Raw genomic sequence first — 70498 nt, 5'->3', positions numbered from 1 at the left:
GCTTGAGTCCTCCCACCCCTATACCTAGATCAGCCACTATTTGCTTATGATGTGACATTACACCATTTTTCATTTTCTTTGCTACAGGTAGCCAAAAAAATTGAATTATTAAGAGTAGAGACCTGATGAATAATTATAATTAATTCCAAAGTTCAAACCTGTGCGGCAATATAATGGTGCTTGATGTATAATTTTCTCTTTTATAAGCCTAAAAGAGGGACTCATAACTACTTGTACATCCACTGAAACGTCTACTTAAAAAATTAAAAACAAATCTAAATAGGCACTACTAGAAAAATGAGCAACACACAGATTATATTCATACTGACTTTTACACTGATAAAAAATAAGGAGATTTTAGTTTGTAGATACAGGCATCCGTGTGAACTGAATGATTGGGTCCTACAAAAGAACATGCTCACACTATTATTCACTGAAATCAGTGTGACTAGATTTTCTCACAGATATCTGTGTGTACCAAATATTTAACCTATATTGATATCTGTATAAATTATTTTACACAAATATTTTTTGGTAATACTAAAATTATAATTTATAAAACTATTTTCATTCACATAGTTATCTATAACAAATGATTTTAAGATTTTTCACACTGTCGTCCGTGTGAATGCGGCAATCACACTGATATCTGTATGAAGTTTTATACAGTTATCTGTAGCAATTGCTACTTTTTCCACAGACATCTGTGTAAATATTTGATTGACAGATGAGTGATAAAAAAATAAATAACTTTTGCATCTCACACGGATATCAGTGTGTATTGAGAATTAAACGATAAAAAACAAATCATACACACAGATATTCTTTTGCATTATTATTGTTAATACCCACAAATATCAGTGTGGACCCTAATAATAATTATTAATTGCCATAAAGCTAGTCACTATTAATTACCTCACTTATTATACATTATACACTTCAACCTAAACTTCAAATATCAAGGCTAAACATAAACACTTCTTACTTTGGAGGAAAGATTAACAGGGGTGGAACGAGGATTTAAACACTGGGGGGGTCGAGAACTCGAGACAAAAAAATAAATAAATAATTATATACAATATAATTCATAAGTAAACTATAAATTCGAAACAAAACCATATATAACTCTCGTTTCAAAATAAATAAATAAAAAAAAAACAACTCTAAGAATGAAAAAAAGGCAACTTAATTTTTAGGATTAAATTCAGTTTACTCCCCTGAACTTTGGGGTTAAAATCAGATTGGTCCCTCTTTCTAAAAATCAATCTCGATGGTCCCTATACTCTCAAATGACATCACCCGAGTCCAAAATTTGAATTTGGCTCCAAAAGTGACATCAGCTGCTGACTTGGAGCCGACATAGGGTCCCACTTTTCAGCTTACAACCTCCAAGAAGGCAAAATTCCCAAACTAACCTTTGGGCTAAATTCACCCAAAAAAAAAATAGAAAATTACACACAAGTGTCATTTTGAAACTTAAATTAGTCATAAGGCCACTAAAGTTTTTTTGTACACATAAGGCCACTTTTATCTTAAAATTATTTCCTTCCGGACGATTTTGCCCTTCGTGGAAGAAAACTGACTCCATCGATCAGTCTCTCGCCAAAACAAAAGAAATTCATTCTCTCTCCTCTCTCTCTCTCTCTCCCCGACGAGAAAACCCTTCCGGCAGCTCCCTTCCTCACTATCTCGCTCGGCTCCGGCGACACCCTTCCTCAACGCCATCGCCGATTCCGTCTCCATTACCTTTCTCAGTCGAAGCGGACCCGAACGGAGACGAGCCGGAGTAGATTCTCACCATCTCCAAGCACGAGGACAACGTCGCTGGAAAATGGCTCATCGAGGTCCTTAAATCCATCGCCTCTAACACCAATCCGGCTATCTCACGATCCCGCAGCGCAAGGCGAAAAGGATGAAGGTGAAGCTGATCTGATCTGATCTGATCGGCGTCTTCGATACCGCCGCGTCGTTCAACTCCGGTGACCTTACGCTCCTCGTCGAGATACGAGGTCGTCGATGTCCTCTAATTCAGCCTCAGCGGATTCCAGATCGCGTTCTTCGTTGTCGGGCCTGGGCGCAATCGGCCCTAATTCGTCATCGTCGTCGAGCTTCAGGTTTACCTTCTGTTTCCAGATCGCATCTCCGAGCTAATTCAGCCTAGGATTATTTGATTTTTGAACATTCGGAGCTTATGGAATTCTTAAGTTTGATTTACTGAGTATTTGGATTCCAAATTTCTTGAGTTTGATTTGCTGTAAGAATTGAGAAACCTCTACATGATTACAAATTGTTTAGAGTGATTGGAATAGTTAAGTTTGATGTTCAAGATTTAAGTGAATTTGTGATGGAGTCATGGAGTAATTACTTGAAGATTATGTTAGTTTGGATTTGTAATTATGGGATTAGTGATGGGTTTACAGGAATATGTGGGATAGCTGGTGGCTGGAAATTGAAAGAGATATTTGCTACTGGGATTGTGCTCGTAGGTTATTTAGCATGGATGATAGTTAATCATGGTTGATGTAAATTACAGTTTGCTATGTTTATGAGTACTTATATTTTACAGAAACTTTTCTTCAGTGTTGTTTAATATTGGCAATATGCTTTTTCTGTAGGAAGATTTTGGTTTCAGATCTATAAGAGATGGTCATGAGGATCTAATGGTTGCCTTGTACCTACAAGTCAAAATTGTGAGCCAGACTCTTATTTTTGTCACTCGGTCACGAAGATGGTCCTTTTTAGAACGCCCTGGACTACTATTACTCAGTGCTGTTGCCATCGCCCAGCTGGTAAGAACAATGACATTTGAATAGATTGGCTGCTTCGTGCTGCAATAGTATGGCACAAGTTTCATTATTCACTTACAGATGTTACTCATTTGAAGAGAAAGTTTGATGAATACATGCTTAATTTGTGCTAATGGAAACTAAAGTGTGTTTTCATTTTGTTTTGGGTCTGTATCTGAAACAAAATTCAATGCTATACAACTTTCAATCGAAGCTTATTATGGTTTGTGGACAACTGATATAGTTTAGAGAAAGCTACTCATGTATTTAGAAAAGTTTACACCACACTTCAATAAAGCTACTACAGCTGTTAAGCAAACATACTTTGCATTATTTGTGAGCTGAACATTTTTTCTCTATAATTCAAGGTGTTTTTTTTTATTACAGTCAGTAACTATGCTTTATATAACTCCATAGTAGCTTATCATAACTATCTCTGTAGCTTTTGAAGCTGTTGTCATTATCTTTTGCATTTTGACATATAAGGTCGTGTTTTCTATTTTCTAGTTGATAGAGTGGCAAGTTCGCGGTGCAGCGGCACGCTGCTGTTTCCATCTAAATACTATAAGTATCTGTTAAGTTCAACTCCTATTGTGAAGCCTCCATTGACCATGAGGCCATTTGGCAGGCCAATAAGTATTTGAATGAAGTTTGCTGGTGGCGATGGAAAAACCATTCCTATCAAGTGTGATCATTGTGGTGAGGTGAGGCGTCACAACAATATATAAAACATATACGACACCGATCTGAAAATTGACAATAGCAGTTCAATAGTTGGAGTATCTTTTTACAGAAGTTGAAGTATCTTTTTACAGAAGTTGAAGTAGCTTTTTACAACATTGAGTGTAGCTTTTCAAATCATTTGGAATTATTGACAGTAGGTTTTTCTTTCATAGCTTCTACAGTAGTTTTCTACATTTTTGGTAGTAGCCATTTGTTGCTGGTGAGAGTATATTTTTGTGTCCGTGACAGTCGCTTTTGTTAATGGTGTTAGTAGCTTTTGATTTTTGGAAGCGTATCTTTTATTGGTAACAGTAGATTTCTTTGCTGGTGATAGTAGCTTTTGTGACCTCGCCAGAAATCTCACCAACGTAGCTTTTGTTGTTAGTGACAGTAGCTTTTGTTGCTAGTGACAGTAGCTTTTGTTACTAGTGATAGTAGCTTTTGTGACCTCGCCGGAAATCTCACTTGCGTAGCTTTTGTTGTTAGTGACAGTAGCTTTTATTACTAGTGATAGTAGTTTTTGTGACCTCGCCGAAAATCTCACCAGCGTAGCTTTTGTTGCTAGTGACAGTAGCTTTTATTACTGGTGATAGTAGTTTTTGTGACCTCGCCGAAGGTTGCCGGAAATCTCATCAGAGTAGCTTTTGTTGCTAGCCATAGTAGCTTTTGGTGTTAGTGACAGTAGATTTTGTGGTCGGCCGGAGTCCCGCCGGAAGTTGGCCGAAGGTCGGTCGGAGACCCGCCGGAGTTGGCCGGAGGTCGGCCGGAGTTGACCGGAGACCTCGCCGGAGAGGAGAGAGAGAATAGTTGTTGACTTTTTACTCTAGTGGCATTTCTGTAAATATATTGATTTTTATATCCAAAATATAACACCATTTTTAATTTAGTGGCCTTATGAGGGAAAAAACTAATTGGTGGCCTTATGGCTAAAAAAACATTCAAAGATGCACTTCTATGTAATTAACCCAAAAAAAATTGAAGAATACTATCCCAAATTGATCGAAACCAGTGGTGGAGGAGAGAGAGAGAGAGAATTTCAGATTTACTTTCTCTCTCCTCGAACTTGATAGGAGCATAAATGAGACAAATATAATGTGCAATACTTTACACTTTTCTTAGTTATTTCCTTGTAAAAGTCAGTTTTAACTCTATTTTCTTTTTAGGTAGTTCGTGAAGCAGTTCAAGAGAAATAAGAGATTAAAGGGAGCAACGAAGCCATGGAACATGAAGTAATGATGCAAAGGACCAATATTGATCAACCTTTTGGCTGGAAATTACAAGGGAAGTCCACGGAAATCATTGTGCAAAACAGTTGCTGCAAAGCAGAAAACTGCAGTTTCAGAATCAGCTTTCTGGGAACGGTTTTGAGGAGCAATTCTTGCATTATTCCAGCTTCACCTTTGCAGAAAGGGTCAGCGATCCTTGAAGACATAATGTTATAATTCAACAAGAGCCAAAGAACTGGTCAGAATCGTCGACGAGGCAGCAGGAAATCAAATTCAAAGTAAGCTTCCCGATAAGGCAGAAACTGTCAGCTTTTCACGAAGCTTTTTGGGAGATCTTTTCCGGCGATTTTATTTTCCAGAAGGTTGTTGATCATTCTAGAAGATATGATGTCATATAACACGTGAGAGTCAATAACCATCCAGAATTGTGTCAAGACGAAGTCGTTCCTTGCCCAAGAAGTAAGCTTCAGAGACAGAAATTGAATCCTAGTCAAAACAGGACAGTTTGGCAGAAATCTTCTTTGGACGGATTTTGGGTGCATTTTTGGAAGGTTATTGCTGCTACAAATATTAAGGAGAGTCCTAGAATAATTCTACAAGATTATGACAAGATTACCAAGGTTTGAAAATCATTTAATTGAGCACCAATTAAAAGGAATCCTCAAGCAACTAGGGAAGGTTTTCAAAGCATTGTTGAAGAAGGAAACTAGGGCTGCACTTCTAGCTCCTATATATATTGAGCTTCTGCACACGCTGCAAAGGACGACCACGCCTTTCACCTTCTCTTCTATCTCTCTTTCTTATTCATCCGCCATCATCTTTTTCTTCTTGTTCTTTATTTGTTTTATTTTGGTTTTCAAAACAATGTGTAACTAACATTCTTTTTGTTAGGGGCAAGGTTTGAAGCCCCAATTATGTAGAACATATGTTTGTTTAAATCTAGTTTCTTGATCTTTGGTGTGAATTGGTTGTTTATTTCTGCTTGATTGAAATCTTTTGCATGTGTTTGTTTTATGGTCGCGAACATAGGATTTATGCTTGTAATTGGAGCTAGGTTTAGAAAATAATTCACCTAATCGTCTTGTTTTCTAATCCACAAGTATGCAAGGCTTTGGACAAAAGCTGATGTTTTAAACAACTAGAAGAGCGTGCTAGGTAGGCGTTCCACACTAGACTGCAACTCTATAATCAATCGTTTCCATGAGATCTTAATGCTTCAAATATGTTGACACTATATGTGTTGTTGATAGGATAGCGTTCTATACCTTGATTGCATATTTGATAGGCTTAGCTATTATGCGTTCACGTAGACTAAGTAATTAGGGAAACATTAATAAGGGACATGATCTGCTCCGACTTGTTTCTTGGTTGGTTTCTGTTTCACACCTTAGTAATTGAAACTAGGTTAACTTAACATTGTTTGGAAGTAATTGGTGGTGGATTTCTGAGTCTCTAACGTCTTCTCCATATTGTTTTTCAAACTCTAAAATTGTTTTTGCTTTCTTATTTTCCTTTTATTTTCGTAGGAACTTAAAAACCCCAAAATATTGTTCTTGCTTAGGATTGCAGAGCCCCTTTCTATCCCTTTCTGTTTCCTGCCATATTTTTCTCTCTTTTCTAGTGTTTGACGTTTTTGTTTTGTTTAGTTTCAGATTTTGTTTGTTTGTTTTGTGTACTAGTTAGTTTAGTTTTGTTTTCTTTTGTGTGAATTATAAAGTTACCCTCAATCCCCGGCTTGAACGATCCCTACTTATTCTATACTGACAATTGACATTCTTGCAGGGTTAAGTTGAGCGTCTATTTTGGGCGTATCAGAACTCTATCTCTCTCACATACACAAACCCAGAAGCAAATTGCGAAGATCTCTCCTCCTCTTCCAATCCCAATCCCTCACACACACATAAACCATGGAAAAGGGCAGTTCTTGACAGCTTGTTGGCCGTACTTGCGCCATCTGTACCCGTCGTCTAGGTTAGCAACTACACCAGATCCATCATGAAAATCAAAAACCCAAACACTCCAAATAATCATTATCATGAATCGGACTCGATAAATTTGGTCGATTAAAAGAAAGGCGTGGAAATGAAGCTTACTGTTTATGGGTCTTGTCCGGATCTTGGTCAGCATCTTCTTCCTCATCTGCTGTTTTTGTCGTGGTTTGCTCCTCATTATTATTCGCAGCATGAGCCCAAGAGAATCCCTCTCGAGTGTAGTCCCCCGCGTTGCCGAGCAAGTCCATGAAACTAAGAGAATCCCTCTCGGGTTCTGAGTCGAAGATGTCGTTGAGTGAAGAGAAGGTGTTGGGTATCATCGGAATCTCGTGATCGGAGAAAAGTGCTGAGTTGGCCATCTGTGCAGAGGAGGAGGAGGAGGAAGAAGAAGGTGTGTATTAGTGTTAGAGGTGAAGATCCACAATTCACAGAGCAAAAGTGATTAAAAATTGAAATTAGGGTTAGAGGAAATTGGGGATTTTGGGGGAATTGGGATTAAGAAGGTGTATATTAGTAGCTGTTGCTTGCTTGCTTCCATGTTGACTTTGCGGGCCGTTGGTATCTGGGTCTTTCATGGCGGAAAAGAAGAAGAAGAAGAAGAACAAGAAGAGAAGCCAGTAGTGCTGAGCGTGAGGGTAGAGAGAGAGAGGCAGCTTTTCAGGTTTTTGGGGTAACAAGGGGTAGTTTGGACATTTTGTCCAAACTGAGGGTCAAAGGTTGAAAAGTGGGCCCTATGTTGGCTCCAAGTCAGCAGCTGACGTCACTTTTGGAGCCAAATTCAAATTTTGGACTCGGGTGATGTCATTTGAGAGTATAGGGACCATCGAGATTGATTTTCAGAAAGAGGAACCAATATGATTTTAACCCCAAAGTTTAGGGGAGTAAACTAAATTTAATCCTAATTTTTAATTAAATATGTCATTGATTTGTATTACAATGATTATTTTATTACACTTTTATATAGGGATTGATCATCACGTGATTTTTTTTTTTTATGGGTTGGCGGGGGCGGGGGGTGGTCTTTACGAGGAATACCTTAGTCAACCTTTGCTCTGCTAGGGTTTCTTGCCCTAGCCGTCCAACTGATCGACTCCGGAAATATGATGGCGGCGGCGGTTTCCTATTTCGCCAGCATAATATTGTTCAAGGATGTCGCTGTCCACGGCAAAGGGATGTTCCAAGTCGCGGAAAAGGATGGCGAAAATGTCACAGTTATTCATGCCCCAACAGTTCACTGACACTTCTTTCCACCAATCAGCATAGTCATCATCGACATCGTTGAGGGGGTATAGCGCTCTGACCCAAGGGGGAATCACTATCAAAGTAAACTGACTCTGAAAGGGGGCAGACCCAGGCGGAGCAAATCTCCGCCAAGAGGTGTAGTAATTGGCAGAATCAACCAGAGGCCAGGGTACCAACTGGGCCAACCCAAATTGACGAGCAAAGTGATTGGGTGCATAAAGTTCGTAACTTAGTTCATCCGTGGCCAATTGAATGTCGGAACAAGAAATAGTGCGGCAAAACATCATCATAGCCTCTTCGCGATGACCCGGGCGAGGAAGAAACCCATTTGCCAATATCGTGGGGAATCTTCTATTTACCACCAACTTCACATCCGGCATCTCATCCAGAAGATACAAAAACGAGAAACACTCGTAAAATGCCGGAGATTCATACCTTCCCTCACGGCAGAGCCACCGGCCCAACAGAACGTCATTTGGAGGCACTGCTGGCACGTTTGGTCGGCGAAAATGGGGGAAATAAGTCTGGAGCCAGAAATCCAGAATCCAGAAGGGGCCTGAGGATTGGACTTCGAATGGATGCATAGCGACTTGATAAAGGGCTTGATAAAGCGAACCCAGAACCGGTTGACCAAGGCCAACGACTGTGCCATTATAAAGAGAAGTGGCCAAAGAGGACCAAGTGCCAGTTGGTTTACCAGCAGAAGTACAAAAAATAAACTTACAGAGCCACCACTCGAGGAAGGCAATTCCCCCGGTTTCGTCATGATGTCCGCGGTAATAATTTCGCCAAGACGGGTAAGATCTGCTATGAATACTGCGACCAGTCTGAGTCATCTGCAGCGGGAATTTCTCGTCATCAAATTGGCCTTGAACATACGGTGCCGCGTGGATGGGTAGGCCCGTGATAGCGAGAATATCCAATAAGGAAATACTCATCTGCCCAAAGCGGAAATCAAAAGTGTTGCTGGCGGTGTTCCAGAAGCAAAAGGTCGCGGCGAGAGGAGCGCGATTAAGGCCGCTGGGAATTTGAAGACATAAGTCAATAGCATCCGCAATGCCTACTGCGCGCCAGCGGGCCAAATCTCGGGCACGAACCTCATTGTACCAGGCTACATTAGGAGGTTGGATTGAGGGCCAGAAACTAATTTTGACTCTATGATGTTTCTGGCCCCAACCTCCAAGATCGGCAGGAGACCGCCGAAGAGCCGCTATGGGACGGCGGATGGGAAACCCATAATAGGCCATAGCATCATCTGGCAAACGATCGCGAGGTGTGGGACCCAGATTCGCTTGACTATCACCGCCACCAAAGCCCATCAGTCGACTTCTCTCCTCTCCGGTTTGACTTCTACATCGAACACTCATGTTAGTCCGCCAGGTGAATGCGGCTTTCTCAGTGATTTCATCTGCCTGATCGATAAAGAATGGTTTCTTGGATGCCATTTCTAGGTTGTGAGGAACACTTCTCCATTACACCTTGATTTATAGCTCAGATAATTCTGGAGATTAATTTATTAGCTGGGCCAGTGAGTGGCCCTAGTTGATAATTAATGAATCATTATTCCATCTTGAGAATCACATTTAAGGCGACAGTGAATATACTTCTCCATTACACCTTGATTTATAGCTCAGATAATTCTGGAGATTAATTTATTAGTTGGGCCAGTGAGTGGCCCTAGTTGATAATTAATGAATCATTATTCCATCTTGAGAATCACATTTAAGGCGACAGTGAAGATATTCCACCTTTTCCTACCACCGCAGGGCCAGCATAGTGGCCTGATGTTTTTTAAATAAAACATGATTAAAACCGATGCGGTTTTAGATGCTAAAGTTGCAGCAAATATGGTGGTTTCACTTGGTCACACGTCATGATGTCGATAACCAGGATCCAATCATCCTCTTCGGCATAAGACTCGCGAAGGATTAAATGACAGCAAACAGTTTGCTATTCTGCATCTTATTTCGCCAAGTACTATAGGCCTTGATCTAGCCAGGAAAGCGGCTCCAACACCTACATTTGAGAAAATCAACAGAGAGCCAGCGAACAAGGCAGATACTTGTTTCTATACACATGGCGAAACTACCACCAAGGAAGAGAAGGATCCTCATTCGAAATCAAAAGCAGTCTCCTTCGCATGGGGGGCACGCTAAAGTTCTGATCCCCTACAACCTGCCCAAGTTTCGCCAGATCCATGGGGGGCAATAAAGTTGGCAAAGGAAGCGTCAGTTCATGACAAAGGCAATTCATTAGTGGCATTCAAGTTTTATGGCCTATTTAGAGGCCTATATGGAAACAGTCAAGCCAATACAAGTGGCTTTGGAACAACAACTTTGAAGCAACGACATTATAAGAGCGGTATTGATTCAAGACCTCTTTAGTCAAGACGAGGACCTTTGACTTCGAGGTCTGGGGGGCAATGTTTGGACCCAAAATGAACATTTTGGCCTGACAAGACATGTGTTGGAGAAATTGAACCAATGTCAGTGGCTCAAGCTATATATTGTCGACAAGTTCGAAATATATATTTAGAGGCTAAATAAAGCCTACTATGGAAGCATGGAAGCATGAAAAGTCAACTTTAGCACATTTTCCTATTTCGGCTAAGAGAAACCAAGCTAAACAGAAGGAGCGGCCGCCTGACCAAATGAACTTGAAATGAGTTGAAACTCTGCAGATCCATTCTAGACAGCCCAAGGATCATTTCTTATGAAGAGTGCCAGAGCTAGTTTTGAGTGGAAGGCCTTCAAACAATCAATCCAATTTTCTGCAGAAGCAAAACTGGAAAACTGGACCTGTAAGAGGTCTAGCAGCATTTCCAGCCCAACCGCATGGAATAAAGCTCTGAAAATTTGTCAGGATGATCTACACTCATAGTGGAACATTTTTTATGAAGAAGTCGAAGGCTCATTCTGAAGTCTTATTGGAGAAATAATTGAAGGAATAAAGGGGCAGAAACTGACCTAAAACCAGCTCAATATTCACATGTTCATGTTTCCTACCCACATGAAGAAAGCTAGATGCTTTTCTTTTTTTCCTTGGATATATTTTTCTACTACAATCTCTTTAATAGATCATCATCACTTCCATGTTTCTGCACCTTCATGCTTTGCTTTCATTTCATCATTTCTCTATCTTTTCCATATTTTACAAATCACTTTCATACTCCACTTTCATTATTTTTCTTCCACTCATCATTTCACTCTTCTTTTTCTTCCCTATATAAACACATTCTCCTCTCATTCTAAAAGACACATTCACAACATCAAAACATCTCTAAGATGATCTAAGTTCTCTCTAGAGCAACCTCTCTAAGAGCAACTCCTCTCCTTCTCTTTCTCTTACCGGTGATCACACTCCTAGTCCTAGTCTTCTCAGAAGCCGACTTTCAGTGCCACTAAACCCTCTGTCAACGTACTTCGGTCCTAGTCTCCTCGAGAGCCGATTGTAGTACCACGACCAAACACCGACACCAAGACACATTCACAACATCAAAACATCTCTAAGATGATCTAAGTTCTCTCTAGAGCAACCTCTCTAAGAGCAACTCCTCTCCTTCTCTTTCTCTTACCGGTGATCACACTCCTAGTCCTAGTCTTCTCAGAAGCCGACTTTCAGTGCCACTAAACCCTCTGTCAACGTACTTCGGTCCTAGTCTCCTCGAGAGCCGATTGTAGTACCACGACCAAACACCGACACCAAGACACATTCACAACATCAAAACATCTCTAAGATGATCTAAGTTCTCTCTAGAGCAACCTCTCTAAGAGCAACTCCTCTCCTTCTCTTTCTCTTACCGGTGATCACACTCCTAGTCCAAGTCTTCTCAGAAGCCGACTTCAGTGCCACCAAACCCTCTGCCAACGTACTTCGGTCCTAGTCTCCTCGGGAGCCGACGGTAGTGCCGCAACCACAACGGTTACAGAACCAGCCAAGCAAGGGTAACGCCCTAGCAACCCAGCCAAGCTAAAGTCACGCTTTAGCAAGTTCTCCTCACTTCCCAGTGGTTCTCGCTCTGCTCGATCTACAACATCGAGTATCGATTGTGATTTTCAAGAATCTCAGCAAAAGTCCTCGCCACGAGGCACAAAGAATCCCGCGACGAGGTTGGTGCTCTCCTCGTCTATAATCGCTCGACAGAAGTCAGGTCAAGGGACACCCCCGACGACCGCACCCGACGGTGCTGGCACGCCCGCGCAAGAAAAGAGACTGTTGACTAGCTGCAACAAAATTGGAGCCAAACATTTTGGCACGCCCAGTGGGACCACATCAGAAGTTTTTTCTCTTGAAGCACATTCAACCACCGGCCTTCAAAACAAACATTTTGGCACGCCCAGTGGGACAAGGTTAGAATTTTTTTTTCTTTTCTTGAAGACATTCAACCACCGGGCTTCAAAACAAACATTTTGGCACGCCCAGTGGGACTACACTAGAGTCTTTTTGCATTTGTTCGCCATCATTGAGATGCTAGGGGAAAATCTTTACCAAAAGAAATTCCTAAAGTAAATAGATGGTCAATGTTGCCACCACTGGCGATACTGCCATTAATGATGAGTTTATGCCTATTCCCATCCCAGAGGGGGCAAGCATTGAGGAACAGCTAGCGATCATCATGGCCAACATCGAGAGGCATAAAGAAAAGCGAGCCAGGGACATGGCCAGTTTGATCGCAAAAACAAAGCAGAGGTTTCGCGATTAGGACCAACAAATTGAGCAGAACGCTTGTTAATGCTTGGATCCGTTGGGGATCTAATTAACGATAAGTAAAGAGAGGGAGAGGGAGAGGGAGAGTGACACAAGCGAAGTATAGTGGTTCGCCTCCCGCCTTAGCGGGAGACTACGTCCACTTGAATGTTTAACTAGTGTGTTCGGGCCTTGCGGCCCAAAGGGATTACAAAAGATGTAATGGGATCGTGTTTAAGTGGGAGGAGGCATTCCTTTTATAGGTGAAGGAATGCTTCTCCTTTACCTGGTTTTCGATGTGGGACAAGCAAATAACTATTCTAGTATAGGAATGCAATATTGTGGATGCAACTTGGCATGGCCGGAAAGGTGGCTTCCCGGCGACGGATTTGCGACTTCCGGATACCGCAGCGTAGCTTGAACATAGGGCTACAAGATGCAAGTAGCGGTTGGGCCTCACCATGGCTTGTGGGTGTCCCAAAGAGGGTGTTACTTATGCTTGGTGAGATAGCAAATACTCCATATTGTTGGAGGTATGTACAACGCTCGAGAAGCTAGAGAACAATTCCATAAGCCTTTCTTGAGCAGTGACAAACAGACCACTCAACATGCCACGAACATCACATCTGAGTTCACAACCTTACGCGAGGAAGGTTCCAGCTTGGCTAATTCGCAGCAAGGCGAATTGGAACGCCAAGAACCTGCTCGCAAAGAGGTCGTTTCTGAGACTAACTTACCTATAGGTGGCAATCAACGTAAGGGTCTCACTGTTGAGTCACAGCCTTACACAGAGGTTGTGCATGGAGAAGACGGTCCACAAGAATGTTTTTCTGACAATGAAATTGTCTCTGAACATATAGCTAATTTCTCCACTGATCAAGCCAAATACGTGGCTACTGATCAGATGCATGGGGGGCAAGATATGACCCATGATCATCCCTTTGATCAAGAGAAGTTGGCGACAAAGCCGATCTTGGGACACCGTCATCTCCCAAATTGCAATTGAAGATCATGCCTCGTCAACCAACAAAGATACTTGGGGGGCAAGATTACCCCTCTCACGAGCCAAATTCCTCCAAATTCTTCAAAGAGAAGTATCTTTGTTCTTTTCCTACAAACTCTCACAGGAGGGATTTTTACCCTACAAATTTTGATACATCGGAGCTTGGAATGAAGCATAGATGGCCTCCCCCGTGGTCTTCTAGAGGTTAGCCAAACGTGGTGCTGCTAGCTTCTTTCTTTCTACACATTCACAACATCAAAACATCTCTAAGATGATCTAAGTTCTCTCTAGAGCAACCTCTCTAAGAGCAACTCCTCTCCTTCTCTTTCTCTTACCGGTGATCACACTCCTAGTCCTAGTCTTCTCAGAAGCCGACTTTCAGTGCCACTAAACCCTCTGCCAACGTACTTCGGTCCTAGTCTCCTCGGGAGCAGACGGTAGTGCCGCAACCACAACTGTTACAGAACCAGCCAAGCAAGGGTAACGCCCTAGCAACCCAGCCAAGCTAAAGTCACGCTTTAGCAAGTTCTCCTCACTTCCCAGTGGTTCTCGCTCTGCTCGATCTACAACATCGAGTATCGATTGTGATTTTCAAGAAGCTCAGCAAAAGTCCTCGCCACGAGGCACAAAGAATCCCGCGACGAGGTTGGTGCTCTCCTCGTCTATAATCGCTCGACAGAATTCAGGTCAAGGGACACCCCCGACGGTGCTGGCACGCCCGCGCAAGAAAAGAGACTGTTGACCAGCTGCAACAAAATTGGAGCCAAACAAAAGGGTTGCCGAACACAATGAGGAATGAGAAAGCATTAACCCTAATCGAACGAGCGTTGGGGGATTTTGTTCAAGTTGATCAGGGGGCGGTGCTGAGAAAGGATCCGATCTAGAGGATCCGTGTGATTCAAGATATTCGCCGGAGGATTTGGGCGCCGTGGAGGTTTGAATTCTCGCCGGTTGTGTCTGTGATAGTGGAGCTCCAATGTGAAAAGTGCCATGGGCTATGTGTGGCATGTGGATTCTTCGGCCATGGCGGTGGTCCCTGTGACAAGAAGCTGGAGGTGGAGGCATTGTTGCTGACGGTGTCGGGCCAAGATGCTCTGGAACCGAGCTGTGAAGGTCTGGAAGCAATGGCAGGACCACAGGCGTTTGTGGAGGTAGTTATGGGGCTGGAGACGCCTTCTGAGGTGCCGGCGGAGTTGGGTTTGGTGCCAAAGGTGGTTGGAGAACCTGGGTCAGCCGTGGGTGGTCCGGCGTTGGGGGCTGCTGAATCTGCAGCTTTGGCTGCTTCGGAAAAACCGGCGGGAAACCCTAATTTTGAATTAGGGTTGACCGCAGGTTTGACTGGGCTGCAGTCCTTTTGGCCGGGGAGAAGTTCTGATGGGGCTATTAGGCCGAGGAGCTTTACTGATGGCGCTCTGGGGCTGTCTGTTGGGCTTGTTGCTGAAAAAAGCCCAAAGGGGGCTTTGGGTGTGAGAAAAAAGATGTTCAAACCTAGCTTGGCAATTATACCACGGGAATTCCAGCTTGGCGAATTGGTGGATGTTCCGATTTTGATAGGGACAGCTCCAAAGAAGAAGGTCGTCCATATGGACGCCGGGCTAAACATATATTGTTTCCGGAGAAAGCGGAAGGTAATAAAGCAAGTGTAGATTTAAGCTCCAACCCGAATGGGAAGGAGCTGTTTCTTGTTTGATTGTTCAGTTCAGGGTTTAAGCCTGTGTGAGGATGGTTAAGTTTCTATGAGTCTTTTATGACGTTTGTAGTCTCTTTCTTGTACCACAATTGCGTGTTTGGCAAGTGAGAGCTAGTTGAATGATTTCTATCCGTAGGAGGCGAAACTTTGTCATTCTTGGATAGGCTTGCTTAATTGTGAGCTTCCCAATGATGTTAATTAGTTTGCTTTAACTTGGATAGGTTTTACCGGTTTTTCTTGCTGGATTTCTTATGTAAGCTGTGTAAGCTATGGCCAATTGGTTGTTGATTAATGAATAACAGTCAACTTCTATTCAAAAAAAAAAAAAACTGATCAAAAAACTGATCTTTATAAGGTGCAAACTCTATCTCTATCAAGAATCACACCTGGCTTCATATAACTAAGCATATAAACATGATGTCATGATATAGTATATACATAAATTAATACACAATTAGCTAGATATACATGTATAATGTATGTATCTATACAAATATCTGTCACATAAAAGTTCACATCCTTGCCTCTTCACCTTATTGTTAAAGCTTCATTTTTTTTTTTTATACAATTTGTTCAAGTTTTGTTTGTTCATTATCTATCTACTTTATTTTGCTCATTACCAAAGTGAATGTATTTAGTTCAAGATCTCCCGCCCCAGTTGGCTCATAATAACAGACTCTACAATCTGGATTTGACGAATAATGTCCTCACAGAATGGCCAGGTCTGAAGATTAAATCCAAAAAATTGAACCTTTTGTTTGTATAATTTAGCTTCCTTATTTGACTTTATTATGGAATTGTCTGTTATATTCCAATGTAGGTGTTTTACCCATTGATCAATCTGAAGAATGTCAATCTACATACTGAAAAGAATAAAATAGCAATTATGTCTTGCCTTTTCTTCTTTGTATAAAGAATTTGGAGTGGAATATACACATGCTATTATGTTTAGCATTATCATTTAATCTTCGAGTTTTGTAGTTACAGTACTTTAATTTTTGGTTCATTGTCAAAATGATCTTAATCATATAAGTCAATGTCATTCGCAAGGTTCAAATAAATTAAGCCTGCATTAAAGTGATCAAGTAAGGTTATATGTTAGTCCATGCACATTTCAGCTTACTTATGAACTAGGAACAGGAAGTTTAATTACGGCTTCCTGGAATGAGAACAGGAAGTTTAACTATATATAAACCCTAAAGCTTGCTTTGCTTTGATTTCGTTTGTAATAGCTGAGATACTTTTTATCTTTTGCACAATTTTGAATACAAAATTTCCACTATTTCTACATTCTTTACAACTGATCATCTGTATTAAATCTTTACTGGTGATTAAATAATCTTTCAAAGTATTGTATTCATGAATCGTACTATCTCCTAGAGTCAAGAACCTATCCATCCAAGCCAGCCAGCAAAATTTAGCTAGGATTATGAATGAGTCCTACCAAAATTTGGCTCGCTGTCTTAGATGGATCACTTCTTAGCTCGAGGAGATACTACCATTTATGAAAACAATCAAAAAAAAGTGACAAGACCTCCTTTTACAAGCAAAGTTACACCACAACAACACCTGAAGCTGAGCAACAGCAGCATGAAATCAATATTGTATTCTATTTATAACTTCATTAAATCATATACATCAAGTTTGATTTGAAATTATCAATCCTGTGGGGAAATTTGTGTAACATATGCTAATCATACAGCTAAATAATTAAAAAGTTGTACCGACCTCAATGGCTACGTATACCTTTTCAATTCTTTAACTGCATGATTAGCACATGTTACACAAATTGTCCCACAGAGTCATAAGTTCAAGTCAAACAAAATAATGTACAACAATAAACAACTGGCATCTCTTCTTTCAAACAGTTCGCATTTTTTGATGAAAATTTATTTTGCACTTATTGAATTATATGGATGCATCACTTTGAAAATTTATATGTTCCAACTATTCTTTGCTAATTGCTATATGTATGTTGATTTGGTTCATAATTTAAGTCTCGTAGCAAAGCGCGGGCACGCTTTCTAGTATATTTATATAGCCAATAAATTAAACAACTACCCCTGTTAAGAGATAATGCCTCTCTCTCTCTCTCTCTCTCTCTCTCTCTCATGGTTTCAGTCAATTCAAAAGGGATCTGGATCACAAGATCTGCTAATTCAATTCTAAAGGGTATTGGATCTCTTGGAGTTCGATCTTAAGAAGCTCGTCGGTGCTCATATTGGAAGCGATTGGAGTGAGGACTAAGAAGAGGTGGCAGGTGGTTTTTCGGCCGAGGGATTTGAATGATTTGAGAGTGGATTTGCAAAATTGAGATTTTTCTTTACATGAATATTCTACGAAAAGGATGAAAAATTTGTGCAATACATCCAACAATACGATCATGGAAGCTGCTGAGATCTCTCCAAGCTTGTAGGTTTGCCTTTTGATTTGTTCCATCGATAAGGATTGTTGGTTTACCACTATGCTCAAAAAGATCTTTTAACATCTTGTAGTTACTAAGTTATAAGCTTGAATGATCTACTACTCGGATACCATCATAAGATTTGATTTTAGGTTACCCCGTACTATTTCCAAGAACTTGATGAATATTTTCTCTTAATATTGCAGGTCTCAACAGATGTGGCAAGAGCTATAGGTTGAGATGGACAAATTACTTGAGATCTGATATGAAAAGAGGCAATTTTTCTCAAGAGGAGGAGCATATTTCTATGAACAATTCTCAGGTTCACCCCTTGGGTGAATTGGCATATTCACCCTCTTTTGTGGTTAACGCATAATAACATTATAATTTTCTAATCCAACCATTCATGTTGTATAATGTAATACAAATATTAGCTCTGTAAAATCGATATATCTGGTTGAAACACAAAAAAAACGATTTGGTAGATGAAGAACGCGCTTGCACGCGCCTGAGAGATTCCACGAAGGTTTCCCCCCCAGTCCGGCGGCGTGCCCTTACGCCGTCGTCGAACGGGCCATTGTCGACTCCATGTGGGTCAGGCGTGAGGCCGGGTCCCTTGATCAAGTTCCGATCCGGGTGATTACGGTGGATGTCAGGGAGGTGAGGGTGGGGAAGTCTGCGACTTTTGGTTGGTACTGGTACTCTCTTCGATGGCCTAATCAGCGGCTTAGAGCACAGATTCGGCGGCGGCCTAGCGTACTGCGTACGGCGAGGCGTGGCAAGGGGCGCGGAGCGACCCGATCTGGGTTGGGTCATCTGATCCTGATCCGGGTTGGAGTGCTCCCACACGGATTCTCCATGGTGCGACGCAGATGGTGCTTCTTCGGGGCTGGGTTCCAATCTGGGATGGCAATTCTCCTGGACGCGTCGATGGTGACAGGTCTTTGTCTGCGTTCTGGAGATGGCGGCGGGGCGGCGCTGTGCTGGATCCGACGATGGCTGCGGTGGGTTTGGGTCAGGCCCGATTGACTAGTTGTGGGTTTCCTTCCCCCTGGATGATTATTGCTTGGGCTTGGGCCCCTTTTTTGGGCCCGGTCTAGGCTACCTATTTTATTTCTTTTGTTAGTTTTATTTACAGTAGCTGTTTAATTATGTCGCGTCTTTGGCGTGAAATAAATCTCTACACTTGTTGTGGAGGACTAGTCGGGTCTTGTGCCTGAGTTTGCACTCAATGTGTCTTGTCTGCTGTAGGTAGGCAGCGGTTATTTTGCTTTGTCAAATGGTTGCTACCGCCTAGTGGCAGGGTGAGACTAAGTGTCGTCGGATTTATTTTTCGGCGGCAACATAGTAGGAAAGCTGTGCTAAAGCCGGTATTTATGCTATGTTGTAATCGGGTTACATATCGAGTTATCTTTCCACAATGTCACTGCTATGTTAAAGCAAATGGAGTAGCTATTTGTGCACTCTTTGCTAGTTGGTGCTTGTTAGAATACAAGTCTCCTGTAGAGATTTCTGATATTATTTCAGAACATACTCTAGATGCTTATTGTAATCAGGGGTTTAGGCTCAATGTCCCCCCCTTGTATTCGACAGTTTCATTAATCAAGACTTGAGGGCAGCCGCACCAGCCCTTTTTTCAAAAAAAAAAAGATTAGCTCTGTAAAAAATCAATCAAATTGAAGACCTTTTAGTTATTCATTTCTATGAAACACATGGACGGTTCATCATAATAACAGTAAGTGTTGTTAGAACCGTCCATTTGTTTGATTCAATTAGATAATTAAATTATTTCTGATTCAATTGATTTTTTACAGAGATGATATTTAAAGGCTAATTTAAGATATGGACCGTTGGATTATAAATTTATTAAGTAAAATTGAGTTAATCGACAATGGAGGTGAATATGTTTGTTCACCCTAGGGGTGAACCTAAGAATTGTTCTATTTCTATCCTCGGAAACAAGTATTTAACAAAAAAAAATATTAAAAAAATAAAAATAAAAACTCTTAACCCACCCCACCCTTACATATGTCAGTGAGAATCGAACCTATGACCTTTACAATGTTGGAATTATAACTTACCAATGTGTCACAGCTCACCGAGGAAACAAGTATACTTCTTCAACCAATTTCCTCTATCCAATCATGTTCATTTCTATCTCTATGCTTTGAATATCACAAACTGACTCGTTTTATTTGTAACTACAAGATGATCAGCAATTGCAACACATCTAGACGGGTTAACTGACAATGAGATCAAGAATTTGTGGAACACTCATTTGAAGAAATAATTTATCCAGATGGGGATTGATCCGATGACTGTGATTATATTAATTAATCTTTAATACTGTATCATGTAAATTAAGAAAAACAAAAATGCTAAAATCATACCCGTAAATACAAATGGTGAAATGAATTTTTTTAAAATCTCATCAGTTCACACTAATATTAGATACAAAATATTTTTAATGATATATTGGTATAGTAATGGGTTCCACTAAAAAATCCATACTGATTTTTCTATCGATGGGGAAAGACCAAAGACCACCCCACTAAAATAAACAGACATTACATCTATGAGTGTAGGGTAGCTATTGAGTTTCCCACACAGATTTTAGTAGCTATTAGGATTTATACCCACTAATTTCAATCAGTGTGTATAGCTCCTTTTGCTAGTAGTGAGGATAGCTTTTTCTGTTCTTGTTTTACAATTAAGCAGGCCTTTGTTGCTATACAACTCATGTGTATGGGTAAGATAAAAAAAAACTAATATAATAACAACCTCATATGTATGGATGCAGGTGATCTATGGTCTGTGTTATAAACTACGTACTCTATGTTTGTTCAAATTGAGAGTCATAAAGCCAGTCGGTATCTAAATTAAGAGTGACATATAGAGGTGCTTAAAAGAGGTCTTTCTTTAGAAATTGTTAAACTCGTTGGTGGAAAGCAGCCCACTCCCTTTCTTTAATGGAAAACTAGAGCTGCTCAAGGACAGCATGGGTAATTAATTAATCACAAACCCAGTTGGTAATGGTACCTCACGTTTTTTTGGTGTAAAAATGGTACCTCACTTGGGAACAACGACAAACTTCAACAGTGTCAGATTACAGAGGAGACAGAAGGCAACGACTCTCCCAAGTTCCTTGAATTATTATAAATGCCCCTTACCACAACTTCAAAGCTTCACTACTCACTACTCACTACTCACTACACCACAAACCACCACAACACCAAAAATGGAAGGCACTGCTTGGGTTTCCTATGCCGCCGCGTGGCTGGGAGCTCTAGCCCTTGTCCTGTTTTCCCTCCATCTCCGCCGCCGAAAACTCAATTTACCGCCCGGCCCAAAACCTTGGCCCATCATTGGAAACCTCAACCTCATAGGCCACCTCCCTCACCGTTTCTGTCCATGCACTTTCCCAAATATATGGGCCCATCATGCAGCTGAAATTCGGGTCCTTCCCCATTGTCGTGGCCTCCTCGGTCGAAATGGCCGAGGCCTTCCTCAAAACTCACGACGTTACTTTTGCCGACCGGCCCAAAATGGCGGCGGGAAAGTACACCACCTACAACTACTCCGACATCACTTGGTCCCCTTATGGCCCATATTGGCGCCAGGCCCGTAAAATGTGCATCATGGAACTTTTCAGCAACAAACGCCTACACTCCTACAGTCATATGAATACATAAGAAGAGAAGAAATGAGTGCTTTGCTTAGAGGCTTGTATGAGTCCTCCAACACTGAGCAAAATGTTAAAGACCACCTCTCCACTGTGAGTCTCAATGTCATAAGCCGAATGGTGCTTGGAAAGAAGTACACAGACGAGTCCAAGGATGCGATAGTGAGCCCCGATGAGTTCAAGAAATTGCTTGATGAGCTGTTCTTGCTGAGTGGGGTGTTGAATATTGGGGATTTCATTCCTTGGCTTGACTTCTTGGACTTGCAGGGGTATATAAAGCGAATGAAGGCTTTAAGCAAGAAGTTGGACAGGTTCTTGGAGCATGTGTTGGATGAGCATATTGAAAATAAGAAGGCAAACGGCTTTGTTGCAACAGATATGGTGGATGTGCTTTTGCAGCTTGCTGATGATCCCGACCTTGAAGTTAAGCTTGGGAGGCATGGGGTCAAGGCCTTTACGCAGGTATGATCATTTCTCTATGCAATAATACTAGCCTTATGGAAAGTAAAAATTAATATATAAAACAACAACAACTCTCAAATTTTAGTCAATCCCCACTAGTGACAATGTTGGTACGTGTATCATAATATTCTTACCTCATAGTCCAATAGACAATATATGCATCTGTTGTTGACTTGTTGGTTAGAGCTTCCCCCATTTTTGGAATATATGTAGTTGATGATATGAAGCAAGTGTAGCCATTCGGAACACGTGGATTACTAGCTTTGATATTAGAGAAATTCTTAAATAGGGGTGTGGTAGGACTGCCCAATTAAAAACTTTGTATATCTCGAAATTATCCCTCTTTCAATAAATCAATATGACCCAAACACCCCTCTGTAGGGCTCTGATTGGGCAGTCCAAACACCACATGGTACGGCTGCCCAACCTAAAAATCTATCTTGATGATATTATGTTAAAGTTTGTGCATTTAATCTAAAATCGATTAACAATAAATCAAAATATGAAGTGTTAGATATTTATATAAAAAACTAGATTGGATTTGAAATTTTATGCTTTCTCCATATTGGTATATTACTCTTGATTTGTGTTTTTGTTGTTGTATTTCATTAGGACCTAATTGCTGGTGGGACAGAGAGCTCAACCGTGACAGTGGAGTGGGCAATCTTGGAGCTTCTAAGAAAGCCAGAGATTTTCAGGAAGGCAACCGAGGAGCTAGACAGGGTGATTGGAAGGGAAAGATGGGTGGAAGAGAGAGACATTGTTCACTTGCCATTCATTGATGCCATTGCCAAGGAAACCATGAGGCTTCACCCTGTGGCACCCATGTTGGTGCCAAGACTAGCACGTGAAGATTGCCAAGTTGCTGGGTATAACATTCCTAAGGGCACCAGAGTCCTAGTGAGTGTGTGGACAATAGGAAGAGACCCTAACTTGTGGGACAATCCCAATGAGTTCTGCCCGGAAAGGTTCATTGGCAAGGACATTGATGTCAAAGGCCAAGACTTTGAGCTGTTGCCATTTGGGTCAAGAAGGAGGATGTGCCCTGGTTACAGTCTTGGCATTAAGGTTATTCAATCAAGTCTGGCTAATATCTTACATGGGTTCACATGGAGATTGCCTGGGAACATGAAGAAAGAGGATTTGAGTATGAAGGAAATTTTTGGGCTTTCGACACCCAGGAAGTTTCCCCTTGTTGCAGTCGCTGAGCCTCGTCTTCCACCTTATCTTTACTCCCAGTGATTAGTTCTTGGTTTGAGGCTTTGAGCTAGTGTTATCACCTTCTTCAATAAATCAGTCCTGGGGTTTCAACTTCTACTACAATTAAGTATAAGTTTTCTGTAGCTGTATTTGTGTCTAAATTCGTATTCACTTCCTCAGTGAACATGGTAAAAGTTACATCTTCTAAATTGTTTAAGGAAAAAGAGATTTGAGAGAAATTGTAGAGAGAAATGTAATCATATTATTGAGAATAGGAGCCCTATATATAGGGATTACAAAGTACTAGTTCTAATGTTACAAGGAATACCAATCCGTGTAGGATTGGGAAATCTAGAACCTTCTCTCCTATTGCTACTCCTAGTTTGATAAGGCACACTAAATCGATATTCCTTCAACACTCCCCCTTGTGCCGCTTCAAACTTGGTGGTGACGCTTCATCCGTTGCCTCGTTAAAAACCTTGCCAGGTAACAAAAACCCTGTGGGATAAAAATAACCCTGGTCGAAGGACAAAAAGAGCACAACACGTCCTTCACTCTTCGAGATCGAACATGTAGACATCATAACTCCCCCTGATGTCGATATCTCCCCCTGATTGCTACAATCGTGGGAGTTCGGATAACTTTCTCAATCCGATGCTCTTCACATGTTTCTCGAAGGTGGATTTAGGTAACGACTTAGTGAATAAGTCTGCTACATTATCCTCTGATCGGATTTGATTCACTTCAATCTTTAGAAGTGATTGTTGTTGCTGATTATAAAAGAACTTAGGCGATATATGCTTGGTGTTGTCGCCCTTGATGAAACCTAACTTCATTTGCTCAATACAAGTTGCATTATCCTCATAAATGCATGTAGGTTCATCTGTGGTAGACTTCAAACCACAACTTCCTTGAATATGTCGAATCACTGATCTTAGCCATATACATTCACGAACGGCTTCATGTAGAGTAATAATCTCTGCATGATTCGAGGAAGTAGCGACAAGGGTCTGCTTTGTAGACCTCCAAGATATCGCAGTGCTTCCCATGGTAAAGACATAACCTGTTTGGGAGCGACCTTTGTGAGGGTCAGAGAGGTACCCTGCATCAGCAAAACCCATCAAGACATCATTGTCGTTTTGATGGAGGGGGATAGAGTGAGGCCGGCCACCCTTGGTGATGGTAGCGGCGTTGGCGGCTATATGGCCGGTCACTTTGTCATGGTGGACGGCGGCTCCATGCCGAATGGGGTCCGATCCCATTCTTCCGTCATTCCTCTTCTCTCTGTAGGGATAAAATAGGCCCATATCAATCGTACCTCTTAGGTATCGAAAGATTGTCTTTACACCAATCCAATGGCGGCGTGTTGGCGCGGAGCTATGTCGAGCTAACAAGTTCACTGCGAATGAGATATCCGGTCTTGTGCATTGAGCTAAGTACAATAATGCGCCTATTGCACTTAAATAGGGCACTTCGGCCTCTAATGGTTCTTCGTCCTCATCCTTTGGACGAAACGGATCTTTTCCAGGCTCAAGACTACGACCAATCATGGGAGTACTCACAGGCTTTGCTTTGTCTTCATTAAAGCGCCTTAGGATTTTCTGAGTATATGCAGACTGATGGATCAAAATCTCATCACTACGGTGCTCGAGTTCTAAACCGAGACAAAACCGTGTTTTCCCAAGATCTTTCATCTCAAATTCGGATTTCAAGTATTTAGCAGTTTCCTTCAACTCATCTTCGAGTTCCAATTAGGTTCATGTCATCGACATAAACTGCTACGATTGCAAATCCGGAACTTGTTCTTTTAATGAACACGCATGGGCATATTTCATTGTTAATATATCACTTCTCAATCAAGTAGTCACTTAGACGGTTATACCACATCCGTCCGGATTGTTTTAATCCATATAGTGAGCGTTTTAATCTTATTGAAAACGCGCTCCGTGGTTTAGAGCCACTTGATTTGGGTAATTGAAGTCCATCTGGGACCTTCATATATATCTCTGAATCTAGATCCCCATAGAGATATGCTGTAACCACATCCATAAGCTGCATGTCAAGTTTTTTTCGGAAACTACCAAACTGACAAGGTAGCGGAACGTTATAGCGTCCATTACGAGAGAATATGTCTCCTCGTAGTCGATTCCAGGGCGTTGTGAGAAACCTTGCGCCACAAGGCGGGCTTTATATCTTACCACCTCATTTTTCTCATTACGCTTTCTAACAAAGACCCATTTATGGCCAACAGGCTTTACACTTGGGGGTGTCTGCGTTACAAGCCCAAATACCTGTCTCTTTGTTAGTGAATCCAATTCAACCTGGATCGCATCTTTCCATTTAGGCCAATCTGCTCTTCGTTGACATTCTTCAACAGAGCGAGGTTCGATATCATCATATTCTATAATTCCTTTTGCAATATGATATGCAAATGCATCATCAATCGCCATAGAATTTCTATCCATCATCTCATGTACACTAGTGTAATTTATGGAGATCTCTCTATTCTCTGGAGTTGGTTCTGACATTGGAGCGTCCCCCAATGATGTCTCTTGGACATAACCATAATCCGGAATATTCTCATGAGATGGATTATTCACATCGATGATTAATGGATTATTTTGTGCCAAACTCGCTTTCTTTCTTGGGCGAGAATCCATCGAACCTATAGGCCTCCCGCGCTTCCTGGCAGGAGCCATGGGCCTAGCCATAACGTCACCATCATTGAGAGATGAGACGTTGGCGCCATGCTCATGCATTCTTGAGTTGGCGTCATGTCCTCTACTTTTAGGGACATCAATCCTTGCAGGCACGTTTGCAGCAGGTATGTGTGATCTCGTCACTTTCGCGATATCAGAAAACGCATCAGGCATCGATTCTGCTACGTTCTGAAGATCGAGAATTCTCCGCACTTCAAGTTCGGACTGTGCGGTTCGGGGATCAAGATGAGACAGAGTGGGGACAGACCACGACAATTCCTGTCGTTCCTGTTGAACATTGATGTTCTTATCTCCCCCCCTAACGACGGGAAGACTGTCTCATCGAAGTGACAATCCGCAAATCTAGCGGTAAAGAGATCGCCTGTCAAGGGTTCTATGTAGCGGATAATCGTTGGAGAATCATATCCAACATAAATGCCTAATCGTCTTTGAGGACCCATTTTGGTGCGCTGTGGAGGCGCAATTGGCACATAAACTGCACACCCAAATATGCGTAAGTGTGAGACATCAGGCTCATACCCAGTAACCATCTGGGACGCAGAGAAGGGTTGAGTGGCAGTGGGCCTCAAATGAATAAGCACAGCTGCATGCAATATTGCATAGCCCCAAGCAGAAATAGGGAGATTGGTGCGCATTACCAATGCCCTAGCGACCATTTGTAGTCGTTTTAATGGCGGCTTCTGCGAGACCATTTTGGGTGTGAACATGAGGAACAGGATGTTCAACATCAATCTCAATGGACATGCAATAATCATCAAAAGTCTTTGATGTAAACTCTCCAGCATTGTCTAATCTTATAGACTTAATAGGATGATCAGGGTGGTGAGCCCTTAACTAAATGATTTGTGCTAGGAGTTTAGCGAATGCAGCGTTCCTTGTGGACAATAGCATGACATGTGACCAGCGTGTCGATGCAGCAACCAATACCATAAAATATTGAAATGGTCCGCATGATGGTTGAATAGGTCCACAAATATCACCTTGGATTCTTCGCAAGAATGGTATATTTTCTTTGGTGTCCTTTGCATAGGATGGTCTCGATCCTAACTTTGCTAAAGAGCAGGCTTTGCAGAACGAATGATGGGCTTTTAGAAACAACCAATGAGGATTTCGGTTGAGCCACAAAGTCACAAGTGACGTTAGAAGTAGAAATTGGAGTCAGGGGAGCAGGGGTGGCGTCAAAGCCACCCTTGAGCCGCAGGGGGATGGCGGCGCCGGCTAGTGGTGGCCGGACTTGAAGGGGGAAGGCGCCGTGAGGCGCAGGTGCTCCTCCTTGATCCAAATTTCAAGTTTTACTTCCTTTCGTTCGGAAAAAGGGATGTCCGTGTGAAGTCTTTAATATACGGATCATCATGTCACGACCTGGGTGTCCCAAACGGTCGTGCCAAAGCCTATATGTGTCGGAATCCCATAAATCATCTCTCATGACATGGTTGGATTCAATGACTCGAATAGTGGTTGCATACAACCCACTAGAGCGACACATAAGTTTCTCTAAGACTCTTTTATGTTCGTAGTCATTAGAGGTGATGCAAAGGAACTCTTGTCCATTCTCACAATGCGTTTCCACATGAAAACCATTGGCTCTTATATCTTTTAAGTAATAAAGTTCGAAAAAATATGTCCATGACATGAGATAAAATAAATCGATACTTTATTAATAATAGCCAATGATTACATCAAAGTTTCGTGACCATAATCTAATCCAAAGTAAAATCAAACATTAGGCAAATTGTAGTCACTCAATTCGTTCGGTAATTCCAATTAAATATGACCAGGGAAGTAGAGAGATGTCGGTGGAGCGAAGCTCTCTTAAGTACCACTAATCTCAATTACTTTCCTAGACATCATACTTAATTGAGTACGCCTAGAGGAAAAGAGATAATCCAATAAGTCATTTTATTGATTAAGGCATAATTGCCATTACAAAATTCTTGGAAAGTATAAAAGACTATTCTAATAAAAATCTGCGGCATTTTGTCTTCATCGCCAGATTTAAAGTCTTTGTGAACTCGATGTCTTGATCACCATGATGCGGCTACCTTCGTAGGTGCATTGCAAATTCAGGTCCATTGATCAGACGTTCCATATCAGAAATAGACACCATAAAGAGGATTCTCCCTTGATTGAGGCGCATTGGCGCAATATGCATAGTCCCTTGGACTGGTGGCGTTGGAAAGTGGTGCCCATGGCCAACGTTGGCTCCATGGTTTCCAACCCTATTTCCCTCAAAATCACGCCTCCTACGGTCGTGCGATTGTCGCCTTGAGCGATTACCTTCTTGAGCATTTCGATCGTATGGATCATGACGTCGATGGCGACTTTCTCTAGCCATAGGACGATGCTCTTGATAGCTATCTTGAAGCCTATCAAATCTTCTTTGCACAAGTTCATTGCCATGTCTTTCAGTAGTGGCCATAGCTTCAATAAGCTGTTGAAAACTTGTGATCCGTCTTGCATTTACATGAGTCCGGAATAAGTCAGAGGACCTCATAGCACAGGCGGGGAAGGTATTGAGGGTTTTCTCAATCAACTGGTCTTCTGTGATCATCTTTCCACAGAGACGCATCATTACTTTGATGCGGAGGGCTTCCGAATAAAACAGCATGACCGTGTCAAATTCAGAGAAGCGAAGATTTTTCCATTCTGCTTCTGTATTCGGAAGTATGGAGTCACGAACATTGCCATATCGTTCGCGAAGCGCATGCCAAAGCTTTATGGCGCTATCCTCATTTATGAACTCAAACTGTAGGTCACTATCCATGTGACGTTTCATGAAGGCAAGTGCCTTGGAATTATCTTTCTCAGTTTGAGGGTCTGGAGCTGTTTCTATAGGACAAAGCTCTTGGATAGTATGCAATAAATCACGGGCAATAAGGTGGATCTCGACATCAGTGACCCAAAATAAGTACCTTTTGCCTGCATAATCCAATGGAACAAAATCGAGTTTGTTCATGTTTGACATCCTGAAAGATGAAAACAAGAACAAGTTAGTTTCGGAGTCAATGCTTCCACGAAAACTAATATAAATAAGATTTCCGAGCTATGCTACCAAGAAATCGATTTCCAAGAATAATTGGATTAGACCGAAACAATGATGTTTAAATGGTCAAAATCTATGCTCACGAACGCTCTTAGTCCGTAGCTTACGAACGCTCTTAGTTCGTTAAATCGATGCTTACGGACGCTCTTAGTCCGAAGTCTTACGAACGCTCTTAGTTCGTTAATTGCGTGAATCCCCACGATTCCGCTTTTCAAGAATCGAACCCACGTTATAAGAAAGGTGGGACGTAGAAGAAGGGAGGTTGCAAGTCCCCGAAGAAAAAGAAGGAGAATTTAAACTTCGGAAAACAGGAACTTTAATTTAAAAACTTACTTGTTGAAATTTCGGAGCAGATTCAGTTCTGAACAGCTTGTACTTCGATTGGTGTACAGATCTCAATATAACTCCGATAAGGCTGAAATTCGGAGGGTAGATGGAAGAGACAGAGACGAACAACTTTGATGAAGAAAGTTTTTCGATCTGAGCTTCCGAACTAGATGTTTAGAGGCTTTCAGGAGGACGGATGTGCACAGGAACGGGAAAAAGATGCAGTGGGTGTGCGTTGGCTTGTTTGCGCAGCAGGGATGCTTCGGTGACAGCAAGCTGGAACGCAGGGCTGCAGGGAGGGGACAGCAGGAGCTGCTGTGCAAGGTTGCAAACGCACGGGCGCGCGGGCTGCAGCGAAGGCTCGGCTAGCTCGGGCTAGGGGCTGCTTTGTGAATGAGTTTTGGTTTTCTGTTTTGTGGTTAGAGTCGTGCTGATAACGTGTTTAAGGAAAAAGAGATTTGAGAGAAATTGTAGAGAGAATTGTAATCATATTATTGAGAATAGGAGCCCTATATATAGGGATTACAAAGTACTAGTTCTAATGTTACAAGGAATACCAATCCGTGTAGGATTGGGAAATCTAGAACCTTCTCTCCTATTGCTACTCCTAGTTTGATAAGGCACACTAAATCGATATTCCTTCAACATAAATAAAATTATATTGGTAGAAGAAAGTATGATTTTTTCTAATGAATCCTCAATTACATCAATAACATATATAAGAGGAGTGAAATCCACGCTCTATTTTAAAATCCACATTATCTAATGAATCCTGATTATCCTAATCTACTATAGAAGATTATATATTTGACTGCAGTTTCACAATGTCACATTAAATTTGCTCCTAGCATATCCTCCTCCTCCCCCCTCTTCTGACAAGCCCAATGATATGGCCCCTAGAGTCTAGCAAAAAGCTGACCAATTAATTCGAAAAGGTTACTGATATCCTAGCCTTGGAGGACCTGCAAAGATACATAATTTTATAACCTGCAAAACCCCTCAGAATCTCGTAGGATATGAAAACGCATTCAATGTGTTTAGAACAGTGCATCTGTTGCTCCTTTTATATTTCAATTGACTGAAATAGATTCTTCTTGTTCAAAATCAAAAACAACTGAAGAATCATGGTTTTCGACTGAAGCAGAACTATTACCGATTACATGGAATGCATTGCTTCAATTTACTATATACTAAAGCGCCTGCACTATTCATTTTACTGTTCATCTTGGGGGTGGGAAATGACGCTTTTGCCCTCTGTTTTCCCTCAGCTTACGGCGCTGCCATCGTTGTACAAATATCTGTTTTCAGTTGTTCGGGAAGCCTCCGCTTACACCGACTTCAACCTTCGACTGCTCATTATCTCCTCTAATCTCAGGTACCCAAAACAATTTCTTTAGGAATTCACTCTTTGTGGTCCTATATTATCAGTATTGAACAAGCGAATTCATGTCTGGGTTTGTTTTGGATTGTTCATCGGCTTATTCAGTGGATTGTTTTTTCAATCGGTAGGTTTGATTTGTTCATGCTTCAATTCAACAAGAAGGGCACAGTCGCAGCTGGACATTTCCCCAAACTCTAATTGAACACACTAACAGCAGTACAGCACAACTTAAACCAAGCTCAATTCTGAAGGTGAAAAGGAAAAACAATTACAAGTAATTGAGCAAACATTACAAGTATCCGAAAGATCAGTTCATACATGAATATGCTAGCCTAAAGTACTCCATGCATAACTCAAGAGTTAAGAAATTCATAGCAATAGTCATTTTATCTGTGCAAACATCATATAGGAGAAAGTTGAGCAATGAGAGCAGAAGTCCTGTCAACTATCACACCCCTGCAATCATCCCAGCCCAAACAAATTATTCCTTTCATGATAATCCATTTAAATCTAATGGGAAGTTTTCATTCAATCTTCATTTGGGTTTGCTTATGATGTGACCTTACACCATTTTCTATTTTCTTTGCTGCAGGTAGTAAAAAATTGAATTATTAAGAGTAGATAGCTTATGAATAATGATAATTAATTCCAAGGTCCAAAGTCCAAACCTGTGAGGCAATATAATGGTGCTTGATGTATAATTTTCTCTTTTATAAGTCTTCAAAAGAGGGACTCATAACTACCTGTACATCGACTGAAATGTCTACTTAAAAAATTAAAAATAAATCTAATAAGATAGCTTTTTCTGTTCTTGTTTTAATAATTAAGCAAGACAACGTTGCAATGCAGCTCACGTGCATGGGTAAAATAAAAAAATTAATATAATAACAAATCTCATATGTATGGATGCAAGTGATCCATGGTCTATATTATAAACTACAGTTACTACACTATGATTATTCAAATTGAGAGTCATAAACCCAGTCGGTATCAAACTTAATCAAGAGTGACATATAGAGATGCTTAAAAGAGGTCTTTCTTTAATGGAAAACTAGAGATGCTTAAGGACAACTTGGGTTACTTCAAGAAAAAAAAAAAAAAAAAGGACAACTTGGGTAATTAATTAATCATAAACCCAGTTGGTAATGGTACCTGACTTGGGAACAACGACAAACTTCAACAGTGTCATATTACAGAGGAGACAAAAGGCAACGACTTTGTACCAAGTTCCTTAGATTATAAATGCCCCTTATCACAACTTCAAAACTTCACTACTTCACTACTCCACCCCACAAAGGCACAAACCACCACAACACACTTCGCCAAAAAAACAAACCCACCACAACACCAAACATGGAAGGCGCTGCTTGGGTTTCGTATGCCGCAGCGTGGCTGGGAGCTCTTGCCCTCCTCCTCCTCAGCCTCCGCCTCCGCCGCCGCAAGCTCAATTTACCACCTGGGCCAAAGCCCTGGCCTATCATTGGGAACCTCAACCTCATGGGCAATCTTCCCCATCGTTCACTCCACGAACTTTCCCAAAAGTACGGCCCCATCATGCAGCTCCAGTTCGGGTCCTTCCCCGTCGTCGTGGGTTCCTCAGCCGAAATGGCCGAAGCCTTCCTCAAAACCCATGATGTCGCAGTTGCTGACCGGCCCAAACTCGCTGCGGGCAAATATACCACTTACAACTACTCCAACATCACTTGGTCTCCTTACGGACCGTATTGGCGGCAAGCACGTAAAATGTGCATAATGGAGCTTTTCAGTGCTAAGCGCCTGGAGTCCTATGAATACATTAGAAAAGAAGAAATGAATGCATTGCTTAGAGGCCTATACAAGTCCTCCAACACCAACATCCTGTTGAAAGACCATCTTTCGGACTTGAGTCTAAATGTTATAAGCCGAATGGTGCTTGGAAAGAAGTACACAGACGAGTCCGAAAAAGCGATTGTGACTCCTGATGAGTTCAAGAAAATGCTTGATGAGCTGTTCTTGCTGACCGGCGTTTTGAACATTGGTGACTCAATACCTTGGCTTAATTTCTTGGATTTGCAAGGGTACATAAAGAGAATGAAGGCTTTGAGCAAGAAGTTCGATAGGTTTCTGGAGCATGTGTTAGATGAACATATTTCAAATAGCAAGGCACCTGACTTTGTTGCAAAAGATATGGTCGATGTGCTATTGCAACTTGCTGCTGATCCTAACCTTGAAGTCAAGCTTGAAAGGCATGGGGTCAAGGCATTTAGCCAGGTATGATTAGTCCCTTTGTGCAATAATACTATTCAACAAATTAACTTTTACCAAGATATAATCGCTGAAATAATATGAGACATGTTGTTAGAAATGTTGGTTTGATTCAATCCCTGATAACTGAACTCCAAGCTTTTGAGTTTTGAGGTTTAGTGGTTGTCTAACATGGTATCCAAGTCTTATTGGTAGAAGCAGGTCTAAACTTGAAACCTCCAATCCTCACTTCCACTTCTGTCTGGGTAGAGTTGATCCAGATCAGCACTGTCATGAGTTAAATTTTGGGATTTGTTTTTCCATTTCTGACGTCATTGATGCTTTTAGGACCTACTTGCTGGTGGAACAGAGAGCTCAGCCATGACCGTAGAATGGGGAATGTCGGAGGTCCTAAGGAAGCCAGAGATTTTCAAGAAGGCGACAGAGGAGCTAGACAGGGTGATTGGAAGAGAGAGATGGGTTGAAGAGAAGGACATTGTCAACTTACCGTACATTGATGCCATTGCTAAAGAAACAATGAGGCTGCACCCTGTGGCACCCTTGTTGGTACCGAGACTAGCCCGTGAAGATTGCCAAGTTGCTGGGTATGACATTACTAAGGGCACCAGAGTCATAGTAAGCATATGGGCCATAGGAAGAGACCCCAAATATTGGGACAATCCCCTTGAGTTTTTCCCTGAGAGGTTTCTTGGAAAAGGTATCGATGTCAAAGGCCAAGACTTCGAGCTATTGCCTTTTGGGTCAGGCAGGAGGATGTGCCCTGGCTACAGTCTTGGCCACAAGCTGATTCAGTCAAGTATTGCAAATCTCTTGCATGGATTTAACTGGAGATTTCCTGATAATATGAATAAAGAGGATTTGAGTATGGAGGAAATTTTCGGGCTTTCAACACCAAGGAAGTTTCCCCTCATTGCAGTCACCGAGCCTCGTCTTCCAGCTCATCTTTACTCAATGTGATCAAGCCTTGGCTTGAGGCATTGAGCTACTCCCCTTCAAAAAAATCAGTACTGGGATGCCAGCTTCTACTACAAGTTTGCTTGTCTTGTGCATTAAGTGTCAGCATTAGTTCGCTATATGGCTTCATAACTATGCCACCAAGAGTGTTGTGTGTGATCAAATCCAAAAGCTAACATTGGAATGTCTTTCTGTGAATTGTGTAATTGGACTATCTAGTCAAAAGATTTTGAGTGAAACCTAAATAAAACTATTATTGATAGAAGTATATCTACGATTCCAAAGCTATGAATACTGATTGATTCACTATCTATATTGAACAACAGAAATTTATGATAATCCTCAATCACAAAAGACATTAACTACAACTTCAAAGTGTTACCTTAATTTTGCTTCATGCCTTGATTTAAATGATCATTAGCCATCATAAACCACCCTGCAAAAGCATTCAAATTTTCTTTCCAAGGTTATGATGGGAACAAATTGCTTTCGTCCTTAAAATGGTTCATGTAGAAATTCGCAGATAATCATGACCAAACTGCAGAATGATCATGATCTTCAACTCACACAGACCTAATATCAACTAAATCAACAAAAAAGTCACAGCTCAGTAATTTTACCAGAGGGCATTATAGGAAGATCGGACGGAAAACGAAATCCACCAGAGAATAAATTTCATCCCAATTAGAAGAAAACAGATGCAGCTTAGTAATACAAATTGTTATTTGACTTATTTCTACTCTTCTGGTTCTTCAAAGCCACCCCATCATACATTCATAAGCGTACGTGCTCATCATGTCAAATGTTGGAGTTGCAGACACGTACAGTAAGTGGGCCTAGCCAGAAGCTGTTTTTGGATTCGACGGACCACATACTACAGCCCAGGCCCAACTATTATACCTTCATCGCCAGCCCTAAACCACGGTCATGAAATTAATAACCGGTGAGTTATATTTACCTATAATATTTTTTTTCCGATGGAAATATCATTGAATAGAGAAATTTTATTCACACATTGCTAAATGATAGATACACATCTCTTGCTGGAGTTGTGGCCTGGCCTGAGATGTGGACTTTCTTGGGCTTTCAGGTCGACTTATGGTCCAGGACCAATCGTTTCGGATCATAACTTCTGCTGGAGTTGGTAATTATCTGGAACAAGATTGGCGTTCAAGCGGCTTATGGATAAGGAGTTGCTCCTATTTGTTGGCTAGGAAGTGGCTTTCTATTGGTACCACAATTGCGTGATTGGCTAATGGGAGGTTAGAATATGATTTTGCCCTAGAAGACTTTGGAGTTTCTTTGTCTATAAGTTCGCTAATTATAGCGAGCTTATCGGTGACTTGTAATGAGTTTGCTTTGCTTAGATTAAGGTTCCGGATTTTCTTGCCGGCTATCTCTTTGTAAGTGCAGCTAGACTCTAGCCATTGGCTGAATGTCGGGCTATTGATTCTAATGATATCAATTTCTATTCCAAAAAAAAAAAAAGATAGATACACATCTCTTACTTCATACACAACCTATTAACTTTTTTATTTTATCAATAAAGTTTGTCGTCCTTTGTTTCAAAAAAAAAAAAAAACTTTTTTATTTTAATATTTTACTAGAAACACAACCCCAAACTTATTCAACTATCCTCATTCGCAATACACAATATCTTTTCATTAAATACATATCCTTTTTTTTTTTGCTGAAATAAATTGAGATAAATATCTGGTAAGAGACTACCTATTTTTTTTCTTATACAAGAGAGAGACTACCTATTGCATTGCTGCAATTGAAAAAAAAAACGAGACCCAAAGAATGGCATATTACACTAGAAGACTCAGCATCAATTCCTCAATGGCTCAATTTGAGAGTTTCGGTAAATCACATGGTCATCACTAAAGTTAATATAATGGCACCCAAAGAATGTTTAAATTGCTTTTCACTTGTTGGGTTGAACATACTCAAATGCCAATGGGGAATTGCTTGTCATTGAGGACTTGACCAAGACAATATTCATATGCCAATTGTTGAGATTTGTGAACTACTGATGATGAAATTGGAGCGAAACAAAACAATACATCACAAGAGTTCTTGAGGAATTTTTCAACGGTTTTCACTTGCTCTTGTTTGTCCATATCATTTGGATAGTTAATACATTTTTGAAACTAGATTGATAAGAAGGCTCGATTCCATGCATGCTAAATTATTGAGAATCAAACTCATGATATCCATCTGGGGTAGACTTGGAAAAAAAAAAACTGCATATATTTCTTAATTCCAACTATGTTTCTTTATTGTTAATATAAATTTCTCTTTTGGTAATTTAACTTACCCATAAAATGTGATGTTGGGTGTGTGAAAAAAGGGATGTGTATTTAGTATTTAGAGGTGTGTGAATAAAATTTCTCCATTGAATAATAAGGAACTTACAACAAATGGGGTGTTGAGAGTGATTAAATTAAAGGTGCGGCTATTGTCACCCTATTAACTAATTTGTTCACTCCACATTCTCTTCTCACCTTACACATTTTTTTAATTTCATGTTTACTTTGTTCATCCATTTGCAGAACCCAAAATACGATTTTTCAGTATAGGGTTTAACTCAAATTTTTTTTCTATTTGGCTTCCTCCACGTCTCTCTTAGTTGTTTTTGGCTTCCTCATCTCTCTCAATCAATCTCATGAAGTCTTAGTCAATCAGTCTCACCGGCTTTAACAATGAGACTGATTGACTAAGAAAGATTAAGAAAGATGTTTAAGTACATACTCTATAGGGGTAATAAGAAAAATTTCTTGTAGTTTTTAATAAGATATTGTCCTTTATTGTTTCATATTAGGATATTTTTGTATTTTAATAAATTATAAACTTGTCGAATGAACAAAATAATTCTTAGGGTGGCATTAGCCGCACCCTTACTTAAAACCTTGTTCATTATTACCGAGAGGGACAATTTGAGACTAAAGAAAGAATACCACTACCCCAACTACAAAAGCAATATGAATTGATCGAAAATATCATAAGAACTATATTAGTTGACTTCCTAATTTCAAGAGTTAAATTTGCAACTTATAACTTTCAATATGACAATTTTTTTCCCATGAAATGTAGTTAATATTTGCATTTTTTTTTCTTTATGAAATGTATTTCTTTTTTTTTTTCTTCTAACAAAAAATAAAGAAATGTACATTTTTTTTTGTCAAATTGTCAATTCGGCAATGTAACCCACGGATCGAAGAACTAATTTGGACAAATATGAACATTTATTTTTCTTATTATGGGTTCTTTGAATTCATTAGATAGCACACAAAACATAAATTTAGACCTGGACGAGCATTTTACAATAGGAGAGACTTTAATCACTTTGCCTCCGGCCGAAACTCGGCAATTCTCAACCCTAATTTCAAACTACACTCGAGTCTTTTGTTTAATCATTTCAGTGAGAAGCAAGCAAAGCAGTCAGTTTACTCTGTTTCTAGTTTCTACCAAGTACTAATTACTAGCATTTATTGGCAGTAAAGTCCTAGAGGATTTGACTCTCAAGATCAAATGTAACCTTCTTCTAAAAGACACTCATTTCAATTTCTGCATTGGTTGCAGGACTCTTATCTTCAATTCTTCATATTGAGTTTATTTAGACATTGTTAGCCCTTTTGGGATTGTGACATGAATCACATGATTGATGTGAATCAACTGCTCTCGATGAATACGAGAGAAAAATCAAAGAAATTTAACTTCAAATGGAAGACTATCAACCATCTTAGGATTCTTAGCTCCACGAAACGGGTAAAAAGAAATCATACTTGATGAGAAGCAATGTCATGAACTTGACTGTTAAACAGTGATCACCATTTGAGTCAATCATCCGTGATTGGCTCCATATTGAGGTGCATGACATATGAGTTGATATATTACTTGGGTAGGAAGGAACATCATAGTGACTGAGAAGAAGAACATCTTTTCTAATATATTGAGACGAGTAACAGGAAGAACAATACAAAATTTCATAGACTTTCTTTATAAACTGAAGAGTAAGGAGTCCTACATTAGAAAAGCAATTGAAGAAGAAAAATTTTAATGTGGGTGATTTACTACTAACGGTCTCAAGCCTCCTGGATAAAAACCGTACACCTAGAAATGATTTAGGAACAACATTAGTGCGCCCGAACCAATTAGCAGTGGACCACGTACGTTAGCCTGTCAATTGCTTGACAAAAACTAGTGGCAGCAAATGGAGTTTTGTTTTACATTACGGCATTTTATCTTCAAGCTAAATGAAGTTTCCATCTTTCCTACTCTCATTTTGGTAATCTTTGCATTGCATTTTCGTAATTCAATCCCTTATCTAACCATAGTTGGTCAAATTGTCCAACTGTCTTCTGTGTTTATACTTGAAATGGAGAGATTATTCTGGATCGCACTAGACATGGGGCTCATGTGGTGTTTATTGAAGTCATAGGCAACAGCAACTTCAAGTCTTATCTAAATTCTAATTAAGGATCGGGTGCAAAGGATTTGGGTGGGGTTTGGTGCAAAGGGTGGAATGGGGGCTGGCCCTGAAGAATATTAGCTAGGATTATTCCAAGTCTAGCTACCAAAGATTTTGTCACACTTTTCACAATTAAGAAGTAACATATGTCCTCTGACTCTGTTGGGTGCGTTGTTCAAACCTTTGATTTCATGAGCAATGCCGTTTGTGCCGATTTTGAAACACAAGATAGAGTTAGTGGAGAATGACTTGGAATACTTCCATTCCAGAAAGTAAATAGTATACCAAGTTACCAACATGATCTTCCATAAAATTGTAGAGCATGTCAACATTCATTGTTTCAATGACCTCATAGTTTGAAACAGATCATCTGCAATATTTATTCAGAAGACCATGCTTTGGCTAATGTCAAATTTAATCATGGCTTGTACGTAAAGCAAAATCTCATACACATTTGAAAATGGAATTGTCTCTCTGGTTGTCACAAATGACTTGTATTTGCTTGTAAAAGTTACAAAATCTCTAAACCCAAAAGCTCCACTATGAACAGCATACACAACAAAAGTTACAGGAAAAAAAAAATCTAAATGCAATCCAAAAGTATAATGTATATATTGTTTTCTATTTCTCTGTTTTTTTCTTTTTCTGAGAGGACTATCTGATCAAAGTCGTGTTATTGCATGCATTCTTTGCCTAATTGCCTCCATTGCTCATCTGGGAGAGTATAAACCAGTTCCGAGAACTTTGTATAGAGCAGTATCCGAAAAGACAGTACTAGACCGATGCCTATGCCTCTGACCTTTTCGTCTCCGGTGGCTGCCCTTCAATTTCTCCAACCTTCCCTCTTTTACTTCACCTTTGTTGTCATTTTTTACCTTATCATGACACCCAATTTGACCTTCTTTTCCTGATTCAGTTGGAACGACATACACAAAGGGTCCAATTGGTATGTCATTCAAGTTCATTAGAGGCTCTAAGGTCTTGACCACAGTGCTCATTGTTGGCCTAGACTTGGGGTTATGGCTCAGGCACTGATGAGCCAATGCAGCCGCCTTTTTAGCCCCTTCGGTAGAGTACTGACCCTCGAGTCTTTGGTCCATCACACGGTCAAGTTTGTGCGAGTCCTTCAAAAATGGCTTGGCCCACTCCACTAGGTTCTGTTCTCTAAAAGTACGGCTCTCATCCATGGATCTTCTACCTGTTAGAAGCTCTAAAAGAACTACACCGAAGCTATAGACGTCGCTCATTGTTGTTAAATGACCTGAAAACAAGCACATGAATAGTGAGTGAATATTCATTTTGGATATTTTCAACAGTACTAAATGCTGACATGATGTAACAGTTGATGTGTACCTGTCGTGATGTATTCTGGAGCTGCATAGCCATGAGTACCCATGACATGCGTTGTGACATGTGTTTCATCGCCTTCCGGGCCATCTATAGCTAGACCGAAATCAGAGAGCGTAGCTGTGTAATCACAGTCTAGTAGGATATTTGAAGCCTTGAAATCTCTATATATGACTGGCTTTTCTTCCTCATGGAGGAAACTGAGGCCTTTAGCAGCTCCAATTGCTATTTTGACTCTTGTCAACCAAGGCAAGGTTCCAGAATAACCTGCATTAATGAACAAACGAACAAATTGTTAGATTTTCTGATCCTGCAAACAAGATATGAAATCCCATATCAATAACTTTTGTGATTGCTTCAGAAGCAATAAGAATGATACTTACATTTGAATAGTTTGTTGTCTAAGTTGCCTCTCTCCATGTATTCATAGACGAGAAGCCTATGTTCATCTTCACAGCAGTACCCAATCAAGTTCACAAGATTAGGGTGCTTCAATTGCCCAAGAAAAATCACTTCAGCCTACAATACAAAATTGTTTGAAAATTTAGTTAGCATTTTTTAATAGCTTAAGAAGCAATCATATAAGTGTTCGAAATGGTTTTTCATGAAAAAGCTTACCAGCCACTCTCTATGACCTTGCGTGCCATCCAAATCCAAAACCTTAACAGCAACAGGTTGAGCTTCCAAGCCAGGCCTAAGCTTGTCATCAACAAACCCTTTGTACACTTTCCCGAACCCGCCTTCTCCAAGATAGTTGCTCTTAGAAAAGCTTTGAGTGATCTTTTCGAGCTCATTGTGGGCAAAGATATGAAGATTTGATCCGATAAGCGAATTTGATAAGTCACTCAGGACAGTGCAGATTGATGAATTGCTCACATCCGAAAGTGACAATCTACGTGAAATAGTGATCTCTTTGGATGATAACTGGGATTTATGTTCTGATGTCTGGCTTTTGGCCTTGAAACAAGTAGGTGTGAAGAAGTTGGTGGCTAGTTTTTTGAACCTCATATTGTTTGCTGAGGCTGTGCTGTCCCAAACGAATGGTTTTGGTTTAGAGAAGGACTTGGGGGTTAATATAGGTTGGTTCAGATGACTACAAAAAAGAAGTCAAGAATACAATGATAACTAGTTTCTTAATATTCCATTTTGGCTGATATTCATGTCTTTATACAGTTATCGAAATCTTCTGGCTTCAGAGGAGAGGACCATGTTTAAGAATCTCTTAAAGTAATGTGCAGACATCGGTCCCTCCAAGACTTTGAAGACTTAATACTGCAGAGAACTCTTTTGGTTTGTTCATATTATGACGACCAAGTCTTCTAGAGCTTTATGCATATGTTTTGATTATGTGGAATGGAATGAATTTCTCAGTAGGTTCAAGTGTCGGTCTTTGGAGGACCTTGGGTTAGCCTCGTTCAATTTGGAAATATGTGTGCCCTCATGTCCCTTCCATGTTTTGCACTGAAAGACAAAAGGGTTTTGGAGTAGCGATGTTAATAGTTAGTCTCTTAATTTAGGGTAATTATTCTCAAATTGGAGAATCTAAAATTCCACATCAATGGGTCTTTAACTCTTTATATGTATGATCTTAAGTCTCACCACCAATTAGCAATTGATTTTGAGTTAGATGCTCTGATTCGAATATGAGTGACATCAACTAAAAGAAAATTCAATTTTAATAATATGACAATATTTCGTTCTAAAATCTGGCACCTAAGAGCATTTTTAGCAGACTCTATTTTAGAGAGCATGTTTAACTTTTTATCTATTTTAGCAGCTGCACCAGACTCCTATCCATTATAACTTTTAGCTATCTTGCTCCTAAATATAGAGAGCGAGATGAGGCTCTCTATAATTTAAAACATTCATTTTGAGTTATTTTATATAAATTATAAATACATTTAAACTATTTAATCTTCATTTAAAAAGTAATATAAATTCAAAATTAGCTAAAATATAGAGCACTGATACAGACATATTTCTAAAGTGACTAGCCAAAATGACTTTTTAGCTATTTTGACTAAAATTTGTCTAAAAAATGACTAGCATTGCTAAAGATGCTCTAATAAATCAATGTTTGTTCTGTCTCTTGGATCACTTTAGAGACTAAAAATTGAGAAAGGTTTTGGTAGCTCTAGTATGATTGCGATTGCAATCATCTAGTAGATGATAAGGACCATATTTTGGTTACAACAAACACGATGTGCAAATGTAAATTCAATGGGTAAACGGAGGGAAAGAAAGAACGATTCATATCCATCAACTTTGCTTAAAGTTGAGTCGGACTGCCTATGAAATTGACAGTCACAAAGTTACTTCAAGGGTTATAACCAAGAAGGTCAAGTCATTGGTCACCTTCACTTTCCAAGTAGTTGCTGTTGAAAGCCTTTTTTTGGTCCATGTGAGACGAGTTGATGCAGACGAATGTGGACTACTTTACTCCGATGGCCAAGAAAAACACACACGCTGCCGAAAATAATAGCTATCGTTCTAAGAATTCCGTTCTTCTTAAGGGGCTTTCTTCGGAAAGCACTAATATGTACTTCTATAACCTGAAGACTAACTGCAATGCTAAACGCACTTAAAGCGCGAAAAAGTGCTTCTAAATCCAATGTTTCTAACCTTAAACAAGCTCTACTGCATTCTTCCTTGTCAATGATTTAAGCCCGGAATTACATTCCTTTTTTTTTTTTTTTTTTTTTTTGAGAATAAGATGTCAAGTCTTTTATAGAACCAAATATAGGTAACAACATACACGACCTGCCCGCAAGGGCCACGTCAATATTAAGCCATGCTAAGCTACCCTCAAGCAACTTGAATGTTATCACCATAGTATGATAGTAATAAGCACCGAGAACCAAGACAATGAAAGGGCAGAGGAAGAAGACCGCCCTAATTTATTCAACGAAACTGGGACCACCCTACGTAGAGGAGGCATCCCCGGATTCAACGAAACGCAGGAATTCCATTCTTAACAAGTGAAATTGGGAAAATAGCCACACAAAAACCTCTACAATATCTTAAAAATGATTATACACTGTAGACGGCAATAAGATTGATTTGCTTGTCTAATGGGGCACATCACATCCATATTGAAAAAAAAAATCCTCCTCCACATGACATGAAAAGGATATATCACATACAAGGAAACCAATCAGATATAATCCTTCCATTGATATTGATACTTGGACTAAACCTTGTTACAATCGCCATGGCAACCTCAGAGAATGCCAAGAAATTATAATGCCTCCAATAAGGGTTTCATAGAAACCTTGTTACCATCTACCACAGAGACCAAATAAAGAATGCAACAAACGAAACATTAGGATGCCGGCTGCTGATGGCATGATAGTTTACAGAAACAATAAAAGTGCAAGGAAATTCTGTATTGAATGAATTGATCGTAAATTATAAGCCACAAACAATCTAGATCCTCTACTTTTACATGTTTGCAGCTTTTAATCCCAGATATGTATTAGAAATCCCAAGTTTGAGCAGAATGAACAGTGGACTTCCTAATACTTTGTCTCTGGGATTCTTAATATTTTGGATTTGTAATACATGGCCAAACGAGCAAAAACAGGCATAGGAGAGCTAAAGCAAAACCCAGCACAGTAAGTGCCTCGGGTTTCCAACAAAACACATGTTTAATGGGTTAGAGGGACTCCCCATTTCGACCCCCAAAAGAACAGCACACAATAGATAATATAATGGACTGTGCAGTATCATAAGAGTACACCATGGGGCCATATACTCAAAAACAATGCAAATAAGATATAAAGGACATAAAATTTAAGATAAAAGCGTTAGAGGGAGGTCCTCCTTTTTCCTTTTTTTTCCCTTTCTTAATTATTGCCTTTGAGGAAAGATACAAACAATGAAACAATGTTACAAAAATTAAAGAATTATGCAAAACAAATTCAATTACTAGAGCTTCAAATAGTGAAGCAGGAGTAAAGAAACAGAAATCTTGGATGAATCAGAGATTGGAAAATTGTAAATATCTATGAAAAAAATACAAAAAGCTGATGTTTACATCAGGTAGGAATAATAATCACTCAAAAAGCAAGAACCTTGATCTCAGACTAGCCGCTCCAAATGATGGATGTAAGTGATGTGACGGAATTTATAACTAGCAGAATTTCCTCCTTAAATTTACAACTGTGCAGAAAAGATAGGGAAAATAACTAAATGAGCAACTTCACATATTATTCAGACTACTAAGTTTACAAAAATTATATCTATACCTTGTCCACAAACATAGCCGCACAAAAGTTATATACAGAAAGAACCTGTAACATCAACATCACTAGATTAAGTACAGATATTATTAGCATTCCAATAGATACAACAAATCAGCTCAGATACACAGCAGCCACAATTACCTTCATTGAACAAAAATGCATTGCCAGAACTCCACAAAAGAAAAACAGGGAACATTCTGACATGAGATAACATCGTTTGTCTACTGTCGTAATGCTATCTTACAGGAAGGTTTCCGTTCTGCTGAAGCCTTAAGTTTTCAATGAGTGACTGGTAAAATGATTTCAATGCCTTGATATCACTTCCCTGCATAAAATATGGGCAAGAAAAGGAGCATTAATAATTAGTCATTAAAATTCAGGTTTGAATTATTTTTCCAAGCACTACTCTTTCAGAACATCCTGTAAACCAATTCTAAGTCAACTGAATTAAGCAAGCCATTGACAAACATTCCAGTTAGGGTCATTACAAGAACATAACATACATGCATCCAAATAAAATAAAATAAAAATAGATGAATGATTATGTTAACCACCAATGACGACATCTTACCATAGTATACGAATTTAAAATTCCTAAGCAAAACAACATAATAGGTAACCAAGAAAATAACCGAATTCATAATTTAGCACCAATCCCAGCTGAATATATTGGCTGAAACGGCTCTACAGAGACAAACGAATACACAAGTGGCATAATGCATAAACAATAAGAAAAGTAAAAGTTTTGATTATTTGTCCACCAAAACTCATGGTTCAATATTATATAGAGCCACTGTTGTAATATACCTGCAACTGCTGGCAATATTTCTCAGCCAGATCTTGGGGGCAATGTGCTGCTGGAAAGCCTTTCGAGACAAAATGAACTAGAAAATCATTGCCAAACTTTTCATACATGACCTTCTGAGCCAGTACAATTTCTCCAAACAAAACAAGCTGCCACAGATAAAATTGACAGTTTTGAAGGTTAGTATGAAGCAATAAAATAGATCCAACATCTAAACAAACATCATAAGATTTAACAGCCGACACAACTTTTCCAAACAAAACAAATTGCCAGCTGCAACATTGGCAAAAATTTCACATTTTCAGGTAAGTATCAAAAACAAAATAGATTTAAAACGATAACAAAAATCAACAGAAAATCCAAAATACATAAATTCTCCACAAGTATCAACATCCACACTCGAATCCATTGTAGTTATCAAACAATGTTTCATAAACATTGTAGATCAGAAATAACCAGTCAACTAGAATCAGCAGTTATTTATGTGTAAAATGTCACATCAACAACCAAATGCATTGCTTATGTGCACATGTTTTATCAGTTATCACTATCAACCTATTAATAGTCCAAGGACTATATGAGGTAATTAGTTTTATTGGAAGAATTCTATAGGAAGTAACTACATATGAAAGCGCATAATCCTGATCCACCAAATACAGATTTGAAGAAGCAGGGCTGTTTGCATTCAACTGAAACTGAATGTACAAGTTCACCACAAAGGCACAAACATAATGCCAACTTGTTTTGCAGACCTTCGTCCTTATAGGAAAGGCACTAAACACCCATTCAACTGCAGATTACCTCTAGGGTCTAGCTAAATCCTGTCATCTATTACTACACCTTTAATCTCATCCTCAACTTCTCAAGATTAACTATTTGCAAAAACATGTCCACAGAGGATACGCCATGGATTCCACTTCTCATCGTTAGGAGTGACACTGCATTTCCTCAGCAGACAGCTCCTTAGATCACTTATGAGTAAACTTTTAAGTGCTGACCCTCAACATTTATGGTCCCAATTTCTCATTCAAAAAATGGTTCACATAGCATGGAAAAAAAAAATAACAACAATAAGCAATTCGTTCACTCTTTTCACAAGTTATAATTCATTAGCCGAATTTTGGAACTTCTTATTTTTCAGATGAAACATTTCTGTCCTCAAATCTGCTTTGAAGTCAGAAACTTAGTCTGCTGTTCCTTGTGTGTTTAATATTTCCAAACCAAGGAATTGAAGTTGGTCCATCCTCGGTCACCCTTCAATTCTTTAACTGGAATATCTTACTGGTGTTAGACCAAAAGTATATATAATAACAAGTATAAAACTACAAGGGAAGTTATTAAATATAACATTACATACAGTAGTAATTGATCTTACAGTATTTGCGTCACGAAACTCAAAGGAGTTGTCAAGCAGGCTGTACAAACAACAGTTTGTAGCAAAGGTCTCTATTATAAAACTCTGGAAACCCGGTACCTGAAAATAAGAGATTTTTAGATGAAAGCATGAGAATATTTTAACAAAATCCAACAACCAAGCAGTACCAAACGCAAGAGCTTACCTTTTCTTCACCATTAGGCATGGCACACCAATCTTTAATTAATCTAATGAATATCTGTACACATGCCTAAGTAACAGATACACCATGTTAGAAAGTATCATGGTAGAAATAAACCCCAAATTTACAAAGGTAAGCCAAATACACCTACCTTTCTTACAAGAATGTCCTTGTGTTTACAAGACGTGAACAAAAGCAACTGCATAATTGGCTGCAAGTAGCTCCTACTTTTGGGGGATAGGAAAACAGATGATAGATCATGTGTAGTTATCACATGAAGAAATGTATATAATGTTCGCTGAACTTCTTGCAGTTCCCGATTTTCCTACAAGGAGAACAGAGTCTTGAAATATATTACTAAAAATCTCAACCCTGGGATTCAAATTCAATAAATACGCTGTCAAAAGCAATTAATGTTCCAAATGATGAGTTGAATATCCGCAGAAGCTTTCACAGCCAATAATGAAAACACAACACACACAAGGATCTCATTACAACCTAAGATTGGAAAAAGTTAATGGAAAATATTACTACTATATGATTGATTGAAGTAACATTTTTACTTCTTTTGATGTCCAGCATTTCAAATGCCTAAGTTGTCCACCCCCCTCCCCCCCCCCCCCCAAAAAAAAAAAACCTTCAATACTAGATGAAAAATACTGTTCTGAGTACCATTAGATGGAATGATAAATCTCTTCTTTAATAGCAGGATTCGCAACTGATTGATTCATAACAGAAGTATACAAAAACTTGCATGGCAAGAAAAGAGGAAAATATAAGGACCAATCACTCAAGTATTAAACCTTTGATCAAATGATTTGATTACTAACTAATAATATATATGACTAATAAGAACATGCAAATGCACTGACATCATAATCCCTCTTATAATATAGATAATATGCTTGATATATAAGGAACAGATTATTCATCAAGCAGTCATTATGAAGTACAAACACCTAAACCTATCATTGTAGTGTGTCAGCATCTCATACCTCGGTATTGGATCCAGGTCCTGAAGGGAATGCATCTATTGGAATAATGTTCAATATCCTACCAGCAATAGCAGGAAATACTTCATCCAATATGTCACTAAATAATGTGTTGAACTTGCATATCAGTTGATTAAGCAATACAAGCAGACCAACCAATTCCTTCGGCTGCATCACAATATAATCTAGAATTAGATGTTGATGTCAACAAAACCAGAAGACTAAAAATATAAGTTATGTGAGACTGTTAGTTTTTTTTTTTCTTGCATTCCTGCAGTTAAGTTGTCCTCTTCTATTTTTTCACCAATAATTTGTTCTCAAGTGCATATGGAAACAGAAGTGCAAAATCAAATTACAAAATTATAGAATTTAATGAGAACTGTTTTTACCTGGCTATCCACAAGCAACTGCTCCAGTGCCTTTGGGAGGTATGGGAAAACGGATGCTCCTAAAGTCTCCACCATGCGGTGTATAAATGACGTTACCTGGGTACAACATACAGTAGTATCAGTTAACAGGAACAGATGATACGATATCAAAAACAAAGTGCTTTGATTATCCACACAGGGCTTCTTACTTCTTACCTTACTTCGTAAAGGCTCTATATTAGGAAACACAACAAGTACTTGCAGAAGAACATCCAATGTCTGGAAAAACAGGAGAAAGAATGCACATTGGTAACTGTTAAAACATAAAAATATTTACAGGGTTTCTCCTCAAGCAGTTCTATGGTAACACCAGTTCCCACTTATAAGTCAAACTCACTGATCAGCAGTATAGTACCACATATGCACACAGCATTTATTTATTTTATTTTATTTTATTTTTTTTGAAAGGGGCACACAACATTATTTCCAAGATGTTAAGAAAACTTAAAGGTGATCGACTCCAATAGACAAAGACAAAACTGTGAGATCAAATCCGTATTCATATTAGAGACCTCATGAGTTTTGATCATAGATTGCATCAAATTAGCAGACACTAAGATTTAAGATACGATCACTAACAATCTTATAAAGCTTAAAGCTCAATTCCACCATCATAATTAAAATATATAAATAAATAAATAAACTAAGTAGAGAATGTATTCAAGTGAACAAGAATATGGAATACCAACCTGCTTGAACATGAGACCTATTGCAGGGCGACTAGTAGTTACAAGACGCTCACTGAAGCCCTGAATGACATACAGATACCAGTAGAATATTTCATCAATATGAAGTTCTAGCCATCCAAATGTGCTTATTACATATATGGCACATTGGCAAAGGGGAAAGGCAGATACAATATAAAATTGTTGTGATTTAGCAAGTTTTACAAGCATTTGTAAACCTTTTCAGACAACATATATTAGTATCTAATGAATAAGTAGAATCAATCAGGCAACACATTAACTAGGAGGTCAGGGGGCGTTGACCAACCTTGCTGAGAGAATTAATCGCCACAATTATCTGCTGAATATTAGCAATTTTTTGTGGCGCCTCTTCAGGAGTCAATACTTTGGCATTTATAAGCAACGCTTCGACCTAGATGGTAGGAAGTCCATGTCAGATACATATCTCACATTCTAGTTGATCATTAACTAGTCATCAAAGATTTTGGGGTGGAAGCATAACGTGCCCAAGAAATTATTAGTTTTATAACTGCAAGTTCATATAACCTGTTGACAGAGAGGTGTCAGAAGTGAGGAGAGATAATCAGACTGCTTTGCTGGTGCCACATCTTCCATACCTATTAATACACCAATTGCCTACATATAGAAAAACATCATCATATTAGAACCGAATGAAGCACCTGCAGCCTCTCTGAGAAAACTTCCATGACATAAACACACTCGTGCAAGCAATTAAGAGGCCTGTTATAGATGTCAGAAAATATTACGCAAATACCTCAAAAATGTGACTACCATCTTCAGATGCAGAAAGATCTTTTGTATAATCCATACTTGTAAATCCAGCGACTCTGTCTTGCAGACTCTGAAGAATCCATTTTTAATAAATTTAGCAAAGATGTAGTGAAGGTGAAATAATGAATTGTAAAGCTTAAGAAAGCTGTCCAGAGAAGATATAAACAATTGAGAGCAATCTAAATTCCTGTGGAGAAGATATGAGTTCACATATAAATATGTAGTCACATAGGAAACCAGTGGTGACTGGTCAAGATAGCTTGTTATCATACCTGCAGAATATTCTCTATAAAAGGCACAAGCTTCAATTTTAGCAATCTCACAGCCTTCATAAACAGATAACTTGCTCTTCGACTCACATTGACGTTTGGATGGTGTATACCTCTTTCATCAAGAAAGGCAGCCAAAACCATGTGAATGTATTGGGTATTCTCCTGTACAAACTTCATATATCTTGTAACTGTTTCCAGATACACAAGTGCAACTAGCCTATTTGAATGGCAAGGGAACCTTGTAGATAAAAGCATTGGTACCAATTCACCTAAGAGGCCACTGCCACTTTTCATTGCATCACCATTCATTGACTCACCAAATGCATAGAAAAGAGAAAGTGCAGCTTCCACCTCTTCAACATTCCAGTCTGACGAGGACGCAACAGAAGCAGCCAATGAGTTTCTAATGAATATCTGACAAACATCTGGAGCTACCCGACCTATATTGCGCAACAGCACAAACAAATCCTTTCTGAACTCCACCATTCTATCTTCTTCTTCCTTTCCAATCTTATCCAATGTATCAAGATTGTCACGGTACATAGGATCATAGCGGATCTCTGTACAAATTACCTCCAAAATCTGACCCACATGAAGCAGCTGTGTTTCCCTCAATGGAGAAAGATTCTTCATGGTGGCAACATAACCTAAAAGAAATTGCACAATACTAAATGTAGATTCCAACTCACAATTCTGCATCACATAGAATACGGAGGGCAGAACTTCATTCAAGAGCTCCATTGAAACACCCTTCGCATCCTCGGAATTCAAGCTTTTAAAGCATTCAAGAGCCTCAACCGCATATCCAGTAAGCAATGCAGCTACTTTGGAAACCAACTCTGAGTCGCTATCCTTGGCTACTAGCGCAAACACTCGACGGATTTGAAGACTCTGCAATAGTGGTAGTTTTGATTGCGGCTCCATCCTTTTGGATACCACTGCTGTCAAACACCCAGCTGCAGCACCTCGGAGTTGTTCAGACAGCCCATCAACCATCACCAAATCAAACAATAACGGGATGAACGCATCATTTACAATTAAACCAATATCAATCCAAGCAATAAACCTCCTCATTGCATCTAATACACTAGTACACAGCTCTTCATCAGAGTTCCTATACATAGACACAATATCATACCAAGCTCTAACTATTTGAGCTACACACTGCTGCCTCATTGCATCCTTAACCCGGGTTGCCACTGATAGTTCTTCAGGTGTCCGAGGGTAATCCACATTGATCAGTTCATCATCCAAAGCATTCAAAACCCGACAAAACATATCGATCACCAATGCCCCTTTACTCAATTGTGACAAGAAATCCACAAACACAGATGACCAAATTAACGGGTACTCGAAATAAATCAAAGTTACCAGGACCTGAGCAAGTTTGTTCTTTATAAATGCAGGACCTTCTAAAACCCTAACAACATTGTTATCATCAATAGCACCAAAACATGCAATTGAAAACACCGATTTTCGGATCAAATACCTCTCGTCTGGACTCATTGATGAGTACCGGACCTTAACAACCTCGTGCAGGGTCTGTAAACACCAAAACTGGACTTGATATAAATTCGAAAAACATATCTTTTCAATGCAGATGCTACAAATCGCTTGTTCATCCTTAATTTTATCACAGTATTCCGTCGCCTTCTGTTTCAGCTCGGAATGAACGGTGCCCGATTGATCAAAAACTATAAGTATAGCTTTCTCAAGATCAGCCATGGACCTAAAACCCTTAGGTCCAAAACCCCAATCAATCTCCCTTCAAAGTTCCAATCTTTTTTGCTTGGATACGCTTTACCAAGCAAATTGGGTTTATATTCCTTGGTTTTAGCAAAGGGTGTTGGGGGTTATCAGAATTCGATGAATAGTGAAAAGGGTATAGAGGAGGGAACTGAAACAAGAGATAACGAGGTTTTGAGAGCTTACCTTTGTTTTTGTTTATTGGACGATCAATTGCAAGATGTTTATAAGAATGAGTTTTAGATGTAGCTAGGGTTTTTGTCTGTGGCTTTATTTTGTGCAAACCCTAGGGGTTGGTCTGGATTGGGTCTAATTTAGTTTTTTATAGTCTTCTAGTTTCCCAGAGATGTAAACAGAAGAAATAGAGAAATACGGGCGACTGTGAAGGAGAAGAGGGCTATGAATTTAGAATTGAGAGCATCCATGTGGTGGGGTATTGAAGGGAATTATTAGGTGGTCCCGGAATACCACATCGACAAATACCACGTGGCACTACCCTGCGGTGATTCAAGCTAATAATATCACTCAAATTTGGTGGAGACCATACAAGGGGCGAAAAAATAAAAGAAAAATTAAATTAAAAGACCAATAAGAAATAAACACTAATCCTATGGGCCAATAACATCAATCTGCATCATATACGTGGTGGTCCCGGACCATATACGTGGTGGTCCGGGACCACCTAATAATTTTCGGGTATTGAAAGGATGGGAATCAAAAATCAAACAAGGAGACCAAAAAAAATTATTTAATAAGAATTATTGCATGATTTTATTTATTTATATATTTTTTTTCAAGTAAGGATCGATGCAACTGTCCTCAAGTCTTAATTAACGAAATTATATAATACAATGAAGGGACATGATGCAAAAAATTCATATTTATCTAGTTAAATTCCATGAGTTCAAAAAAAATGTAACTTTTGAAGAATAAAAAGAATATAATTCAAAATGAATAATACATTAACTTCACGATATCACCCGCGAAATGGCGGGTATATATATTTAAACAAGCGACATTTTTTTGGTATATTTTCTTATAAGGAAAGTAATGTAGAGGACTGCTCAGGTATTGTTTTTTTCACCTCGCGAATCATCGCCTTATATATGTAATTTTTTGCATTTGTTTTTAACCGTCAGATTCACTTGTCCCTCACAATTCCTTAAAAATTATCTCTTAGGTGAGCAAACCTCATAATTTAAACAATTGAATATAATACATATGGTTGAGATTCACTTGTCCTTCATTATCTCTTAAAATTATCCCTTAGATGAGCAAGACTGGTTAAATAAATGAACTTTTAATTTAGCTACAACAATAGTCCAGCAAAAAGAAGCTCTACCAAGAAATTAAAGCCTCTAAAAGCAAAATAATAGAATACTACATACTCAGTTTAATGAACCAAATTCACATTCGCATTTGAATTTAGGGCTACCTGGTGGCGGTGGTAAAGGCTACATGTGACGTAGCTACCTAGATTATCATTACTGTTCATAACGATCGATAACATCAATACCAGCAGCATGGGTTGATCCAGACTATAATACCAACAACTGGGGTTTGTAGACCCCCACAGCAATACCAGTTGCAAGAGTCGCAAATCGATCCTAGCAACAAGTTTTCTTCGTGGCGGTGTCTATCGAGTGGCCCTCATTGATTATCACAACGATGTTATTGCTCTAGCGATAACCTATCTTTCAAATAATGTTCCGGCGTGCCATCTGTGAGCGGACTCGGTGATGACGACATGGGTTGCTAGAGTACCAGGCCGCCAGTTGTTAGGGTTGAAGATGATGCTTCATGGGCTTAGGCCTTCTAGGTTAGCCTTCTCTATTTCTAAGGTATGGGGTGAGGCCTTTGGGCCTTACTCTGGATATGAAGGGGAGTTGGTCATCCAAATGGGTTAAAGTTTTTTAGATTTTGTTTCTTACTAGCTATGCTATGTTTTTGCATTGAATTGAAGGGATTTTTGAAGTATCAAAATTGAGTGTATTGACCGATAATATCTCATTTATAATCATAATGTCCAGTATCATTTGGTCTAGTGTCATAGTCTCCAATTCGTAAATGGGAGGTTGTGAGTTCGACTCACGAAAGACTAGTTGTAGCATTTGAGTTGTTTATATGATCAAAAAAAGAAAACTAATCATAATAGTATAGGTTTACTGAATAAGTGAGTTTCATTATAACAGTGGATGCTATTGGTCTTTCCTAATTGCTTGGGTAATTATGAGCAGAGGAAATCACTGTAAGTGCCATTCTAGTTTTTGAATAAATATTATCTATCTTTACTGAAGAAAAAAAAATCCATGTACTTTTTTTATTAGAGAACTATCATTGCCATAGAGAAACAAATAAAAATTTGATAAGATTTATTTTTTTGGTAACTTGATGAGACTATTTTGAACATGTCTATTGTCATCTATCTTTATTAATTAAGTCAATTCTATACATAAATTGTTAAATTTTTGAACCACTGAGAATGTCCAAGGTTTATATAAATCTACAAAAGGGAAAGAGAGTAAACTTGGAGGATCAGACAATGCCACGTTCTCCTAGTATCAGAAACACTAATTTGCAATTTTTCTTCTCTCACATTTTCTATACTGTGTAAAAGACATTCTCCTCTTTGCTAATGAATCACCGCTCACGATCATACACTTCAATGATACAATCTGGTATTCAATAACTCATCTATCTATCTAAAAGTTTCACCAAAATAAAAAATAACAACTCATAGTAAATCATTCATAAGAATTATTATGGTGAAACGAAAAAAGGAAAAAATAGAAGAAGTTGGTGCAAGAAAAAGTTTTTATGCCCAACACCATTTGGTCCAGTTGCATAAGTCTTTCTTCGTAGATAGGAGATCATGAGTTCGATTCACGAAGACTAGTTGTTATATTTATGACTTGTTGATATGATTTTAAAAAAATAATAATAAAAAAAAAGGCTTTCCTCTCCTCGACAATAGCACGAACATCACAGAAGTAGCAAGATCACACATGTAGTTTTAAATTTTTTTTTTTTTTTTTTTGAGAAGGAGTGTCTCCTGAGACATGCTGCAATTACTATTGCTCACAATAATAAAGAATCTCAGAGAATCATGGTTATACAAAACTTAATGTGAATTATTATCCAATTGTATGCTATGTGATATTGAATATGCCCATGAAGTGAATCTGATATAAATAACCAGAATTTCCTGTAATTATGGGTGACATAAGCGAATCTGATTTACTGTAATTATGGCACAGTATCCAATCTACAGATTCATTGGGTGACATGCTCTTTTCAGAATCAGTCAATTATGATAATTTGACCAAAAGAAATTCCTTGACAAGAAAATGACTAAAAACAACCAATGGATTCATTCAGAGCAGCCCAAGGAGCAGACCAAAAGGCCAGCAGGCCCATCACTAAACAAAAAAAATATCAAATAGGCCCATAAGAAACATCACCACATTAAAGTGTGGTAATGCCAAAAGTTGGTTTTTTTAATGCCAAAACCCAAAAGTGAGTTTGGTTTGCCACTAGCAATGCCAATATTTTTTTAAGATGAAATCTCACATATATGTTATCGCTCAAAGTGATTTAGTGAGAACAATATCAATGTCATATAATATCACTTATAAGTTGTAATGGGTTAAAGAGGTTTTATTGCACAACACCAATAATATCAACAATAAAGTTGCAAGCGAAACATAAAATAGTAACCAGCCAACACCATAAGAAAAGACCCTATTGCCACTAATTTTAGGTATAGACAACACATGAACAATCAATTAAACTCTATGAAATTTCTTCAAATGTTGCAGTTTAATGTCTCCGATACGTCTAACATTCTAGATCAAGAGCTTGATACTTGATAATTTTGGAGATAGGAAAATGTTGTAGGTCTAGACTTACCCTAACCTCTGGTGAATCAAGCCTAACTACAACGATAACGATCATCATTGACGTTACAATATTAAACCATAGACGAATCTTAAAGTTCAACTGGTTTTCAATCCTACTATACATCATCCAAACCAAAAGAAGTAGCATTACTTGGTGAAGGTCGATGCCATGATCTCTTGGAGTTGTTAATTATTTTCTCAAGAAGAAATAATTAAGAAAATAAAAGTCAGATATTTGAATCATAGAGTTGGGGGCACTTGTCTCTATCAAATATCAATTATCAAAGTATCGTAGAGTGCATGGAAATGAAAATTGAGCTACATTCCAACACATGCATGAGTTGTCTTCCACGTTTTGGGCTACACTTTGATACGCAACACCAACGAGCTTTACTCACGCATGCATTCACCTTGGGACTCACTGAGTCACCCAAGTCCCAAACGGCTCAAAACTATTACTCAAACATTAAAAGACTTTTTACGAAATTTTAGGATGTTTTATTCAAACACGTATATTTTAAGGTGAATTTCACATTAGATGTTTTGACTAATTTAGGCCAAAACTTGGGAGAGGGTCGAACTTGACACAATGGTTTTTCACTTGATGGATTTTTAGCTTTTGATTTTGATCATCTTAGCATAAGGCTAGGTGCTTAAGAAATTGTCGATGTAGCTAGCTTGTTTTTCTTTCTCACATCTAAAACAAAAACAAAAACAAAAACAACATGGAGCATCATGACTTATGTCTTATGGGTATTAATTTTTTTTTCTTTGCTCAAATAATGAATACTATATCACTAATCTCGAGATCAAACTGTATTATATTGTGTAAATAATGAATAAAATATTCAAATAAAAGAGACTGTATAATAAAGGACATTACATTTGTTTTCGTTTACAAAAGTAGGTAGTTCACTCATATAATTTGCGTCTTCATTTATACATTCATTTGGCCGAAAAAAGAAAGTCCAAGTTATTGAATAATCTTCCTTTTAAAAAAAAAAGAAAAAAGAATGATCCATCCTACTAGGAGTGTGTGTTCGACCAATTTTGTCTCCCCAAACCTTGTCTTTTAGTAAATCATGAATCTGGACGTATGAAAATCGCCACCAACAACACCAAATTCCTTGGCAAAATATCATCATTTCAACGTCCTACATTGTAGCACTACATTATTGAAGTTGTTGCAAAACATAAACTTCCAATAAATGCCCAATAATTCAAAATGGTTTTAGACCGTCGACACGAAAATTAAAACAAATCAAATACCTCAGAAAAAGAAAAAAAGAAGAAAAAAAGGAAAAATTGACCACGAGTAGGGTAGTGTACACAAGTTGACTTCTGACCTTTGTTAACAAGGCCGAATACACAAGCCCAGTAAATCAGAGTCCACAAGTCCTTTCCTCCATACTAACCGTCCGATTTTCCTGACGGTCACCCCCTCGAGTTACGGAGCTGACTAGGCCGGAGAGCACGTGCCGGGAGAGTGACTCGTCGTACAGTGACAAACAGACGGTCACCTAACAGCCGTCGATGGCGAACACGTGTTGGACTCGCTTGCCGACCATGTGGCTTAGTGATGCGTGTGAGTGCCACTTGCTGTTCCCTTACAGACCCACGAAACTGAATGTGGCAGTTAAATACAGTATTTATATGAATCGGGAAATTGCGAGAAGAAAAAATGGAGAATTAAATATTATTATGTATGGTGGCTGCGGGGTGGTCCTTATCGTGGACTGCTATAATGTTCTGGACTTCTTGAGCTTCTCCAGAAATGTAGAGAATTATCTCTCATTTCTATTTTAGTTTTTTTTATTTTCGCTGGGAATTTTCTGTTTGATTGTCGATTATGCCCCTCTGATTTTTGTTAACTATTCTTTTCTCCAACTTCCTCCTTCCAAGGTGATTTGTAATTCAATGACTGATATTATAGTTAAATTATGAATTTAATTCGTTGTGTTTCCTCGACCATTACGTTGATAAGTTTTTCAGATATTTTAAATATGAGTATGCTTTAATTTCTGTTCAAGCAAGCTTTCGTATCGGACACATTTATTAGAAACACACGCAATGTGACATAGAATTATACATTTAATTAATATACGTCGAACATAAATAACATGTGACGGACTGACAAACAATATCATTGATTAACGAATGAAAATACGCATAATACATGTTACGTCTCGTTAAACTGCATAAAGCGTGTGCTTGCATGACAACATTCATGTCCATCTCGATAATTTTGAGTTTTAATCCGATCTTTGTCATGGTCAAGCACACACACCTACGGTTTTGCAAAGGTGTACTACTACAGTTTGCTTAGGTTGCACTCTTCTATACCTTAGACGCAACGCAACTAGTTTAATATGGGTTAATCCAATTATCTGCTCCAACACCCAGTAGGATCCACGCATGCTTTACTCTAGTCATTTTGCCAATCAACTTTCAGATACTTATGGATAGTTAATCCAATTTAATTAAGCTTTGGACCAAAAGCTTGATTGCATCATAAAAGGCACATAGTGCGAACCTTTTGTCCATAGTGGGAAGCAATGACTATAATTGAGTTTTATATTCTGTTACCATTTTCAACAACGAATCAAATCAGTAATATAAAACTAATCAAGTAGATAAGGCACATACCATAAAAATGATACACCAGATGAAAGAATACTTCAAGCACGATGAAAACAATTCAAGAATAATCTCTAGCATCCTATATTGGCCCACGAGTTTAATACCTTATTTGATTCTTTGTCCATTCGGGTTTGATAAACATATAGTCTAATCCAAATCTACAATATTTTGTACGCATATGATTTCGTTCAAGATTTTATTCCTAAACACTTTCTGGCAATGGCTACAAGGAATAAATAGAAAAAAAAAATTGTATTCGACTAGGATATACGTAAATTTATTAATCACTCAAAAACATTTATTTAATTTCAATCATAACCTTTTCTTTATAATTATTCTTTCTAATTAAGCATAGAAACACAGTTAGATTCATGCCTTTCTAGTGAATTCTATAATTAGATTTGAATTGGATTGGATTAACCCAATATTCCAGACCACCATCCTTGTTGTATGGTCTAAATTCAAAAAGTACTGCCTCTGTTAATTCGGACACAACGCCAGGGTAAACAGGGAATTCCACATTCGATTTCCCTGGCCAAAAAGCAATTACAAATCGAAAAAGTAAGAAAGAAAAAACAGGGGGAGACAGAGGGAGAGAGAGAGAGAGAGAGAGATTCGTCTTCAATAAAAATCAAGGACGAAGCAGAAGCAGAAGCTTCTTCTTCTTCAATTCTCCTTCTCGTTTTCTCTCCCTCTCTCTTTCGCTCTCGCTAATCGTTTTCCAGGCGTCTTTGACTCACTCTCCTCGAAAAATTAGGTGAAGTGTATTGTATAAATTTCCAACAAACTGTAGCTCAATTTTTTCTCTCATCTGTTGCTTATAGATTCATTTTGATTTGGGGACCCAATAAGCTTGATTGTAATTGGGTAACAGGGCGCCTCAGAAATTGACCAACTGGGTTTCGGGGAATTCCAAATTGGGTCGGTCTGAAATTCAGAAATTGCTTAAATTGTTTTGGGAAAGTAAGTGACTTCCTGTGAGGAAAATTACTGGGTCTGAGACGAAATTCAATTTCAGTGAAAGCTTTTTTTCTCGATCTGGGTTTTGTGATTGAAGAGCCATGACGGTCCCGATTGCTCTGTACGCAACGCCGCCGAGCAGTGTGTGCTCGCACGCCACGTTTGATTTCGAATTGAGCTCCCGATCTTCGTCGTCCGCGGCTTCGACGCCGTCGACATCACAGAAGCCGGCGATGGGGGGCTTGTCGTGCTTGTTCTCGTCTCCGACGGTGAAGCATGCTTCGTCTTCTTCCAGCTTTTCGGGCGGAGGAGGTGAGGAATTGGGGTCGATGTGGCCTGATAGGGGTGAAGAGTTGAAGGAGTTGAGCAGCTCGTTCCGGTATTCGCAGAGCAAGTTCAATGGGGCTTCAATGAATAGAGATCAGAGCCCGATTTCGGTGTTTCAGGGCCCGGTTTCGAGTAGCAGCAGTGGGGTTTCGAGCTCTGCGAGGAGCCCTCCGATGAGAATTGCGCGGGAAAGGAGTAGCAATGGAGATGTGAACTTGCGGTGCGGTAGTAATGGGTTGTTTAATGGCTTTGTGAGGGGTGCTTTGGGGTCTTCCTGCGTGGATTATGACTCGCCGAGCTTCGAGGTGCGAAATGATGCTCTGGAGATGAGATCATCAGCTGTGCTGGATGAATTGACCTTCAATATGGAGGATGGGTTTGTGGAGGGCAATTTCGAGCCTTATGCAAGTGAGTTGCTTGTAGGTGCGCAGTTGCAGCACAAGATTTTCTATGAAGAGTTTGTTATCAAGGCTTTCTATGAGGCCGAGAAAGCACACAGAGGGCAGGTAATTTTGGATTTGATTGCTCTTGAGTGGTTTTGTTTTCGGTTTGGGGTTTTGGTCAATTGGGCTGAGAAACGTTTTGTGTTGTGTTGCATCTTATTGTTTTATTGTAGATGCGAGCAAGTGGTGATCCGTATTTGCAGCATTGTGTAGAAACGGCGGTGCTGCTCGCATTGATCGGGGCTAATTCCGCAGTTGTTGCTGCAGGGCTTTTGCATGACACGCTTGATGATTCTGTTATGAGTTATGACTATATATTTGGAAAATTTGGAGCAGGAGTTGCTGACTTAGTTGAAGGGGTAAGAGAATGAGAATTTTTTCATTACTCTATTGTGTGACTCGGTAGGAGTAATTAGATGAGTTTCTGTTTGTGTATGAGTAGTATTTCGCAATCATTGGCATAGGATTTTTACATATGGTGTTGTACATGTAGTACCGAGTCTAACTGGAATCCACTTATATAACTATCACTAATATGTTTCTAACAGCAAGCATGTGTAGAGGTAGTATTGTTGTAGCTATAATGATTTACCTAATGACATTCTTCCATAAGATACACAAGGGCTTTACTTCTGCCAACTTTTGTTTATTTAGTTTTCTTCTGTCTTTCTTTGTGTTGGATGTGGGGAAGATACTGCTTCATATTCTATTGTATGAAGCACAAAAAAGTGAAACCAGAGTGAAGACTGAAGAGGGATACAACAATAATCTGGGTTAATTTGTTTTTTGTTTTTTGTTTTGTTTGAGTAATGAACTGATCCTTTGGAATGTTGTTGTTTACTTAGGTGTCAAAGCTGAGTCATTTGAGCAAGCTTGCCCGTGATAATAATACTGCGTGCAAGACAGTTGAGGCAGACCGTTTGCATACCATGTTTCTTGCCATGGCAGATGCTCGAGCTGTTCTCATTAAATTGGCTGATCGATTGCATAATATGATGACACTGGATGCATTGCCCTTAACTAAACAGCAAAGGTTTGCAAAAGAGACTTTGGAGATCTTTGTGCCATTGGCCCACCGACTTGGAATATCAAGCTGGAAGGTGCAGCTAGAAAATTTATGTTTTAAGCATCTCAATCCAGACCAACACAATGACCTATCGTCTAAGCTTGAAGATTCATTTGATGATGCACTGATTGCTTCTGCCACAGCGAGATTAGACCAAGCTCTTAGAGAAAAAGCCATTTCCTACCATGTCCTCTGTGGACGGCATAAGAGCTTGTATAGTATCTACTGCAAAATGTTAAAGTATGTTCTCCCTCTCTGCTGTTGGCTCCTTTACTAGTGAAATTATGCTTGCAGCATGAAATTAATACAAGGTTGCATGTTTTGGTAGCCATAAGTTCTGGCATATTGGAAGTTCTACAAGGTTGCATGTTTTGGTTCTGGCATATTATTCCCCTTGCGTAATTGAAAATTTTAGTTGACTTATTGGGTGGGTTATTTTGTGCAGAAAAAAACTGAACATGAGTGAAATTCATGATATCCATGGGCTACGTTTGATTGTTGAGAAAGAGGAAGATTGCTATCAAGCACTGGAAGTTGTTCGTCAGCTATGGACTGAGGTTCCGGGGAAGTTCAAGGACTACATAACACAACCCAAGTGTAATGGGTATCAGTCACTTCACACTGTGGTCATGGGTGAAGGCATGGTACCCTTAGAAGTGCAAATTCGAACAAAGGAGATGCATTTGCAAGCTGAATTTGGATTTGCTGCTCATTGGAGATATAAGGAAGGTGATTGTAAGCACCCATCGTTTGTGCTTCAGATGGTTGAGTGGGCAAGATGGGTGGTCACTTGGCAGTGCGAGGCAATGAGCAGAGACCGGTCGTCGATTACCTATGCTGACTCAATCAAGCCACCTTGCACATTTCCTTCTCATTCCGATGACTGCCCTTATTCTTACAAATCCCACTGTGGTGAAGATGAGCCAGTGTTCGTCATTTTGATAGAGAATGACAAGGTTTATTTCTTAAACTTAACATATTCTTGACCAGTATTATTAACTAAAATTATCATACACTGGCGTGTTTAACAATTGTATGTCTTACCATATTTGTTCTTATATTCCAGATGTCTGTGCAAGAATTTCCTGCAAACTCGACAATTATGGATCTGGTTGGAAAAGTTGGGCGCGGGAGCATGAGATGGACAACATATGGACTCCCATTGAAGGAAGAACTAAGGCCTAGGCTGAACAAAATGCCAGTGAGTGATCCTACATGCAAACTGCAGATGGGGGATGTAGTGGAGCTGACTCCAGCTATTCCTGACAAGTCATTAACAGAGTACAGGGAAGAGATTCAACGCATGTACGACCGGGGCAGGACTGTATCAAGTGTAGGGTCTCCTGCTAAAAGCATGGTAGGCTGGAGAAGATGACCTTGTGCTCGATTGTCCCATATATAGTGTATTTCGGGGCGCACACGGTTATTCTTGTACAAAAAATCAAAAGCATTTGTATAGAACAGCTGCATGGTTCTGCTATTTGATGACCATCCGAATTCAACATGGTGCAGAACGGTTTATCTTGGGAGTTCCCAAATTGAATGCACTATATATTTCATCATACTCCGACAGGACTTGTTTCATTATGCTGAATGGATGCTTTCTAATATCAACTAAAATAGATGGAGTAAACGCAGAGAAACTGTTGGTTGGACATATCTTTGTGTTCAGTTGGTTATAATGAACAATTTATCCTCAACTATACAACAATGAATTCCACGACTTGATCTGTATGGTGTTGCAGTCTATTTCTTCTTTGAATGTGGGGATTGTAGTACATGACAAGAAGTAATCCTTAAAACCACAGCGTCTAAGCATTATCATTGTAAAAGGAACAGATACCAGAACTAAACGGCATGATGTTTACATTCTACTACATGTATAAGTATCATTACAAATCAGCATTTGTGACAAGTTAACAATAGTTTGATCTCGCTTCTCTAGACCAAAACGAACTGCAGCTTCTTCCCTTACATACCATATATAGCCTCACTTGGTGCGTTTAGCAAGGGGAAAAGATACCTTTTGGGATGTATTCTGCAGTATATCAGTAGGCTTCTGCTCTTGGGGTGGATTGGGTTCAACAGTTTCTTCATCCTCTTCCATTTCTTCAACTGCTTGAGCTGGTCGTTTCCTAGGGACTGCCAGTTGATAATTTGGGCTGATCAAGGTATCCTGGTCAGGTGGTAGCGCCACACCAGGCCCTGAGATGGATTTTGGTAATGGAATTTTGTTCCTGTTTCTGGCCAACTCCAGTAGAACCTGATTAAGAGTTAGCTTAAACATGTCAAAGTTTGTTATGTAATGTCCTAGATACACAGAGAACCCGATGGCATTTGCATTATCTCTTTGTTCGATCTTATAACACATAGCATAGTATATTCTGATGCATTTTCTTCTACATTTTTATTACATGAGCTCAGCTTTAGCATGTGAAAAAGAAGGGGTCAGAAGTAAATTACCTCTCTTGGAGGGGGTTGCGAGAAGCTGAAATTGACCTTGGACTGAATGGCAAGCTTGATATCATCGCAATCAATCGCACCCTTGCCCGCGTGATCAGAGTAAACTTGAGCATCACTGAGTACATCGACCACGTACCGATACCATAGCTCCAAGAATTGGTGAATAACGCGAGGTTCATAGTCCTCCACGCCCATTGATTTTAACAGCGTCTTCACAATCTTTGCGTCTCTTGGTAAGTCCTCATCTTCCCCTGCCATTTTCTGGTTCTGGGTACTTCTACTAGGTAGGGGCAGAGCTAATGGAATGGGCTAAACCTCCAAGTTCTAATGTGTTTCAGTAATCTGGACTCATACAATCAACCACGCAAACTCTCGTAAGATTATCAGTCTCGACACCCTTTTCACACCAAGGCCAAAAGAAATTGTAGCAAGAATAACCTGCAGACATTAGTATAGAGCAAAAGTGCTTAGAGGGGAAAATTTACACAACTTCAACAACCTAGCACAATAGTAGCACAATTTTCTTGATTCATTATACAGAACAACAATGAAAAGTCTGCTATAACTGCTGTTAGGGCAAATCGCAAGAACGAAAACGACAAGGGTTACAAGGCAAGCACCAAAATTAAAACGAAAACACAATGAGAGTCTAAGTAAAATGGGAGACCTAAGAACCCCAAATGGAAATTAGCATATCTCAAATTCTCAATTGCTCCACAGTCCACACTTAGAGACACAGGAAAGCATCAATTTGACACACAATTGCTTGAGAAATTTCCACCTTAGCATTTGACAATTTCGACAACGCAGAAACCCTTCTGCTCCTTAAAAATTAAGAATTTATTAGCAGGAATTTTGAATTTCACTATTTTAAACTCTGGATCGAGCTTACCTACATTTACAGTTCGAATCAAGAAGAGGACAGAAAGAGCGCAATCAGGAACGATGAGTAAAGAAGGAGGTAGCTACCGTACCTGGTTTTGTATCGCCGTGTAGTTAGAGAGAAGGAGGCTGTTGGGTTTGCTTGAGAGATAGAGAGCGGTGAGTGATTGCGATTAAAGCTAGGGCTTTGGCGACCGGTGAGCGGGAGAAGAAAGATGACCCGGAATTGGCTTTTAACTTTTAAGCTCTGCACTACGAAACTTCCTGTTGAAATTATTAGTCGTTTTGAGTGGGTTGGGTTTGTGTCTCATTGGGCTTATTAGTGTTTCCTCCATTGAACGCATCTGCTTCCTAGTTTCTTTCTTTCTAGCATCTTTTTTGTTTTGCTTCTTTTTTTTTTTTTTTTTTTTTGTTGTTTTTTTTAAGCGGTGGTGGATAGTACTCATAGTAGTCCTGGGCTCTTGGTTTTAACTGAGGTGGGGGAGGAGAACCTGAAGTTGGATATAAATAGAGAAAAATGTTTTAGCATTTTAAAGACTTTAAAAATTTATATTCACAGGATTTTAGTACCTCTTAATTGGTGAAAAATTCGTGAGATTTTTTTTTCACAATTCTGTATGTAATAAAAAAAAAAAAAAATTTAGGTATAAGTTTGAATTCCATTAGTATTTATCATTCTAAATTGCCTTATAGAATGCAGGTCACTTTGTTCAGAGAAATTTTCTTTTCATTTACTTGTCCCCACTTACATTATTAGATATATATCGAATACAATCTTCGATGAAGCTAAAGACAACAACAGAGAGATCACTACAAGTGGGCTTTAATTTAGATCTATCTCCAGAAAAATTCATGGACAGAACTTTGCCATGAAAGTACTAGCATCAACATGACTAAAACCCCAGCAAGTCCCCAGCTTGAACTCCCAATTCTTAGTACCCACGAAGGATCCGCAGAGGGAATGAAAGAAGAGCTTCCTTGTGTCGATGAAGATGAACTGGAAGATGACGAGGTGGTTTTAATAGCAATAATTAGTCCAGCAAGAACCATAGGAAGAACAAACCCAGAGCTCATCCGCTTTGTTTCATAATATCGTGTATCGGCTTTTCGACTCGTCACATTATATAGTGGTGAGAGTACAATTGCAGATACTAGAGCCAGCACCATGGCTACTGACCTTTGAGATGAGTTTTGGTGATTTGCGTACGCATAGGTTGCCATTAGTGCTGGACTCAATGAAGCTATCAAGGTTGGTTTACTTAATTTTTCTTAAAGAAAACCAACTTGAATCTCGATGAGGTGGAGTAAAAAGAAGGTGCGGGGGAGATTTATAGAGGAAAAGAAGGTGGGGAAGGCGAAGGAATCTAGGTGAAAGCCTGAAATTGGATGACAGAGGTGATAGACAGCCGTCCAAAAAGTGAAGAAAGCAAAAAGATGAACTGAATTTCAACGTAAATAATTGGTGGGATTGGTTAAAAATGGTGGTAAGGCCACACTAAAGAAGAATAGACGAGATTGGAAGCTTTGGAAGCAAGGTATTTCTGATCTGCTTTTACCTGTGTTCATACTTGACAGTAAGCAAAGCTAGCTGTTTAACAATCTAGCTAAGATTCCTCTGTATTTTTGTAACGTGTAACGATCCTAAAGTAATATCAGATTAATGTTATCGAGTATATTCCTAGTCCTAAATGTTAAATTGTTAATCTTTGAGTTTGAGTTATATACACTAGTGCTTATTGTTTAAAATATTTTCTCCAAAAATAATACACGATCGAATTTTAAGTCATTTGACACTTTAGTGTCTTAATTTTCCAAACTATCACTTTACTAACTCAATTTATTTTTAAACTCTTTACTCTCACAGGGCCCTCTCTCTCTAACCTGTAGAGAGAGAAAGTAGATCTGAGAAGAAACCCCCCCCCCCCTTCTCTTTTGGCCAAATCTTGATCCATCCGGATCAAGATTGAGGGCTTAAGAGTTGGGGGAGGTCCCTCCTTCTTTCCCTTCAGCATCCTAAAGACTATTGTTCTTCTCTCACCTTTGTGGTGTTTTGTACCCTTTGTGGTTATCTCTAGCTTTGTCCAGTCTATCTCTGGCTTTGTCCAGATCGTCCCTCCTTCTTTATCAATCTATCCCAAATTTTTCCAGATCTGACTTTATCTCCATGAACTCTTCCACCCAACACCTCATATCACCACTCCTCCCTTTACCTATGTTTTCTTCCATGAAAGTTTTCATGGCTACTGTTCCAAAAGTGAAAATCACTTATCTAGGCGAGTATGGGTGCTCACGCATGAGTTTCACAACCACCATTCTCCATTGTTACAGTCCTTTGATTTTCGATTCTGTCCTACTTCAGTGGCGTCGGCTCTTTCACGGATGGTGCATCACTGGTGGAGATGAGGAAGGTGCTTCTAGGTGTGGTATCAGACTTTCCATCCCATGTCTCAGATCTGCTCTTTGGGGTTTTTTGACTACGGAGTTACTCGGCGGCTTTGGCCAGCTTGGTTCTGCTTCGTGCGGCTTGTATTGGCTTCGTGTAGCTTGTGTCGGCTATGAGCGGCTTCTGTCGACTACGTGCGTTTTTGTTTTTTAAATGTTATTTTTAGGTTTAATCTCCTCTTACTGGCTCTATGTAGCTCAGTTGGAGATTAAATTTCCTATGTTGTTTCTGTATGGGCTTGTCCATCAGAATCGGTTTCCTGTTTTATCTTGCCATCTGGGCTGGCCTTGGGGTGGCTAATTAATCCCCTTTGTTCAGGAAAAAAAAAAAAAAAAAACTCAACTTATTTTTTCCAACTAGTTTTCATACTCACTGTCAGTAAAGATGTCAACTCAACTCATTTTGCAAGGGCATATTCGTCTTGCCATCTTTTTTTTAAAAAGAAAAAGTCAACAAAGACATACATCTTTTTTTGCCCCTTTCTTTCATTCTTGCGTTTCGTGAATATTATTTTTATCCTCTCTCTTTGTCATATCTGTAATACCCTGGAATTTTATAAATATTTCTTGTGAATTCTTGAAATTAATAAAGTGTTCATTTGTACGATTTCTTATTCTTGTGCATTTTTCTTGATTAATTGGTGAACTGAAAGTATCTCTGACAAATATTTACTCGAAACATTTTATTTTTAAGGGTCAAGAGTTTACTTTTTATTTGTTGAGTTTTTCAGAAAACTTCCTTCACGAATGTCGTAGATCACGTCGATACGAGTTAGTAGACACGCGGAACGGATGAAAGAGTTATGATCAACGGAAGTATTACTATTTTTGGAAATTTTTGTATAAATTGAAAATTTTCAAAAAAGTTTAGGAGTGGCTCAAGTTGCGGCGCGAGTTGGTTCCTGAACCGGGTTGTGCAGAGAGAAAGGGAATAGGGTTTCGTTGACTGAAATGAAAACTTTCCAGAAATAGATGGGTGAAATTGCTATTTATAGTAGGTTTTCCGAAATCGTAACTCGAAGTTTTTAGATCATAACTTTTGAATACAAACTCCGATTTTTACGTGTCACATGTCTACAAACTCGGTTTAACGTCCTCTACAACTTTCATGATGGAAGTTTCCTAAAAAATTGAGTCAAATAAAGAGTCAACTATTGGTCCCCAAACAACCGAAACAAAGGTAAAAAGTAAGATTCTTAATTATTTACCATCTGAATGACCGGTAAATAGGTAAATTTAAGTACGGGGCATACCACAGGGCAAGCTAGAGTCTGCAGCCATGGAAACCTGGTTTAGACAACGACGTGCTTGGCTGGGGTTGCGGTTCTTACTCGTGGGCTGTTGTGGCTCGGAGCTGGCGGCGGTTAGGAGAGATGATATTGAGGAGAAGCGATACTGGGGATGCCAGTGCTGATGAGTGATACGCTCAAAATGAGTGTCAATTTAAACCCTGCATCGAATTGTAATATGAGTAAGTAGGGTATCGTTCTAAACTGGGGATTGGGGTATACTTCCTGTCAAAAACGTTAAACAAATTAGTATTATTCACAAAGTATAAAATAAAATATATTTACAGAATTACAAGATAGGGGATTTCGAAAGTTTGTATCTAAATCTAACTACTAAATATTATACAAGTGTTCAAACAAATTTGAATCAAAGTAGAAGTAGATGAATGGAGGAAGTAGAGATATAATTAACAACCATTAACACATTAAGCAGATTATCAAACATAATTTTAGAATCAAACATGTCATAGAAAGAAATCAATCAAGAACAAACCATGAACGCATGCATAAGTTCTTTTTACTTTCCTTAATTAGATTAACTAGATGAACGCACCATAATTAACCCTATTAATCATGCAAAGTTAGTGAGTGATCAATTCCCCAACAAAACACAATTAACGCATTAAGAACATGTGAAAGTTTGATCAATTTAAACAAAGACAACAAGTTAGAACGCTAATCTTATCATGCAAAGCTCATTGTTCATTTACCTAAGGAATTATAGATTTTTCACTTAGCAATTAAGACCTAGAACGCTAGCATATCTTAATTTGGATGCAATTACATGGTTATAATTCTAAGTTGCGCACCAAAGAACATAAACACATAAAAGGTGGGATTGAAGCACAAAATCAACAAACAATCATGCAATATTTGAAATCGAAAATTATAATCTGAAAAACCTAAAACAAAACATGCTTCATGGCTATTGGAAATCAATCTTTAACATCCAAACTTCAATCTAACAAGAATTCGAAACATCCAAAATAACAAAACAAAAATCTGTTTTGAATTACAAGAGAAGAAAACCGAAATTAAACTAGAAAATGACATGGCTACACTTTTGAAGATCTCAAGAACGCAAGAAAGCTTCAAAGGTGGTGGAGGCAAGATGAGGACCACGGCAAGGAGATGTTGATGGAGCTTGATCATGGCTTCTTGACTTGAAGAGAGGATGACAAAATTTGAGAGAGAAAAGGGGAGGATTGCGTATTTGATTCAGGGTTTGATGATATTTTTGATTTGTGGAAGGGATGAACGTGTATGGAGGGAGAGAGATGGCTGAATGGAGTGAAGGAACATGCTTCTGACGTCCAAAATAGGTGTGTATATATAGAGGATGCTTTAGACGTCAAACCCTAGCACTCCGTCTTCAATTCTGATTCTCCTTCCTTCTTTGTGTTGATGTAGACTTCCTTTTGAATTTTCTCATTGGTCCACATTATCATGGCTGCAATATATCCTCAAAATCAGATCAAATATGGAGTAGAGACCTTCCCAAACTCTTCCCAAAAGATATTCACATCCGAAACTCTCTTTATTTGCACAAAACCGATTTCCGGGCAAACTGACCTCCGTGTATTAAATTCGGCCATAACTTCTTCTAGAAAATTGATATTGATGAACCTTAAAAAGATCTGGAAACTAGACATCCGTAGCTTTCCAACCATATATAGATAAAAATTTTCTGAGCTCTGAGATGTTCTCAGGACTCTGTCGAAGTTGACTGATCTGCACAGACAGATTCCTAAAAACTCTCCATTTTTGGGATTTCCGAAATCTTCTTGAATATTCTTTATTTTTCACGGCAAAACCAACTAGAATTGTTTTAGGATTCTTTCAAGACGTCAAGAAGGGTCTAGAAACTCATGTGCAAGTCACATGCTTCAATCTTTGGGCCAGACTTCTCAATTGGACAATTTCAAAGCCCATTCCTTCAATTGCCGAAATTCCTTGTGCATTCTAGAACATTCTTGAGCATTCTTGAGTCATCTTGAAGCCACATCATCTCCTAGCACCACTAGAACTCCTAGTGTCATTAGGTTTCCTAGTCCAACTAGGACTCTGTCATTTCTTCATTTCCGAACATCATTTTCCCGAGCTCACTCCTAGTTGCATTAGGATTCCTACTTCAACTGGGATTCCTTCTCCTAGTAGGATTAGGAAAGCTTCATTTCTCAATTTCTTTGTCATTTCTGCGCCTCATTTCCTCCTTGCCTTCATTTCCATCATTTCTAGCTCTTCTTAGCTCATTTCTTGCGTTTGAAGCTCAAATGTACCTAAAAACACAAAACTAAGTTAGAAATGATATTGTTAAGAAAATAATTAAGCAAAATGTAGGGAAAATATTACTAAAAATATAGAAAATATTACTCCGATCAATGAGGGTGCTTCGCACTGTCTTGCTAGGGTTCCATTGTGGTGGCTGGGTGACGCTGATATTACGTGGTTGATCGGGGATGAGGTGCATGAGCATTTGGGTTTGTACTTTGTAGGAGGTGAGACCGCCGACGGTGGACCTGCTAACGCGCCACGGGATGATTTCAAACTGAAATTAGGTATGGATCTCAATTCTTGGGCACATGCGATGCTAGGGCTGATGTGGTTGGTGGTGGGCCTGGGGCTCTATTGTCTTGCTGGAATAGGTCCAATGATTTGGGCTCTTTGGTGGGGCTTTTGTTTTGTTCCAAGTATTTGGGTATGCTATGCTATATTTTGGGCCAGTAGGTCTATCAGGTGCCCTAAGGATGCCTCCTCTATGTAGGGTGGTCCTAGGGTTCCATGAATAAATTAGGGTTAGTTCTTGTGTTGTTTCATAGTTTTCCCTAGTAGTGTCTGGTTATTGTTTTTGTGGACTTATTATTAGGGTAATGTTGCATTTTAAGTGGCTTTAGGGCTTATCAAAGTATGGCTCAATCTTGTCGTAGCCCAGGTTATGGGTGAGCTAATTGTCAGTGATGTTATTTACATTGTATTATTAT

The 70498-nt window shown here is 39.2% G+C and overlaps 7 protein-coding genes, 1 long non-coding RNA gene and 1 pseudogene across 8 annotated transcripts in view; 5 read left to right on the top strand and 4 right to left on the bottom strand.

The window, feature by feature from the left end:
• The first annotated feature begins 1941 nt into the window (after nucleotides 1-1941).
• Nucleotides 1942-3501, top strand: LOC133741514 (uncharacterized). The gene is made up of 3 exons (XR_009861981.1): nucleotides 1942-2114; nucleotides 2616-2789; nucleotides 3294-3501. It is a non-coding gene; the product is annotated as an uncharacterized LOC133741514 (long non-coding RNA).
• A 17467-nt stretch (nucleotides 3502-20968) lies between these two features.
• Nucleotides 20969-24020, top strand: LOC133741494 (trimethyltridecatetraene synthase-like; annotated as a pseudogene).
• A 3761-nt stretch (nucleotides 24021-27781) lies between these two features.
• LOC133741484 (uncharacterized) lies at nucleotides 27782-29837 on the bottom strand. Its single transcript, XM_062169384.1, has 2 exons — nucleotides 29192-29837; nucleotides 27782-28781 (listed from the first exon to the last, which is right to left on the bottom strand). The coding sequence occupies exon 2, from the start codon at nucleotides 28778-28780 to the stop codon at nucleotides 27854-27856; it is 927 nt and encodes a 308-aa protein (XP_062025368.1). The 5' UTR covers nucleotide 28781; nucleotides 29192-29837; the 3' UTR covers nucleotides 27782-27853.
• A 2017-nt stretch (nucleotides 29838-31854) lies between these two features.
• LOC133741475 (trimethyltridecatetraene synthase-like) lies at nucleotides 31855-34012 on the top strand. The gene is made up of 2 exons (XM_062169377.1): nucleotides 31855-32816; nucleotides 33138-34012. Exons 1-2 carry the CDS (start codon nucleotides 31920-31922, stop codon nucleotides 33765-33767), a joined length of 1527 nt encoding a protein of 508 aa, XP_062025361.1. The 5' UTR covers nucleotides 31855-31919; the 3' UTR covers nucleotides 33768-34012.
• Nucleotides 34013-38761: 4749 nt separating this feature from the next.
• Nucleotides 38762-40696, bottom strand: LOC133741465 (putative receptor-like protein kinase At1g72540). Its single transcript, XM_062169369.1, has 4 exons — nucleotides 40204-40696; nucleotides 39969-40104; nucleotides 39592-39852; nucleotides 38762-39499 (listed from the first exon to the last, which is right to left on the bottom strand). Exons 1-4 carry the CDS (start codon nucleotides 40591-40593, stop codon nucleotides 38949-38951), a joined length of 1338 nt encoding a protein of 445 aa, XP_062025353.1. The 5' UTR covers nucleotides 40594-40696; the 3' UTR covers nucleotides 38762-38948.
• Nucleotides 40697-43376: 2680 nt separating this feature from the next.
• LOC133725490 (exportin-T) lies at nucleotides 43377-51493 on the bottom strand. The gene is made up of 15 exons (XM_062152768.1): nucleotides 49361-51493; nucleotides 49072-49158; nucleotides 48843-48932; nucleotides 48604-48708; nucleotides 48300-48359; nucleotides 47767-47829; nucleotides 47572-47667; nucleotides 47186-47350; nucleotides 46342-46515; nucleotides 46194-46259; nucleotides 46010-46108; nucleotides 44637-44783; nucleotides 43971-44154; nucleotides 43833-43877; nucleotides 43377-43746 (listed from the first exon to the last, which is right to left on the bottom strand). The coding sequence occupies exons 1-13, from the start codon at nucleotides 51083-51085 to the stop codon at nucleotides 44065-44067; spliced, it is 2967 nt and encodes a 988-aa protein (XP_062008752.1). The 5' UTR covers nucleotides 51086-51493; the 3' UTR covers nucleotides 43377-43746; nucleotides 43833-43877; nucleotides 43971-44064.
• A 6716-nt stretch (nucleotides 51494-58209) lies between these two features.
• Nucleotides 58210-62005, top strand: LOC133725487 (probable GTP diphosphokinase RSH2, chloroplastic). The gene is made up of 5 exons (XM_062152766.1): nucleotides 58210-59438; nucleotides 59549-59734; nucleotides 60221-60681; nucleotides 60887-61397; nucleotides 61508-62005. The coding sequence occupies exons 1-5, from the start codon at nucleotides 58707-58709 to the stop codon at nucleotides 61814-61816; spliced, it is 2199 nt and encodes a 732-aa protein (XP_062008750.1). The 5' UTR covers nucleotides 58210-58706; the 3' UTR covers nucleotides 61817-62005.
• Nucleotides 62006-62231: 226 nt separating this feature from the next.
• LOC133725488 (transcription initiation factor TFIID subunit 9) lies at nucleotides 62232-64050 on the bottom strand. Its single transcript, XM_062152767.1, has 3 exons — nucleotides 63879-64050; nucleotides 62905-63342; nucleotides 62232-62704 (listed from the first exon to the last, which is right to left on the bottom strand). The coding sequence occupies exons 2-3, from the start codon at nucleotides 63160-63162 to the stop codon at nucleotides 62432-62434; spliced, it is 531 nt and encodes a 176-aa protein (XP_062008751.1). The 5' UTR covers nucleotides 63163-63342; nucleotides 63879-64050; the 3' UTR covers nucleotides 62232-62431.
• A 1900-nt stretch (nucleotides 64051-65950) lies between these two features.
• LOC133730681 (uncharacterized) overlaps nucleotides 65951-70498 on the top strand; it is a 13444-nt gene continuing 8896 nt past the window's right edge. The window contains exons 1-2 of the mRNA XM_062158230.1: nucleotides 65951-66063; nucleotides 66146-66209. Coding sequence (XP_062014214.1) covers nucleotides 65951-66063; nucleotides 66146-66209 — 177 coding nt within the window. The remainder of the gene's footprint in view (nucleotides 66064-66145; nucleotides 66210-70498) is intronic.

Source organism: Rosa rugosa, chromosome 1 (assembly GCF_958449725.1).
Source record: "Rosa rugosa chromosome 1, drRosRugo1.1, whole genome shotgun sequence".
Taxonomy (NCBI): domain Eukaryota; kingdom Viridiplantae; phylum Streptophyta; class Magnoliopsida; order Rosales; family Rosaceae; genus Rosa; species Rosa rugosa.
Note: the sequence above shows the minus strand (reverse complement) of the source record. Positions and strands in the feature narration are given on the sequence as shown.

Coding starts and splice junctions, on each gene's coding strand:
- LOC133741484 (XM_062169384.1), bottom strand. CDS start 28,780: ATGTCAAACATGAACAAACTCGATTTTGTTCCATTGGATTATGCAGGC.
- LOC133741475 (XM_062169377.1), top strand. CDS start 31,920: ATGGAAGGCGCTGCTTGGGTTTCGTATGCCGCAGCGTGGCTGGGAGCT. Junction 32,817..33,137: donor GGGTCAAGGCATTTAGCCAG/GTATGATTAGTC, acceptor TGATGCTTTTAG/GACCTACTTGCTGGTGGAAC.
- LOC133741465 (XM_062169369.1), bottom strand. CDS start 40,593: ATGAGGTTCAAAAAACTAGCCACCAACTTCTTCACACCTACTTGTTTC. Junction 40,105..40,203: donor AAGGTCATAGAGAGTGGCTG/GTAAGCTTTTTC, acceptor TTTGTATTGTAG/GCTGAAGTGATTTTTCTTGG. Junction 39,853..39,968: donor AGACAACAAACTATTCAAAT/GTAAGTATCATT, acceptor TCATTAATGCAG/GTTATTCTGGAACCTTGCCT.
- LOC133725490 (XM_062152768.1), bottom strand. CDS start 51,085: ATGGCTGATCTTGAGAAAGCTATACTTATAGTTTTTGATCAATCGGGC. Junction 48,709..48,842: donor TGACACCTCTCTGTCAACAG/GTTATATGAACT, acceptor CCTACCATCTAG/GTCGAAGCGTTGCTTATAAA. Junction 47,668..47,766: donor TAGAGCCTTTACGAAGTAAG/GTAAGAAGTAAG, acceptor TGTTGTACCCAG/GTAACGTCATTTATACACCG.
- LOC133725487 (XM_062152766.1), top strand. CDS start 58,707: ATGACGGTCCCGATTGCTCTGTACGCAACGCCGCCGAGCAGTGTGTGC. Junction 59,439..59,548: donor AGAAAGCACACAGAGGGCAG/GTAATTTTGGAT, acceptor GTTTTATTGTAG/ATGCGAGCAAGTGGTGATCC. Junction 59,735..60,220: donor TTGCTGACTTAGTTGAAGGG/GTAAGAGAATGA, acceptor TTGTTTACTTAG/GTGTCAAAGCTGAGTCATTT.
- LOC133725488 (XM_062152767.1), bottom strand. CDS start 63,162: ATGGCAGGGGAAGATGAGGACTTACCAAGAGACGCAAAGATTGTGAAG. Junction 62,705..62,904: donor CGCAACCCCCTCCAAGAGAG/GTAATTTACTTC, acceptor ACTCTTAATCAG/GTTCTACTGGAGTTGGCCAG.